Source organism: Alosa alosa, chromosome 7 (assembly GCF_017589495.1).
Source record: "Alosa alosa isolate M-15738 ecotype Scorff River chromosome 7, AALO_Geno_1.1, whole genome shotgun sequence".
Taxonomy (NCBI): domain Eukaryota; kingdom Metazoa; phylum Chordata; class Actinopteri; order Clupeiformes; family Clupeidae; genus Alosa; species Alosa alosa.
In genome coordinates this window covers 8,348,280-8,409,227 of record NC_063195.1, presented here as the reverse complement: position 1 = coordinate 8,409,227, position 60,948 = coordinate 8,348,280, and the positions used below count along the sequence as shown (strand labels likewise).

Sequence of the window (60,948 nt, the reverse complement as noted above, 5' to 3'; positions counted from 1 at the left end):
AATGGTCATGCTTAGTCAAAAGAACACTATTCAGCTAAGATTTTACGTGGATGAATTTGAGGTTGCAAATCCGCTTGGTTCTAAGAAAGGAAAGCACAAATTGACAGCAGTGTATTACAGACTTGGAAACCTGGATTGTAGATTTTTATCAGAACTTCAAAATACATCCAATCTGGTTTTACAGACTACGAGGAGATATTTAAACCTTTGCTAAATGATATTGGGATTCTGGAAACACGGGGAGTTTTTTTGCGTTGTGGTAGGGAGGAGAGGGTCTTTCGGGGAACCATAGCTACCTTCTCAGCTGACAACCTGTCAGCTCATGCACTAGCTGGACTGACAAGAAGTTTTAGCTCAGGGAGAATCTGCAGGTTCTGTAATGCCACAAACCAAGACATTAAAAGGAAATTCACTGAGGATGACTTCAATATGCGAAACCCAACAAATTATCACTACCAGTTACAAGCAGTGAAAGCAAATCCAAAACATACTGGAATTTATGGCATCAGGAATCCATGCTGTCTCAAGATTAAAATTTGTGCCTACTCCTATAGTTTACTTGTTCCCGCCAGATATAATGCATGATTTTATGGAGGGCATTATCCCAGCCATTCTACGTTTAGTGTTAGGAAAGCTTGTGAGCGAGAAGCAAATCAAATTAGCCCAGCTAAACTATGAGATACAACATTTCCCTTATGGAGTGCATGATAGAACATCAAAACCCCCTCCCATATCTGACCAAGCATTAAAACCCGGTGGCCATTTTCCAGGTACTGCCATGGAAAAGTGGACACTCTTTAGGTTGCTATCACAAATGATAGGGAACGAGATCAAAGAATGTCCTGCATGGGATATCTATGTATGCCTGAGGGAGATTGGTGACATTATTAAGAAAAGCTGGCTTCCATACCTAGAGGATAGGATTACAGTTTTCCTTGCCCTTATTGACAAAGAATTTCCTGGAACACATACTCCAAAAATGCACTTTTTGATCCATTATCCCAGACTTACGATGGCCTTTGGGCCATTAATCCATGTCTCATGTTTACGTTTTGAAGCAAAGCATCAATATTTCAAAACAATTGCTCGCACAAGCTGTAACTTTAAAAACATTGCTAAAACACTTGCAAAACGACACCAGATGCAGCAGTGCTGGGAACAAAGTAATACCAAGTACTTGGGGAAAAAAATAATGACAGCTGACACCAGAGATGTACCCCTGCATGCCCTGCCAAATCCATTCACTGGAGCTTTGCTGTTGAAATGTGGGAGAAATGTCACACCTGACTGTGCAATTAAAACTAGGTCCATTACAGTGTATAATGTTTCATACAACATTTCAACAACAGGAAGCTGTGTTGTTATTGGAACTGTACATGCTGAGGACATCCCAGTGTTTTTAAAGATCTACCACATTTTTGGAATCCTGGGCAACTGGTTTCTGTGCGGCAAAATTTTAAGGCCTACAGGTTTTAACAGTCACCTCCATTTGTATAAGTATATAAGTATAAGTATATATACTCTTTTGATCCCTGCATTTATCCCAATCCGTGAATTAGTGAAACACACACAGTGAACACACAGTGAGGTGAAGCACACTAATCCCGGCGCAGTGAGCTGCCTGCATCAACAGCGGCGCTCGGGGAGCAGTGAGGGGTTAGGTGCCTTGCTCAAGGGCACTTCAGCCGTGCCTACTGGTCGGGGTTCCAACCGGCAACCTTCCGGTTACAAGTCTGAAGCACTAACCAGCAGGCCACGGCTGCCCCAAAATGCGTGGAGCGGACGGAGCAAGCCCCTCTTCCGTCTCCTTGTTCCAAAAATCAGATTAATATATAGTCCTCGGGTAGAGGACGTATCAGATATTAAACTGATAAGAACAGATACTACACTTGATCTTAGCCAAAAGGCCGAGAAGCGATACACTGTGATACATTGTACACTGTGCATGAAGAGCCTCAATGGAAAGTGCTGTCACCCGGTGAAGAGATAGCTTTTCATGGCTTGGATAGCTACATCAATTCAGATGGAATTCATACAGTGTCTTTGCGACATTGGATATAAAGGTTATTCTTAATGAAAATGGAAAAGAAAATTGATAATAATGAATTGATGACAGAATGGTATAACACTCTAGCTTTTTGTCATTTGCAGAGCACCTCATCGATGGTGAGACCCTCCTGTCCTTGACAGAGAGAATGATAGATCAATTTTCCCCCATAATTAAAACCCAAATCAAATTCAGTAAATTACTGGCAAAATTAAAAGAAGACATCCCAACATGCACCATGAGGTATTGTGTTTAGTTAGAATCATAACACATTTTACCTATCAATAAACCTTATGAAGATTTAACAGACAAAACTAATCACGCACGTTTCAGTTCTTTCAGTTTGCAGGCAATTAACGCCCCAACATGGCTCCATTCCATCAACCTCCCGGAAATTTCCACCATTATTGCGTGTAGCAAACTGTCAGAGGAAAGTCCTGATTTCCACACACCTGCATACAGATCAAAGTGGAGGTCCCAAATAATCCAAGTGCTTTTTGATAGTATGTGTGTGCACACCTGGTAAGTACTGTAAAGTATTGTTTTTCTAATGACACTCTCTGTGATGGTCTTTTATATACATAACACAATCCCTTTTCAGCGGTTAATATGTACAGCTTGTATCTTCCAGTTATTAAAATAATTTTCCCTGCTTAATTTCAAAGGTACCCAACCAGTAGACAGTATCATCACATTTGTAATGCACTCGTGTCCAAACATCCTTTTCTACGAGACCGCACTGGACAAGGATATGTAAGTAGATCATGAAACAATACATGTAAAAACAATTTAAATACAAGACAGAGCTAGTTCATGGAGGAAGCCACATATAGCCACACACACACACCATTTGCTGATAATTAGTTGCATAATGTCTGTGTACTATCTTTCTAGGACAGTTGGTTGGAAATGCTCAAAAACAAATTCAAGAAAGAACAAATTCCACTTAGCACGCCTGAAACTGAGTTTTATAGATCAAGGTATGGGAAAACAGGACTTGTCCCATCACAGGTAAATCTGAAAATCTTTTTCAAGGAGGTTTTATTGTCACATACATTAATACTGAATGTTAAGACACTTTTGGTGGGTGTGTGTGCGTGCATGGGGGATGGGGGGGTAGGTATGTGTGGGAGACAGATGGTTTCTGATTTTCTTTTATTGTCCTATGTAACAGTCTGCTTCCAAGGATGCAACTCAAGGCCCATCAACTGTAGCCACAGCTCTGCAAAGTGTCAGCTCCATAACCTGTCAACCTATCGACAACCTGTCAAGTGTACTTTTGCACTCACTGTTCCTACATAGACCACATCTTGCCTCATGGCATTTAAATTCATTAATTAACCCGCAGTGTTTAAAGCGTGTGAAAAAAGTAGCGTTTTATAATAAAGAAATTACGGTAAATTCTATTCCTATTAAATATTGACAAATTACTAAATGTTGAGGATGACAAAAGATCATGTTTACAGGAAAATGAAGATCACTATAGTAATGAAGGAGGAGTGCAGGAAAACCAGGCCCAATATTGGTAACCTCAGCGATAGAATGAAGAGAACTGTCTCCGAAAGAGTGCATTTCATTCAAAGCCATTCCACCCAGGAGATTCTGACGGAATTCCCAGCTTTACATCATATTGAAATTGTGAGTTCAGTTATACTTGGGCTTAATTATTAATTATTTAATTGAGTTTGTCATCTGTTTAAATACTGTACTTTTATTTGATTTTGTGTGTGTGTGTTTAGATTTTCTCTGAAATTGAGCATGCTTACAATGTTGACATGGACCAGATGTTGCTGCAGGGTTTTGGGAGGGCATCAGATAAAATCCTTGCACAGGCCAAAAAAAGGAAGTTAGGGAGTGAGTTAATATCCCAGTATGAGATGGCACTGAGTGAGACAAGTGAGGAGGCACACAAAGGTAATTGAAGCTTTATTTTACATTCATATTTATTTTGCCTTTCTTATGCAAAGCTTATCCAGGATATTAACTATTTTAGGACTCAGAGTTTATGCTGCTGCCCTCCTGCTTCCCCTGCTGTTTGACAAGAACCCAGACAAAGTCTACGTCATTGACAAGGTGAGAGTACCACTAGTTATTCATAGTGTTTACATAGCACAATCATAGCAGATTTCATAAATTCTTCACAATGCATTAATGACTGTTTTATAATATATTCATACCCAACCATACATACATTTTCAATGTGGACTGTGATAACTTATCAACATACTGTACAAGTCCCAATGTCTGTGATGACTTCACAAGTTCATGAGTTGTATAGTAAAGTGACATTTGAAATAAACTTCAGAAGATATTCATGAATTAACAAAGGTTGGATTATTTAAACTATGAGAATTACCTGTAAAAGCCTCAGGACATTTGTTACATATCATTTACAGTGAGGGAAATATGTATTTGTACCCATACTAATGTTGACTAAAGACACAACAACCTTTAAGGACACCAATCTTTGTGGTGAAAGAATGATGTATTGTAAATAAACAAATGTTCTTCCTTAAAATATAGGGTCAATAAGTATTTAAAGGAACCATATGTAAGATTGTGGCCAAAACTGGTACTGCAATCACTTTCAAAATACTGAAGAGCGGTGTATCCCCTCCCCCTCCCCCCTGACTCGAGGTTGCCAACCCTGATGGCGAAACACTACTGACTTCGTGATTAGTAGATAGGTGGAGGGTGGCGCATCAGGCCAAAACACAACATGACATGACAAAACACAACATCAACATCAGTTAAGGGGTTCCAACTTCACTTTTTAAATGACAATATCCTGGCCGGACTACTGTTGTCAGTGATATAAGTATTTGAAATGAACATGATTTCTTAATGTCTAGTGACATATCAGGGCCATTTTATGATTAATTGAAATATTTTTCTTACATACGGTTCCTTTAAACTCCCATAGAGGCAGGCAGATGTTTATTTTTAAAGTGCAGCTCTTTCATGGATCCAGGATACTATGCATCCTGATTGAGTTCCCTTGGCCTTTGGAATTAAAATAGCCCCACGTTTTCACATACCCTTCACCATATCATGGGATGGGATAATAATAAGATCATCCAATAAAATCATCCCTGAATGCAAATCAAACCACTTTTTATGACCCTAACACACACATTATGTTGGCTGATGTGCGTGGTTGGTGCAGCTAATACGTTGATTACACCATGCCAATCTTCTAGGTATGGTAATAATAATAATAATAATAATAATAATAATAATAATAATAATAATAATAAGCTTTATTTGTATAGCACCTTTCATACACAGAATACAGCTCAAAGTGCTTTACATTTGAAGCATGTAACACAATAATAGTCAGTCAGTCATTATCAATCACTTTTCTTCATTGCTGGGGCCGTTTATGATCCACTCAGCAACATATCAAAAATATAGAAAATGACGCCATAAGACTGGCAGCCTTAACCCTCTTACCCCCACAAGCAGCCATATGGCAACTGTGGCAAGGAAAAACTCCCATATTCCAGGAAGAAACCTTGAGCAGAACCTGACTTAATAGGGGGAGCCCATCTGCTTCTGGCTGGCTGCGCCCTCCAATAGCAGCAGATGTAGAATAATCTGAAAAAGTAGTCTACAGGATAAGATGAGTTAACTAAAAGCTTTCCTGTATGTTTTCAGATCTTTTTTAAAAATATTTACTGAACTCGCCTGCTTGATGTACAGAGGCAGGGTGTTCCATAGTTTGGGGGCATAATGGATAAACGCAGCTTCTCCACTTTGTTTGTGGAGCACTTTGGGTACGATTAAAAGATTAGAATTGGATGATCTAAGTTTCCTTTGTGGTTGATAAGATATTAAAAGCTCAGAGATATATGAAGGTGCTATGCCATTCAGAGCTTTGTAAGTAATTAGCATAACCTTAAAATCAATTCTATAGGAAATAGGGAGCCAGTGCAGTTCAGCCAACACAGGGGTGATGTGTTCTCTCTTCTTAGTCTTAGTTAAAAGTCTAGCCGCAGAGTTCTGTATGAGTGCCAATTTCTTTAGATGTTTTTTGTGAAGACCATGAAAAGTGCATTGCAGTAGTCTAACCTGCTAGTGATAAAGGCGTGAATTCGTTTTTCTGCATCTTGTTGAGGTAAAAAGGGCCGCACTTTGCGGCCGGCAATGTTTCTCAAGTGGAAATAGGCTGTCTGAGTAACTTTACTGATATGGGGCTTAAAACTTAACTCTGCATCTAAGATGACACTGAGGCTTGTTACTTTTGGTTTGACCTGGTGCGCCAAGTTCCCCAGATTACTAAGAATAATATCTCGCTTTAGTTTTGGTCCAACCAAAAGTACCTCTGTTTTGTCATCATTTAGTTTCCAAAAATTGTTGCTCATCCTGATTAATGGAGGTTAGGCATGCAGTGAGGGAGCAAAGGCTATCTGGGTTAGTTGGCTCCACAGAAATATACAATTGGGTATCATCTGCGTAGCTGTGGAAGTTTACATTATGCTGATTTATGACGTTTCCCAATGGAAGCATATATAGAGAAAATAGCAGGGGACCAAGGCAGCTCCCCTGGGCCACACCAAAAGGCAAGTCATGTTTTTCAGATACATGATCTCCTAGACTGATATAAAAATCTCTGCCAGTAATGTAGGTTTGAAACCAGTTTAGAGCATTATCAGAGAGACCCACCCACTCAAGTGAAGGCGGTGAATTAGGATGCTATGATCAATGGTGTCAAATGCCAGACTCAAATCCAGAAGAATAAGGATTGAGACTTTGTTTGAGTCAGTAGCCAGTCTGAGATCATTGACTATTTTTACTAGAGCCGTTTCTGTGCTGTGATTTGATCTAAAACCTGATTGGAATTTTTCAAGGATACTGTTTTCGTTGAGGAAGGTATTTAACTGATTACAAACAACTTTTTCAAGTACTTTGCTCAAGAACGGTAGATTTGATATAGGCCTGTAGTTGCTCATTGGTATGGTCAAGATTTGACTTTTTAACTAAAGGTTTCACAACAGCGGTTTTAAAAGCAGTTGGAAATATACCTGTTTCTAATGAGGTATTTATTACCTTGAGAATAAAGGAGCTAAGCTATCATATACTTTTTGAGGAATCTAGTAGGATTGGATCTAAAACACATGTTGAGGAGCCGGTTTGAGTTATAATTTTTCCAAGCTCAGATTGAGTAATAGTGCTAAAGGACCCTAATTTTGGGGGGCTGTTTTTGGGTGTACTATCAACAATATTACTTGTTACCAATAGCCTCCCTTATAGAAATGACTTTGTTTTTGAAGAAGTCTGCAAATTCTTCGCATCTTAGAGAGGATGCCTGACTGAGTGTATCAAAAGGTGTTTGATGCAATAGCCTATCAATGGTAGAGAACAACACCCTAGAGTTTCCACTGTTTTCAGCAATTACCTTAGAGAAGTGGTTCCTCCTCTCATTCGAATAGCTCTATTATAATTTGCTATTTTTTCTTTTTAGAATGGCACGGTGAACCTGTAACTTAGTTTTTCTCCATGTTCTCTCAGCTTTTCTACATGATCTTTTTAGATCATGGATATTTTCGTTCATCCAAGGTGTCAGTTTGCTACAGGGCCTTTTTTAAGTCTTTAAGGGTGCCACTCTGTCAAGCAGAGCGCCTAATTCACGATTGAGAGCCTCTACCATTTGATCAATGGGATGATGTAAAATATCTAAATTTATGGAGTCTATAAGAGCTATGAACTGCTGTTCTGCTCTAATGTCCAAGAGTCGCGATTTGATTGCAATTTCGGGATGAATTTTTGGAGTATGTAGTATTAAAAGATACACAATGATGATCAGACATATTTATATCATTTACTGATAAGTCTGTGACTTCTATCCCTCTAGAAATGACTAGATCGAGGGTGTTGCCACGGTTGTGGGTGGGTCCTGTAACATGGTGCTTTAGCTCTAAACTGTCCAACACATTAAGGAACTTACTGGCTTTAGCATCAGTTGTCTTATTGACATGAATATTAAAGACGCCATTTACAATTATCCGATCATAGCTAGTGATGATGAGCGACATAAGTTCAGAGAACTGGTCGAGAAAGCCAGTCCATAGTTTAGGAGGGCGGTATAAGGTTAATAGAAGTACAGCTGGGTCAGCCTTCAGAGTGAGGGCAATATACTCAAAGGAAGCGGAATTCGCCCAAAGTTGACTCTAGTGCAACTATATTTGTTTGAGAGAATGGAGGCAATTCCACCACCTCGTTTGCCTTGTCTAATTGAGTGGAAGAAATTATAATTTGGGGGACAAGTTTCAACAAGAACAGCTTCGCTGTCTGAAGTCAGCCAGGTTTCAACAAGAAACAAAAAATCCATTTTTTTTTTCACTAATAAAATCATTGATTGCAAAGGTTTTGGTAGTAAGTGCACCTATATTTAGTAAACCCATGTTAGCTGAAAATGCCTCTGGCTTTTGAGGAATATGCTGAGGTATGGAAAGAATATTTGTTAGGTTTCTAGTTTTAAATTTGTCTTTTCTTTTTACTATACGTTGGGTAGAAATCAACGTTGGAATAGAACTAAGCATAAGTCATGCTATTGCATGAAGCAGCTTGATCTATGGTAGTAGTATTGTATGTTACCCTGCAGAAAACATTCTCAGACCCATCCACATGTATAATGCCATTCGAATCAATACCTGGGGGGCGTGAATCTGTAATATTTTCTACAGAATGTCAATGCCTCAGTGTGGATATGTTGTCAGAGAGTAGCCTGGCTCCATATTGGTGAAGGCTATGTGTTGAAGTGGGGCTACTTTAATTCCAAAGGCCAAGAGAACTTTATCAGGATGCATAGTATCCGGGTTCCATGAAATAGCTGGACTTTAAAAATAAACATCTACCAAAAATCTGCCTGCCTCTATGGAAGTTTAACCAGAGACTTTCTAATGTGGAGACACAGCACTCAAAAAATACTCCATATAAATGCATGGGGCTAGTTTGTCACGCCAATATGGCCGTTGTCTACACATATCCCACCCCTTCCACGGCAAAACGTCGACATGTAAATACATTGAGCCAATCATGTGGTGTGATGTGAAGACATCGTGCCAATCATGTGTTGTGATCTCGCCGCTGGAGCAAGATTGGTGTCGTGAAGCCTTGCGATGCACAGTTCGGCCCAAAGACTGTGCCCGATGAGTGCCCATAAAACGTTGGTATATGGCCGCCGAGTGGAGGGACTTGCCTAAAAGGACTTTGGTTTAACACAGGGGCTCAAATACTTATTGACCCTATAATTTAAGGAAGAACATTTAGGTATTTACAATACATCATTCTTTCATGACAAACATTGGTGCCCTCAAAGGTTGTTCATGCCCTCAACGTTGGTATATGGCCGCCGAGTGGAGGGACTTGCCTAAAAGGACTTTGCTTATACTCACCCATCAAAGTGTTACTGCCAGTTTCAAGTTCAAGTTGCGTTGCAAACTATGTGTAATGTAGCCCTACTGAACGAAAGGCAAAACTATCATGCACAAATTGAGTCTGCTGTCGACACTTTGTTACATTTATCTCATTTTGTGACCGTTGTTACATGAATGAATAGTGTATACTGTACATTTATGCATTTAGCAGACACTTGTCCAAAGCGACTTACAAAAAGATGACTAACATTTAAGCTACAACACAATTTTAAAAACAAGAGTGTGTTTTGCTACTGTAGTATTGATGCTATTGCCTTTGTGTTTTTCAGGTTTCCAGGACTGCTACCCCACTGCTGTTTATACATGGAAATCCATTTGGGGAGTGTGAGGTTGCAATAAAAATGGATGGTGTAAATATTTCACAGCCAGACGACATTAGCCTAGGGGCCCTGTTGGGGGTTTATTTTTTATTTAATGTGAAATATGCAGACGGTGCAAAAAAGACACTGTCATTTCTGCAGTGCATGGCAGGGATCAAAGCAAATCAAAAGCTTTCATCAGCTGTAATTAGAATGTCCAACATTCTCCTGTAAAATATGTAATGTAAACATGTGTAAATATTGATCATTGTCATTTATTATTAATGTATCTATGTATGAATGTATCTATCTAATGTAAGTATATATTTTTTCTATTTGTTTCTTTACTTTTTTGTGTTGTTGTATTTTCTGACTTGCTGTATAATAAATTCTTGAAACAATGTCATTATGGCCTATTTATGATATTACAAGTTAGCAAGTAAGTAAATAACCTAAGTAAATAAATAAATAATAAAGGTGTAAGTAAATAAATAAATAACCTAAGTAAATAAATAAATCCATAAAGGTTCTCCAGAACCTCAAAAGGTTCCTCAAGTCAGTGTTTATACCGGATCTGTGTTTGCATATTTAATACGTTTCATACACGTGTTTCAACACTGCATTTCGGTCGTTGCGTTTATCTTACCATTACCTTACGCATGCCAGTTATGTATCAGCTGCCTGCCTGCAGTCTACTTCCAAAACTCCAAAGCTGCTTGCTGTCAGATTTGGTTCAGAGGGCACAAGTTCAGTGTATCAACAACACTCAATAACAGTTTATGTGATGTGTTAATCAAGTAAATTCCCAACAATTTCACAACAGCTAGTTATGGAGTAGGCCTTTCAACTAGCCCACTTGCTTACGACGAGACTCAGGCTGCGCAGTCGGCACCCGCTTCCTAATTTGGGTTTTGGGTTGCCAGGTTTTAGCCTATGACAAAACGGTTGAAATTGAAACTAAGTAATATGTGTAGGGTGTATTTCATACACAACCTGGCAACCTGAATAGATCAATGATTTTAAAATGAAGTTTGATGGCCATGCAAATTACGGGAGTTTTCCGTGAGAAATAACAAAACGGGAGGGTGCTGCAGATGAGCTTGAAATACGGGAGAAACCCGGGAAAACGGGAGTGTTGACAGGTATGTATTAGACGTTCTCTGCGGTAAACTACAGTCCTTGAAGGAAGCGTCCATTGTTTTTCCAACCCACTTTTAACTTCCAACAAAATTACGTCTCACTGCAACGATGCGCCCCCGGGGACGAAAAACTTTTTCGTAAAAGTCTAGTATACATACCCATCAAATTTCATGTGCACCGGTGTTTCGGTGTCCCGGGTATCGTTGACCAAACATTCAGGAAGTAGATGACGGAGGGAAGAAAAAAAAGAAGAAAAAAACTTTGACAATCATTATATGACCGCTTCGCTAGCGGCGGTCATAATAATACAATTTATTTACACCATGCCTTTCTCAAACTCAAGCTCGCTTTACAAAGTCAGATCAAGATACCACAAGCCAATAAAAACAATTAAAAAAAAATGCAACGGTAGCAGATGATTAGCTTCGGGATCACTTGTGTACTATTAAGTGTGTGGTCAAAGATCCTTGATTACTAGCAAGATAGAGCAACGTAATTCGTTACTATGGGAGCAAAATGGGACAGTTCAGGTCTGCATAAGTGGGAGTGTCACCTTACGTCACTAAATAAACTTTCTCTCTTAATAAGCAATAAGAACAGATAAACATAATTGTGTTCACAATATCATTGTCTATAATCATGTATGATACCAATGAATCATTCTTTAGGACATTATATAAATAATTTAATTAGTCATGTGTACCGAGCTAGCTAGCTAGCTAACGCTAGCTTAAAACGCCATACAAGTGGATGGGAGTAGCTATGGCAATACAGATATGCGCTAACAAGTGACTAGTAGTTGAAGGACTTCGCTTAAACTTAATATACTGTTCCAAATTCGCTTGAGTATAAACTATCCACTTTAACTAATGTCAGTAATGTTATTCAGCTAGTTGTCATTTCAAAGAAATTACACTTCTCCGTTTAAAATGTTACCTTAGCTAAGAGGCTAGCTAGCATGCTAACAACTGGACAGTAACATCATCAGCAGCATGGTCTGATATTAAGTTATTTTATTACAAATCCGAACACTAAAAAATTACACTTTTAGGCTTGACATGATCCCAAACACTTACAGATTATGACAAAATGTTCCAAAAAACCCTCAACAAATCCAGAAAGATATGACCAATTTATTGGTAAAATTCCACAAGTCTCCATTGACATTAGTGCAGCGAGGGTTTACTCTGGTCTGCATAAAGGGGGATTTCCCCCCCTCCCCCTTGCAATAATCGAACGCGGAAATTGTCGAACGTTTGCGCCTCTCGCTCCGCTTTAACACTCTCTGGTGTGGTGGCGAATTTGACCATTTGCCTTCAGCCAGTGGCTGGTAGATTAGACGTAATGTAGGCCTATAAATGGCAGAGCCCACATCCTTTGCGTTCATAGCTAATACGACGAAAAGTACTCACCACAGTCTATGCAGGCAACATAGACATTTTAGCATGTTCACGCAATTAGCAACTCATTGTTGCTCCAGTTAGCTTAGCATGTTTCGCCGCAACGAACAAGGAGCAAAGACTGACAGACCTAATAAGAATTTAAATATGAATATAATCATGGCGATGCTCTTAATGTATTGTGGGTGGCTCTTAAAAGAGCCGTTGGGTTATGTTCACAAGTAAAAATTACTTGGAACTGGTATACTTAGTAACGGCCTTGGTTCCCTCCGACACGGCATGCTTGGCCAGCTCACCGGGCAGAAGCAGACGCACTGCGGTCTGGATCTCCCTGGAGGTGATGGTAGACCTCTTGTTGTAGTGAGCCAAGCGGGAAGCCTCTCCTCCGATGCGTTCGAAGATGTCGTTCACGAACGAGTTCATGATGCCCATCGCCTTAGAGGAGATACCGGTGTCGGGGTGGACCTGCTTCAGGACCTTGTACACGTAGATGGCATAGCTCTCCTTCCTGGTCTTTCTGCGCTTCTTTCCTCCTTTTCCTGCTGTTTTGGTAACAGCTTTCTTGGATCCTTTCTTGGGCGCGGTTTTCGCTGGCTCTGGCATTGTAAATACTGTAGTCTGTGTGTCGCAGCTAACAGAATTACTCACAGTTATCAGCAGTCCCTTTATATATACAAACCAGTATGCAAATAGGCAACGATTCTGCAGTTTTTACTGTTGGTCCAATCAGCGTGCGACATTTTAACAAGCAAACCAGGATTGGCCACTTTGTCGACCAGAAGATCCCGCCTCTTTGTCGTTTGTCCCCTGTTCCCTTTGTTTCTTTCTCGCACTTTTTGGTGTTGAATAATCTATCATAAGTTTATCATCTCAATTACAGTTTTTTTCTCTCAGTCATCTGCATCTCTGCATAGTCTGTCTGCCTCTTCACCCCCTCCATGTTTGGTACTGTCTGTCCACTAGCCACTTGTACCACTGTCTTTATGCATCACTGTTTGCGTGCTATATTAGCACATTAGCACATATGCATAACCCCCCCCCTCCATGCCACAGCCGAACTGTGGCCACACTTATACATTTTCTTAAATAGTTAAATATATAGATATATAGACTTTACTTTACTTTATTTCTGCATTGTTGCACTGTTGACTTACTCATTTGCACTATCACCATTGCACTACCACCATGACACTCATTCACACAGAGCACCTTACCATACCTTACTATGTACAGAGAATCACAGGCTCAGTCCCTGCCTCAGTCATTGCAAGCGCCTCTGATTAATTAATCACCACTATGTGGATACTGTTTTTAGAATTGATTTAGATTAAGTGTTAGTATAATTTGTATTTTTGTAATTTGTATTTTAGTATATTTTTATATATTGTATTAAGTGTTAGTATAATTTGTATTTTAGTATATTTAGCATATTCTTTATCTTCTACTGTCCTTACTGCTTAGTTGTGTTTTTATATTATATACTTTAATTACTCTTTCTGCTGTTAAAGAATGTGTTTGTGTTGTATGTATGCTGCTTCTGAGACCTTGAATTTCCCCTAGGGATCAATAAAGTATCTATCTATCTAGCTAGCTAGCTAGCTAGCTATCTATCTATCTATCTATCTATCTATTTGGTGCATTTCTCGAATCATCTTTAACATTTGCACACCAGTTAGTCCATTAGTCCACACCAGTTAGTTGGGAGTGACTTATTATCAAAAACTGAGCTGTGATTGGCTCTCAATATTGTTCTTTCAACGAGTCACAACGTTCGCCAATGTTCTATAAAGTGTCTAAGCCATGGACGATCATTATGCCTTTGAGTAGTTTCTCACCTTTATCGCAAACGATTAAAATATGAGTGGACGAGGAAAGACCGGTGGCAAGGCCAGAGCTAAGGCAAAGACTCGTTCTTCCAGGGCTGGACTCCAGTTCCCCGTTGGCCGTGTCCACAGGCTGCTGCGTAAAGGCAACTATGCTCAGCGTGTCGGCGCTGGTGCACCGGTCTACTTGGCCGCTGTGCTCGAGTATCTGACTGCTGAGATCCTTGAGTTGGCCGGCAACGCTGCCCGTGATAACAAGAAGACCCGTATCATTCCCCGCCATTTGCAGTTGGCTGTCCGCAACGACGAGGAGTTGAACAAGCTGCTCGGTGGAGTGACCATCGCTCAGGGTGGTGTGTTGCCTAATATCCAGGCTGTGCTGCTGCCCAAGAAGACAGAAAAGTCAAAGTAAACCACACACCTGACTGATCAAAACAACGGTTCTTTTAAGAGCCACCCACATGTCTTAAGAAAGCATTGTAGTCCTGTTTTATTACTGCGTTGTTTACATTAGCTGGATATAAATACTTTATTGATCTCAAAGAGGAACTTCAAGTGTTCAATTGTATGTGTTGTATTCAATTAGTTTTAATTCTATTCTACTAGAATATCTACATTTATACATTAGGCTTCGGATCAGCCACACATACTATTATAGAGAACGGACTATTATAGATTGCAGATTATGAATGTGTCTCGAAGTGATCTGATATCTGACGAATCACAGAGATAAGAGTCCACCGTACGCCTACATTCGTTTAAGGTAGTATGAAAATGTTTACCTTGAAACAGCCATATGGCACTGGTTCAAGGTAAACATTTTCATCAGTGTTCCAACATCCAACCTTAGACACTGTCCAAAGTAATGTTAACGTTCATGTCTCTAAGCTGAACACTTAATGTTGAACAGGAAATTAGTAGCTTTTCGCCCCTTGTCATTTAACGGTTTAGGATCAGACATGGAATAAATACACAATGGCACAATGGGTTTATATGATAATAGTAATTAATGTGTGTCGTTAAAATGAACAATGAGCTTCCCGCTCTAACGGAAGGGGGCTGGCTTATAGCGTTCGAATTCCAGGCGTCATAAGGACATAGAGTGGGTTGGCCAATAGCATTTGTGCGTGCTCGTGACCATCATCCAATCACTGTTCTTATGTGGCTCTGACTGGGTGGAGACTAAGGTCTAGAATATATAAGAAGCCATGTCTCTGCAACAACAAACATATTCTAAAGAAACAGCAGAGAGAACTCAGAGAGGATGGCAAGAACTAAGCAGACAGCCCGCAAATCCACCGGTGGCAAAGCCCCAAGGAAGCAGCTCGCCACCAAGGCTGCCCGCAAGAGTGCCCCGGCTACCGGTGGCGTGAAGAAGCCTCACCGTTACAGGCCTGGTACTGTGGCTCTGAGAGAGATCCGTCGTTACCAGAAGTCCACCGAGCTGCTGATTCGCAAGCTGCCCTTCCAGCGTCTGGTCAGAGAAATCGCTCAGGACTTCAAGACCGACCTGCGCTTCCAGAGCTCTGCTGTCATGGCTCTTCAGGAAGCCAGCGAGGCTTACCTGGTTGGTCTGTTCGAGGACACTAACCTGTGCGCCATCCACGCCAAGAGGGTCACCATCATGCCCAAGGACATCCAGCTGGCTCGTCGTATCCGTGGGGAGCGTGCTTAAATTTAGTCTGACGGCTACACCAAAGGCTCTTTTAAGAGCCACCTAATTCGCATTTGAAAGCATTTTTCAATCTACCAAAGCGGCAGTAAAACTCACGATAAACAATTATGAGATTTTTAGAGTGTCCAGGTGGGTGGTTGATAGCATGCTTGCTACATCACCAATTTAGATGAAACTCAGCCAGAAGGGTCCACCTTAAAAAAGTAAATGATATATTGCGCCCAGGACGTTAAATCTAGCTTGGATTTGTTCAGGAGACATGATTGATGATACATCTCCATTTGTCTACCATAAATGACCTAAACATTATTTTTCAACCAATCGTAGAAATCACTGGCTGGATCACACTATTTAGGCGGTTACAGCGACAGAAATATTAAAAGGCCTAGCATTTTTCTTTTGATATACAAGTCCACAGATGGCCCTTTCATGTGCAGAAATATTTTTTTCGGAGATATTCACCTCTAAATATTGCTATTTTTGGGGTATTCGCTAAAGGGCATGTGACAAGTCGACACGTGCAGTCCTGGACTGACACCTTACGCCTTGTAACTCCAGTTTTAAACTAACCTTGGATACACCATTGATAAGCGTGGATTGTTACTTTGCTGTGTATAAATCCGACAGCAGGAGGGATGTCAACATTTGATGCAATCGTGGGCCTTTGAGTTTTCTTCGCCAGAAACGATTGTTTAAAATGTTGACTTATTTTGGCTTGAGTTTTAGGACCCTTCAAACTGGCCAACTTTAATCAAAATCGGTTGGCATTTCACATTATAGTTTCACACGGACTCCACAAATAGCGCTCTGATGAAACATGTCTTTCCCATAAACAGAACCGATATTAAACCAGTGTAAAATAGTTGAGTGAGACTTGCTATAAATCACTCACTACTGATATTAGATCATTCCTATGAATAATTCATTTGTAGTGCATTTCTATAAACTCACCAGCATATTTCTTTGGCTGGCAGTCTTTACATTCTAGACTTTTGCTTTTTACGGAAAAAATGGGTGGCCCTTAAAAGAGCCTTTGGGTCATAATATCAAGTTCTTTACTTAGAGCTGGTGTACTTGGTGACGGCCTTGGTTCCCTCCGACACGGCATGCTTGGCCAACTCACCGGGCAGAAGCAGACGCACTGCGGTCTGGATCTCCCTGGAGGTGATGGTGGACCTCTTGTTGTAGTGAGCCAAGCGGGAAGCCTCTCCTCCGATGCGCTCGAAGATGTCGTTCACGAACGAGTTCATGATACCCATCGCCTTGGAGGAGATACCGGTGTCGGGGTGGACCTGCTTCAGGACCTTGTACACGTAGATGGCATAACTCTCCCTCCTGGTCTTTCTGCGCTTTTTTCCTCCTTTTCCTGCCGTCTTTGTTACGGCTTTCTTTGATCCCTTCTTGGGTGCGGACTTCGCTGGTTCAGGCATGACTGTCTACAGATATCTCTTGAAAAAAATACTTCCCTGGATCTATATATAGTACTCTATGCAAATACCAAACAGTATTTCACCCATCGAATGAAACAGTGTTGAGTGGAATTCTTGACTGTGATTGGCTATCATTCCCGAAAGGGGTGGACCGCAATGTCAACCCACCACCGGATACAAACACATACCCAACCCCCACTCCCCTTTTTCTTTGTTTTGTGTTTTTCATCGTCAATTGTTGATATTTAACAATATGCGAAAAGCGTGCAGTTTTTTATGGATGAGGACAGCTGCTTCACTAACACCTTAACGTGCTCCACCATTTATAAATGATAAATGTTTTGCATCTCAAAACGCCATACACTAAACTAACTGTATTATATTTACGTTATGTGTTCTAACACTATATAAGCTATAGCTTTTAACGTCAATGAACGAAAATAAACAACGAAATGTAGTTTGCATCTAACAAGAAGTGCAAAATATTTTCTAAGGATTTAGACCCATGGCTGCCACTTCAAACTTGCTTCCGGTCATGACTGCATGTTATTATGTTAACTATGGACTTATTGCAACAATTAGTCAATTTTATAATCATTAATTTAACTTTAAAACGTCGTATCAATCCATGTATGAAGGTGTTGGCCCCTGCAGACTTCCCGCCAGAAATACCAGGCAACTACCTCTGAGAGGACTGCATTATGATCGGAATCTAGCCATGCTTCGGCTTTCGTGAGATATTTACACTAAAAATGTCGCGACCCCACAATGAGCAAGATACATCATATTTTAATTTATTTATTTACGGTACGATGACTTTGCTTGAAATTACATCTTATATTCAGTTGTGGCTATGTGCATTCACTAACATTTTCTCTAAAGCATGGCTTCCCAAACTCCATCAATGTGGGCCTCCCCTCCGAAAACAGTGACACCTCCGCGCTACTGGTATCTTGCAGCTAGCTCGGCTGGTGCCACTGTTGCTAAATTACGTTATGAAGTTTGGCACAATACATTCTCACTCAGGATAGGGATCAATAATACTTTCCACTATCCCAAAGATTTAGTATACATCTCTTCTATGATTTATTTCGATTTTATAATGTTGACAATTACATAATTATTGAAAAAAAAAACATAGATAGTTCTAACATGAAATAAACGCTTTTCTTTATTTTTTGAATCAACCTTCCACGTCTCCCCTCAAATTATTTGGCGCCCCCCAGGGGAGGCGCGCCTCACAATTTGGGAACCTTTGCTCTAAAGGAACAAGTGGGCCAGGCTTACATTTACTGGTGTGTCCTGATTGGCTCTTTGCTATCAAGTTTCAGCGAATGAGAATCTGTTTGTGTGACTATATATATTCTGCATGTCCTTGACGCCGCATCATTCTCTGATTATCGAGTAATAAACCTGTTACAACAATGAGCGGACGTGGAAAGACCGGAGGCAAGGCTAGGGCGAAGGCAAAGACTCGTTCATCGAGGGCTGGACTTCAGTTCCCCGTTGGCCGTGTCCATAGGCTGTTGCGTAAAGGCAACTATGCTCAGCGTGTCGGCGCTGGTGCACCGGTCTACTTGGCCGCTGTGCTCGAGTATCTGACGGCTGAGATTCTGGAGTTGGCCGGCAACGCTGCCCGTGACAACAAGAAGACCCGGATCATTCCCCGCCATTTGCAGTTGGCTGTCCGCAACGACGAGGAGTTGAACAAGCTGCTCGGTGGCGTGACCATTGCTCAGGGTGGTGTGTTGCCTAACATCCAGGCTGTGCTGCTGCCTAAGAAGACCGAGAAGTCCAAGTAAACCAGCATCGGCATCAACAAAACGGCTCTTTTAAGAGCCACCCATGTAATCTTTTAAAAGCGTTTCCAAAATGTGTCCAAACCTCTAGATATTATAAAATGGTTGTTAAAATATGATATTGTGATATTGAATCGTTTTAGCTTCAATTATTTCCACCCCGTCCACACAGTCAAAGATCCTTGATTACTAGCTCTAATCCTCTCTGAAACTTGTGTTAGAGGCCATCATTTGAGACAACATATCCGAGTGATCGAGTAGGGTCCGTCTGCGGCATAGGCGTGTCCGTCATTAAACAAGAACGCCCATTGGACGTTTCTGGTACTGCAGCATCGACCAATCACGAAGAGCTTCAAGTGACGCTGGGTATGATGTCATGTCTTCTTCCTTTTCCTCAATTTCATCCCGTGTGTGCACCACTGTCTATGGTATGCACAGAGAAGGTTTCTCGGTATTTTCCATTAATAAGATAATTTCCCCGGTTGCGGTCATTCAATGAGAGATGTCAGTAAGTTGACTATTGTTTGTTTTGACAACATTGGGGAAGTATTTCCAGTATTTTACCCTACATCACTAAGCTGTTGTTTCGTCGTATCAGAGTCTGATAGTAAAAGCAACAAGTGTGGTTCGGTAATCTCATGCTATCTTGTTCATATTTAGCAGCTAGCCAGAAGAGAGCAACGTATAACTTAAAACTGTTTGTAGTTAGATTTTGCTGCGAAGACTTTGCCAAGTATTTTCCTGTGTAGCTGAAATCATAGATAATACTTATATGGACTGAAATGACCAGAGTACATTGTTAATTTGGATGTTCGTGTTCGTTAGCATCGTTGGTAAGAGTTCGTTGGTAAGAGTTAACGTGCTAGCTAGCATGGCAATGGCACACTATTACATTGGTCGATGTGAAGCTACGTTTTGGTGGCAGGTATAATTGTGGGTAAGTAGTGTTTGTTATTCATCTTTCTGTAATCTCTCTAGCCCTGTAGGACAAGCTGGCGGACCCCTCCCACCCTCTCAAGCAAGCAGTGAAAGGTATCACTTACTATATTAAGTCATTTGCCATTTAGTTTTATTTGTTGCTCATGAAGATGGTTAAAAAAAACTCTCTCTTTCTCTCTAGCCCTGCAGGACAAGCTGGCGTACCCCTCCCATCGTCTCCATCGGCCCAGTTCAGCACCACCTTCCAGACAGCAAGCAGTGAAAGGTATTACATACTGTCTCTGTACTTTGCCATTTTCTAACATGGCTACAAATTAAACAAAAACAAACTTTTGCCATTTATTTGTATTTGGTGCTAATGAATATGATATCTAATCTCCCTCCCCTTCTCTTCTCTTCTTTCTCTCTCTCTCTCTCTAGTCTTACAGGACAAGCTGTCGGACCATTCTCACACTCTCCATCAAGCACATCAAGTGACAGGCCAATCTTCCCCCCAGAAGTGTTACAACAAATTATTGGAGAAACACTGTGTCTTGATATGTCTATGCTAGGTGTTTTTAACAGAGTATCAAAATCTTGCTGTACTGTCTGTCCACTAGCCACTTTTTACCACTGTCTTACTGCTTCACTGTTTGCATGCTATATTAGCACATATGCATAACCCCTCCCTCCATCCCACAGCCGGATTGTGGCCACACTTACCTATACCTATACTTAATGCTTTATAATCAATACTCGTATAAAGGCTGTAACCCTATTACGTCAACCCATTCTTGCACTGATATAGTTTTTCTATAGTCTTTTTTATATTACCTTGTCTACTCTCTTATATGTCCATATTTATTTTATGCTGGTCTCTAGACTTTATTCTTGCACTGTTGGACTTACTAATTTGCACCATCACCATGACACTCACTCTCACAGAGCACCTTACCTTACTATGCACAGAGAATCACAGGCTCAGTTCCTGCCTCAGTCATTGCAAGCGCCTCATGCTTAATCACCCCTAAGCACACTATGGATACTGTTTTAGACTTGTTTTAGATTTAGTGTTATTCAGTATAATTTGTATTTTAGTATACCCTTTATCTTCTACTGTCCTTATTGCTTAGTTGTGTTTTTTATATTAGGCCTATATACTTTTATTACTTTTTTTGTTGTTAGTGCATGTTGTGTGTGATGTCTGTATGCTACTGAGACCTTGAATCAATAAAGTATCTATCTATCTATTTATCCATCTATCTAAATCTTTCAAAACACTTGCAAAGCCCTTCCACCCCTCCATTTACATTAATGATGCTTTGGCAGAACAGGTTTTTGGGGTTTCACAGCCTATTTGGCAAATCAGTTATATGCCTATGGGGCTTGTTAGCCTACAGGTGAATAAGCTCCTAGTGTAAGAGTGTTTTTATTATTATTATTATTATTTAATTATGTTTTTATTTTTGAATCTTTGCAAGTAACTGTGAATTTGTGAATTGGGCACAATGCACTGAAATACATTCATTCAATATGCTTTACTGACCCCTGATGCTATCGGCCAGCTCTCTGGCTCAAAGCATTAAGTGAACTGCTGTTTCTGAATAAATAGCCTGAGTTTTTTCAATACTGTTCTTGCCTGTTCAAAAGTACAAAAACAACACTACTGTTCTTACCATGTACAACTGTAACCTGGCAGTAGCCAGATGAATTTCGCTCCGCCTAGCTCCACTCATCCATCTGGAACCGATCCATTGAAGTGTTGCTTCAGAAGGCTGGGCCTAATCAAAAAATGCTTGCATATGATTGAATAAGCCACTTGTCCGTCATCTATTGACGTGCTACTTCAACCACTCACATCGAAGCCAACCATTGACGCTTAATAACAGACTCACAGTCGCTTAACGCTATGTCACATCTATGAAACTCCCGCCCCAAGGCCCTGATTGGCTAAACCATAAAGTTGGTTGGAGAAATCACTCTCAATGGAAGAGGTCCCAGATGGATGTGAGTGAAGCTAGGCGGAGCTAAGCGGAACGACATTCATCTGGCTAGGGTCAGGTTAGTACAACTGACCATACTGTGAATATATTAAAAGTAAATAGTTTGAGAACAATTATTTTTATTTGTATCTTTATTGAAAAGTACTGTAATCTGTAATCAGGAAATCTACTGTAATCAGGAAATTACACCTAAACAAGCATCTCTATGCTAGCTGACGTCTGCTTGTGCTCAGATCCTACACGTAGATCAAATGTAAACTTGTACTGTAGGCTAATAGGACTAACGTTCTGTATTGTCGCTAACGCTAGTTCTACGCTACCTGTCCTAGTTCTACTACTCTTTGTGTTCTAAGGGTTATTCTAAAACAACTTCTTTAGAAAGGTTAACTATCTAGCGAATGCTATAACCCAGATGTCGACCGTCGCATTCAGGAGGCGAAGAAGTAGGCAAAGGGAGCCGGATGTTGTTGATAGTGACGAAGAAGGGGGCGTTTTGATCACCAGCACGGGAACGCCTATTTGTGTCCGCAGCCGGATGATATTGACCTTTTTGGGCACTCATCGGGCATCCTATTCGGTAGAGATGCGCATGCGCAAGGCTTCACGACACCAAGGGGTGGGATATGTGTAGCCAAAGTCACTTTCTAATGAGGAGACAGCACTCAAAAAATCCTCCATAGAAATGCTTGGGGCTAGTTTGTAACGCTTTGGCAAAGTCCTTTTAGGCAAGTCCCTCCACTCGGCGGCCATATGGCAACGTATTTTGGGCATCCTATTCGGCAGAAATGCGTGTGCGCAAGGCTTCACGACACCATCTTGCTCCAGTGGCGAGTTCACAACACATGATTGGCACGATGTCTTCACAACACACCATATGATTGGCTCAATGTATTCACATCACACCACATGATTGGCTCAATGTATTCACATGTCGACGTTTTGCCGAGGAAGGGGTGGGATATGTGTAGACAACGGCCATATAGGGAAGGAAAGTAATCTCATCGCCATCTAGTGGTTGCGTTCCTAGAGTTTAGCGGAGTGGATGGGATTTTTTTTTTTGAGTTTTTTTTTTTGAGTTTTTGTCGTAACACGGTGATAAGAAACTACAGCTGCATGTGACGTCACATGTTTGGGCGCTTAATCTCTAACTGATCGCAACACCTTCATACATGGATTGATACGACGTTTTAAAGTTAAATTAATGAATATAAAATTGACCAATTGTTGCAATAAGTCCATAGTTAACATAATAACAATGCAGTCATGACCGGAAGCACGTTTCAAGTGGCAGCCATGGGTCTAAATGCTTAGAAAATATTTTGCACTTCTGGTTAGATGCAAACTGCATTTCGTTGTTTATTTTCGTTCATTAACGTTAGAACATATAACGTAAATATAATACAGTTAGTTTAGTGTATGGGGTTTTGAGATGCAAAACATTTATCATTTATAAATGGTGGAGCACGTGAAGGTGTTAGTGAAGCAGCTGTCCTCATCCATAAAAAAACTGCACGCTTTTCGCATATTGTTAAATATCAACAATTGACGATGAAAAACACAAAACAAAGAAAAAGGGGAGTGGGGGGTTGGGTATGTGTTTGTATCCGGTGGTGGGTTGACATTGCGGCCCACCCCTTTCGGGAATGATGTTGTACAATGCCTGCATACCACAAATAGTGCAATCATACAATCAATGACAGCATGTGGTTATAAATTCTTTGATGCAAGTTGCTTTTTTTTTTGGAGTGACATTTGGGTAATTTTCTGCGGCACACCTGATGATCTCTCACGGCACACTAGTGTGCCCCGGCACAGTGGTTGAAAAACACTGGTCTAAACCATAGATATAACAGAGCCCGTCTACGGAGAGCCTGGCCATTCCGTAAAAGTCCCATTGTACCGAATTTTGGTTGCAGTTCCACCAAAGTTCCACTGGGGGCGATCGCCATGAGTGCAGAATGAATGGGAGTCAATGGAGCTAGACTGCTAAATTTGTCTCTTTCACCTGATTGTCGTTGACAAATCTCAGATTTGATTGTAGTTTGTGTAACTTCAACATGGGTTATAGGTCAAAAGTTGAAAGAACGAACGTCGAAAGAGCTTATGTCCTTTTGATTTCTTACAGGTTGGGTCATTGTTGCCCATAACACGCTAGCATTGTGCTAATGAAAGATTGGCAGGGAGTCCCAAACATATTTTAATTCAAAATGTGTGAACTCTGAACTCTTGTGTCTTTGCATACACAGCTCAAGTTGTGAACAAGCAATATCCTACAAATAATGTAAAGTTCTCAAACTATGAGAGTTTTATGAAGTGCTGGCAAAAACATCTGAACTTTGTGAACTCTATGAACATTGAACGAGTGAATAAAAATAGAAATAATTATCCCAGAAAGTCCCAGAAATATGACTTGAATAGAAGTTAGTTATTAACAATTAATTGATAAAATACTTTGAGCACTGATGCAGTCAGTATAGGCCTCTTACATTGTTTGCAGATAGGCCTACATTTCATTCCGTTTTCGATGGCAAACAGTGCCAAAATAACCACCAGTGGACAAAAAGAGTATTACATGTGTACTGTTAAGACTCGCCATAGAGAATGAATGGGGGAAATTACGGAGGTCATAGTTTGGCGATGTCGTACTCCCACACGGGCCAGATGCTATATACCACGGACATGTTTTAGGGGGCCACCCAAAATGAGGTGGCGGGCCGTAGTTTGGGGACCACTGGTCTAAACCACTGGCGGGCCAGATTGTAGTCAAACGAGTTGATGACGTAGCCTACTGCTGTGTCTTTAAATTGATAGCCTATAGATCTACCAGACAGACAAAGACAGGATAGGATTGGATAAAAAGTTTAATCCAATGAAAGAATAGCTTGGATATAAGCATATTAGAACTGACTGAATATAGTAACAGTCTTTGACATAGGCCCCCCGTCTCTGATCCGTCTAACAGTGAGCGGATCTCAATTCCTGCCAACTGGTGTTGGTGGCTGAAGGAGTAGAAGACGAAGCTGGCACGCTGCGGCCATCAGGACATGGACTGCTAGCGACAGTGGCTGGAGGGCTGGAGGAGGCAGCATTGACGTCGGCGCACTAGAGTAGCAGAAAGAAGTGTTGTCAAAGGGCTGTCAAAATAACACGTTCATTTTGAATTACAGAAAGAATAACACGTTTAAAAACAAATAATGCTGATTAATCGCATTTCGTAGTGACTTTTGACCCTGTGCAGTCTAGCTACATGAAGGACTGAAGGAGGCAAAATGAGAAAGTACTGCTTGGTCTTGTGAATGAAACATTTAGCCTAAACATTTTTAAAAATGTATAAATGGTCACTTTAAGAGCAATTCACATTTAGTTCTCAATGATCTTTTGCCAGCTCCACTCAGATTCTAAAAATAATTCTGTGGAAATGCATTGATTCCAGTTGCATCCAGTAGCAGCAACTGGAATCCATGCATTTCCACAGAATTATTTTTGGAATCTGATCCCTTATCATACCTTTTCATTCGTACTCATCGCTCGACTTATCGTGACTAAATTCAAGATGGCAGCGAACGGTAAACCTCCTGAAGGTAGGCCTACTGTCTGTATAAATCATCTTGTAAATAAACTACTAGTGCTTTCAAAGTTCTCAATGTCTCGTTTTAAATGGGCCCTCGGAAGTCTACCAATGAAGTGTGGAGCTACTTTGAGCGTCTTAAATGGTGCAAAACAGTGATTTATTTGCATGGCTAGACCGATGCCCAAGGCACCCCCTTTGAAAATCTGTTGGTAGCATTGGCTAACTAGCGCCAGATTTTGGAATCCAGGGGATAAGCCAAGATGAGCTATGAGACATATGTTAACACTCGGTATCATGTTTCACTTTAGGTCAATATCACACTGGAATTCTGTTCTGTTCTGTTGATGTATCTATACCCAATATGGGATTGAATCTATACCCAATATTAGAAATTAGAAAATGCATAATTTTGTCATTTTCGACCCCCTCTCTATTCAAATTGCTATATCTCCAAATGGAATTCTCATTTCGTTGTGGCACACCTCATTTGGTCGTGACATATGTCATGCACAAACTAGCGCACAACCTCAACGTCGTCATTCTCAGCCACTCCCTATGTTCGCTAATTGGACAGGTAAAACTTGGCCTGAGAAAACCTGTGAATATACCGAAAACCCAGACGACGTACTGAAGGAAAATTAATATTGTGCGGAAGCACGTAGGAGGATGGAGCCAGGCTAACATTGACTAGCTGCAAGAGGCAAATGTCCTACTGTTCACTGTGGATCAGCAGCGGAACAGTTTAAATGTCGGCGTTATGCTCGTGTTGAACTTGAGAATGAGGTAGAACTTAAGCGTATACCTTAACTAACATTGTCGACCGCGACTGCTACCGCTTTATCATTTCCAATGTGATTCCCTCCTAAGAGACGTCTTGACGATAGACTCACCTTCGTCTCTACACGCTGTAGCACCTGTTTCAGCTTGTCCACAGTGACTTGTTCGATCTCCTCCACCTGGCCAAGAGGAACAGGGCAAAAGGGTCAAAGGACAAGGGTGAGAGGTTGGGGTTTAGGGACGAGAGGCCTGAGGTGAGACGACAGTGAGCCCCAAGACCCTCTCCAAAATGCCCTGATCTGGCTTGAGTATGGCCCAGCAGTCACATCCCATAGGAAAGCAACATTTGAAATGAGATCTCACCTTGGTGAGACCAGAATAGATTGATCGCATTAGTATGGCCTAGCAGTCACATCCCATAGGAAAGCAACATTTGAAATAATGACCCTCTCCAAAATGCCCTGATCTGGCTTGAGTATGGCCCAGCAGTCACATCCCATAGGAAAGCAACATTTGAAATGAGATCTCACCTTGGTGAGACCAGAATAGATTGATCGCATAAGTATGGCCTAGCAGTCACATCCCATAGGAAAGCAACATTTGAAATAAGATCTCACATGTTTCTCCTAATGTTGCTACACTGCAATGGAAATCAGGCGATTTCGGAAGGTATGTATCTTTAACTTTTTTTATCCAGACGGCAATTTCGTTCAGCCTTAAGCAGGTGTCATTCATGCTAACTAACGTTAGCTAACATTAACTCACAGCTAATGTTAATGTTAAATATACACAAAGACAGACTCATAAACACATAGTTCTTTGTTCACTGGGTATGAACTGCTGACAGAAACAAAACAAACTTTTACAACGAACTAAAATGAGCATACCAACAGCTGGTAGGTTAACGTTAGCAGACCGTATAGCTATGCTAATTAAATATGCTTTGTGGTATTTGTACAGCCTATGGTTGCAGCTAACGTTTGTCAGCTAATATTAGCTAACACAGTTGAGGTAATGTTAGTCTCTTCACAAGCCACACGTACGGTAATAATCATGGCAAACAACATCTTATTAATTCATTCAGGGTAGCTTTATATTATTAACCTGACTCTCGACTCTTCCACTTAGCTACGCCTAGCTCCACACATCCATCTGGGATCGCTTCCGTTGAGAGTGATTTCGGCACTAGATTTTATGGTAGAGCCAATCAGGACGCAGGGCTTGAGTTTCATAGATGTGACGTAGCGTAGAAGCGGCTGTGAGACTGTTCTCAGCGTCACGGGTTGGCTTCGATGTGAGTTGTTGAAGTAGCATTAAAAATGACAAAGAAGTCCGCACACTAGAGCTCCATTATTTTTTTTTCCTTTTTATTCACCACATGTGACGTTTCGGGACACACTGCCCTTCCTCAGACATGTTAGCTTTGTCCTGATCGGTTCCTTCTTTGATGTTGTTCATGCTGTATATATCGCACATATCGATGTGGCTGCCTGTAACATTTATGTAATTTTTGTATTATTCACTACTCCTCATTGTGATCTAGTGGTACTATCTGGTATATGAGTGCATTGAAATACTGTTGTGCTTTGTGTTATTTATTGCACGTTGGCACTTTATTTTATTGTATTGTACTTATTGCATTTTTGCACACTGCATTTTGCACACTAGCACTTGAAGCACTTTGCACTCGGCACTTTAATCACTTGCATCATGTGATATCAGGTGTTCAATTAGTATAAGTATGGGCTGCTAGGTACCTGTCTTATGTCTGAGGAAGGGCAGTGTGTCCCGAAACGTCACATGTGGTGAATAAAAAGGAAAAACAATAATGGAGCTCTAGTGTGCGGACTTTGTAATTTTTATTGTCACTTTTTGAGTCCAGCACCTACTTTTTTAACATTTAGATGTGCGCACCTTTTTCTACATTATTGGTTGAAGTAGCATGTCAATAGATGACGGACAAGTGGCTTATCCAATCATATGCAAGGATTTTTGATAAGGCCCAGCCTTCTGAAACACCACTCCAATGGATCGATCTCAGATAGATGAGTGGAGCTAGGCGGAACGAAATTCATCTGGCGAGAGTCAGGTTATGAAATTATAGCCATTAACGTTACTAGGTGTTTTTGGTTGTAGCATTATCAGACAGTCATTTAGCTAACCCGGTAGCATCTACAAGTTATTATGTTAAAACATTTCCATAGGTGGTCATGGTTTTCGAATGTGTTGCTCTAATATTGTTAATGTTTGTCAACATCATTCACTGATAATGGTTCATAAAAGTCTTGATATGAAGTTCTGTAAATATCAGTGATTAATGCACTCTTTTTTGTTTGATTCACAGGGGTGACACCTAAAACGGACGGTGGAATCTGCCTGCCTTCATGGAAGTATCACATGATTTGCAAACATTTTAGTTATTATCAATTAATAGTGATTGGATTAAGGAGGAAAATAAGATACCTTAGAATAACCCATAAATTAGGTGAAACCCAGAAATGACTTGACATGTCTTGTTTAATCTCATCATGATATTTGTTTTCTTTATGTTTGGCCCTAATACTCTGTTTCTTTATGTTTGGCCCTAATACTCTGTTTTCACTGGAAAAAAATGTTTTTCATGGGCATGAATGCACCATAGGTGTGTCCTATATGTCTAGTATGCTCATTGCTGTGTGCATGTTGTGTGTGATTGTTGTTTTAATGAATATTATGCTTCAAGATGTTGTTTTTTTAAAACTACATTTAACTCATTGAATGCCAAGCTGTTTTCGGGAGCTTTGTCCTAGAGTGCCAGCAATCTAGACCATTGTTGATTATTTTTGTACAGCCACAGCATATTCTGTGTTATAGCTATGAACACATACAATAGCTCGATTAAAAGGTGAGACTTTAAGCTTTCGGTGGGTGCAAACCGTGTATTTCTACACGCCTCTGTTCCTGAGAAATCCCAAGCTAAACAGTGGCTAGTTTTCATCAAAATCGCTGTTTTTTTCTAGAAATGGAGATACGTCTTTCATGAAATATGAAGTGTTGCCTGTTACTTACTTGTGTAAACTTTCCGGGAAGTGATCAGCGAGACCTTGCGAGACTGCCACCTAGTGATAGACCCACGAAAATGGCCTGGTTTTGACCTGACGTGCATGCGTCACTGATTCGACCCAAAGCGGCAACCGAGTTATGATAAAATGTCCAGATTGTGCGTTTTCATGAGTTTCACGATCGTCATATATTTCATTTCCATTCATCACAGAGTTCCCAAAATCACATATAAGGTGTGTTAGAGTGTCTAGTTTCGCAATTAAAAAAAAAAAATGCTAAAAACGTAATATTACGTTGTTGGCACTCAATGAGTTAAGTTCCCTGTTACTTGCAAATTTTAAAAAATGTCTAGTTTATTCACATGAATTCCTGTTTATTTCCGTATATTCCCATTAAGTTCCATCCAAGATTCTAACTTTGAACATTCCTGGAATTTTGAAAATCTAACCCCAATCCAAGACTCGTATTAAGTAGTTGGTTTCTGTCTTTGTTCATGCAAAAAAACAAGAGAGTGTGTATTGTGTGTGTGTGTGTGTGTGTGTGTGTGTGTGTGTGTGTGTGTATTGTGTGTGTGTGTGTGTGTGTGTGTGCATTTGCAGGGCCTCTTACCTCTCTCTGTGGTACATAACGGGTAAGACGGTTTCCTTGAGCTTTCGAGGGATACTAAGGAAAGAGAGGCGTCAACACTGACATTCATCATCATACACTCTCAAAAATGATGTGTTAAATAATTACACATTTTTTGTGTCATCACAATTTTAACACAATTTGTGTTGTTACTGTGTTATATTACTGGAATATACTGCCCAACACAAAATGTGTTGAATTATTGGCCAATCCCTGGTGTCCTGGATGAGCCGTTACCCTGAGAGGAGAGGTTCTTTTCTCAGCACTTAATTTTATCTTGGCGCACTGGAAGAAGGTGCAAGTGAGTGGATGTAAATGTCTGAATAAAAGGTAGACCCATGTCTTCAGACGTATTTGTTATGTTTATTTTAAAGACTGTTGCAACTTGCAATATTGTAAAGGTTAAATGATAATAAAGTCCAGCATCGATTGTTAGCCAAGTAGCTTCTAGCTCTAGCAGCTAGGTTATTGATTAGCAATCGTTATGCTAGTCCATGTTAAGTCAATCCTGACCTTACATTAACACACTCTGAAAAACACTGGCATACATGTAGAAACTAAAATATTCTAACGTTACGTCATCTCATATTACTATGTGGGTAAATCCGCATTTTGGGTAAAGTTTTAGCTATGGACAGCTAACGTTAGCAAGGTTTGTGGGAACTGGTATGACCTTGTAGTGCTAACAAGGTACGAAATGCTAACGTTAGGACAAAACTACAAACTACTATCTACGTTACACATTATGATAAGTTACAACACTATCTAACTTACTATAACTACTATAAATCATGATAACCACCGTTATGGATTTAATTCACTTTTACTTGCATAGATAACGGTGACCATTTTATTCTGAACAATCGGTGGTTAACGTTAACTTTACAAGCCATAATAGACATAAGGTCAGGTAACGTGAGTGTAGTCGTTTTTGGCCTATGAAGTTATATCTCTTCTGCTCCACGACATAACATTAGAACATGTTCACGATTAGTCTAGCAAGTTAACGATGATGAATGAACTTAATGCATTTAGAAGCTACCACAAGGGAAAACACATTTCCATTCCGAAAGCGACACTAACGTTAGTGAACACGGTTTGATAAAACGATATTGCATGCAGTTAGACCCAGTGTTGAACTAGCTTCTACATCTATGCACAACGTTATGATTATCTTTTATATTTTATGGAGTGTGTAGTTTGCTTTTTTGGGGTGCAGGTTAAGCAATAATGTGACGCATTAATGAAACGGTAATCAATGCTGGCATTTTGATAATAACCTAAAGTAACATTTCGTTTCTGACCAGTTTGCTAATGTTAGTCACCCAGATTGTGTGTTCTTATTTTGGAAATGCTGAATGATTTAAAAATTAAACAGTATGGAAGTTGAAATAAGTTATGTGTTCACAATATGGTGTGAAATCAAATTTATAATAATCTATTTTGTTGCAGCTACAAGGTTGTGGATTGCTGCTAAACATCCAACGTTGGAGGTTTTTGCAGTTTCCACGCTTTGTGGACATGCCATATATGGTGAGTGCATATTGTTTTGGGACAATGAAAATAATAAAAGTTGGATGAATTGTCTTTAATCCCTCTGATATCATTCTAATTATTCAAATGACTGTATTTTGTCCATTTATGTACTTTGACACAGAATTTGGAAAAATGTTTCCTGGAAAAGCTGTTGTTCATCCGAAAATGGGAGGGAATGTCCACAAGTGAACCTGCAGCTGCCTTGCCACCAGTTCCTGAGGATGATGGTAGGAGGAATTATCTCTATTAAGCTTTTGTGCCACAGTGAATGAATGCAATTGATTTTAACAAGAAAGTAAGAGTTTACTAAATTTGTTTGTTTTTATAGTTTCATGTTACAGAGCTCTTCATAAGCTTGTCCATCTGCTGCCCCCCACTGCATCAGGCAGGGGCAAATGGGAACACCAAATGCAGTGTGAAGTCAGCTTTGGGCTACCTTTTGGATATAAAACCGGTAGGCCCCTCCTATAGTAAATGTTTCTTTTGTGTGCTTACAGTACGGAACGCCTATACTGTATGTTTTATGGTGCAATGTTATATCTGGTATAATGTAAAATGAGTATTGTCAATTTGTAAATTGCTTGAAACCCTTCATATGTCTAATGACTTGTTTATGTTCTTGTTTTTTCTTTAAAATAACAGACTGGAACCAGCATTTCCAGTGTGCTGAACAATCCTCCTGATAGATCAGTAGAACATCGCCAGCCCCACTTGGTGTGCATTGGAGATCCCTCCGCCTCCGCCCAATTCATCATTGTTGCAGAAAACGACTTGCCATTCCTCTTAAGGAAAACGGTTTGAGAAGTTATGCAGATTTTACCAGAAAGTGAAAATCAAAATGTTTTTCTTAAGGATACTTGTTACAAAGTTTTTCCATAACCATTTCCATGCAATTGCTGTCCAGAGAAAAGAGGACTTTAAACTAATTAGTATAAGAGATTTAATTGATTTTAGACCAATACATTTGATTTTTTAACAATAATGTTTTTGTAAACCCTCGCTATGAACTTGTGTAATGTTTATGTGTACAATATTTGTAATAAATAATACATAATTTCACATTAGGCTGTCAGGAATTCATCTTTATTGCACACACTATTTGGTTTAAATAATTTCATAATTGCCTTATCTGCTAAGATCCATAAATATGCTAAAAATATAAATAAAACGACAACATGCACTTCATTATGCTGTGATTGAATTGACATTGTTATTTATTATTGCTATTATCCTTCTAATAGTCTGACCAACATCTTAATTTGCTCCCTGTTAAATTTAAGTATTATATTGTCTTCTATTTGTATGTGGCTTTGGACAAAAGCATAACCATAACCAAATGAAAGTAACAATAACCAAATTGACACAAATTGTGTCAACTATAACACACAGGTGTGTTAAAATATCAACACAGTAACTGTGTTACATGGGTTTAACACAAAAAATAACACAAAATGTGTTGTCCTTACCTAAACACATTGATGTGTTAAAAATGTGTTGTTTCCAACACATCCTTTTTGAGAGTGTATGTTTTACCTAAAGCAGGACAGGGGTTACCAGGAGATAAATCAAACTAGAACCAGTAGAATGGTCATAAGTCACAGACCTCCCTACTTTAGTGACATGCTGGAATAAAGGAAAGATCCAGAGTTATGGCTGTGGGATTTGGCAGACGCCTTTGTCGGATTCCAACCTGGGTCCCCGTGGCACTTGGACCCGTATATGGTATGAGCGCTGTAGCCTGTTGTGCCACAGCGCCCCGCACACAATATAATTAAAATGTAACAGGGAACAGATTAGAATGTTGGTCAAACTATAAAATGGAGAATAGCAATAATAAACGTCAATTCAATCAATAACCTAATAAAATAAGCAATGAAAATTAGTTTAGTCTTTATGTCTTTAGTCTTAAACGACCCAAAACTATGAATGAGTTCTATGATAACTAGTTCAAAACTTTCATAAAATAAACTTAGAAGTGTTAAGATAATGTATCTTGTTTTAAGAGTGAATTTCTTTTTAAAGCGATGGTTCGGAGTAATTTCACCCTAGGGTCCTTTGCACCATGACCCCGAGCCAAACACCCTCCCAGAACCTGTTTTCCCTTGGTTGAACCCTGGTCGAGTAGCGCTGTCAGAAATTAACGAGTTTCTGCAGTCGTAATGGTACCAACTTTTATCTCATAAATTACCCGACTAATAATGCCCTGAATGGTACGAAACTTCTACAGTATGTTCTTAACTCATAAAACGAGGCATTGAAAAGTTTGTAAATACACCAGGAGTTTATTTAAATAACACTTGCCTGATGGATGCTACTATCTGCTAATATACCGCTGCGTCAGCGTTACTTCCGTGATTTGGGAAAAGCCCGTAAAAGTCCTGGCAGGAAGCATGCATAAGGATATAGATCCAGGAATGCACTAATATTTTGTTCGTAGTACCAGTTTGCAACAATTATTAGTTAACACTGTTGTAAAGTTCACAAGTTGTAAACACTTCGGAAAAAAATATTAAAAACTGGATATACCAAAAAACGTTGATATAATCGAATTCATTAAGATAACATTATGGAATGTTAAAACGAAAGCCTTGTGGGAACAACTATGATGCTGATAATGGAACTCTCTTGAAACGGTCAATATTTGAGGGGGTACAAAAAGGAGCAGTATGAGCAGTTTGGTGAATTGTACTTTTTTGCGATGATCTGGAGGTGAGAATGGATACTTACGAACATGGTGAATAGCTCCTCATCCATATATTCCACTGCAGAGTTCTACTGGATTGAAGGACAACTCCAGTTGTCTACATGAAGGCACACACACACACACAGACAACTTAAAAGTCAGTGCCAACAGAAATGCTTTCATTAAAACATGTAATCCCCGATTTTGAGATAAGATTTTTAGATAATTTGTAGACCTTTTATATGCCAATCTCTAGGTATGGTGAAGGGTATGTGATGTTGTGGGGCTATTTTAATTTCCAAAGGCCCAGGGAACTTTATCAGGATGCATAGTACCTGGATCCATTAAATAACTGGCCTTTAAAAATAAAAATCTGCCTGCCTTTATGGGAATTTGACATAGGGATGCCAATACTTATGACCCCTGTATTTTAAGGAAGAACATTTATTTATTTATGATACATTATTCATTCACAAAGAAAACTGGTGTCCTTAAAGGTTGGATATGTCCTCATTTTGTTACTTAAGGCATTATGATCAATTTCCAGAAGATGATTTTATATTCCTTTTTTTAGTCAACTTTAGCATGGGTGCCAATAATTCTGGAGGGTACTGTGTGTAGTGGCTACGCTGTGTAATTCTGGAGAGTACTGTGTGTAGTGGCTACGCTGTGTAATTCTGGAGGGTACTGTGTGTTGTGCAGTAGGCTGCGCTGTGTAATTCTGGAGGGTACTGTGTGTAGTGGCTACGCTGTGTAATTCTGGAGGGTACTGTGTGTAGTGCAGTAGGCTGCGCTGTGTAATTCTGGAGGGTACTGTGTGTAGTGGCTATGTGTAATTCTGCAGGTGTGTAATTCTGGAGGGTACTGTGTGCAGTGGCTACGCTGTGTAATTCTGGAGGGTACTGTGTGTAGCTACACTGTGTAATTCTGGAGGATACTGTGTGTAGTGGCTACGCTGTGTAATTCTGGAGGGTACTGTGTGTAGTGCAGTAGGCTACGCTGTGTAATTCTGGAGGGTACTGTGTGTAGTGGCTACACTGTAATTCTGGAGGGTACTGTGTGCAGTGGCTATGTGTAATTCTGGAGGGTACTGTGTGCAGTGGCTATGTGTAATTCTGGAGGGTACTGTGTGTAGTGGCTATGCTGTGTTTGGAAGAGGCTCCCACTAACTTATCCAAAGGCCAAGGGAACTGTGTTAGTGGAAGACAAGCCTGCACAGCCTGCATCAAGCACTAATTCCTGGAATTCAAGTTGGACTAACCACAAGGTGAGGCTTTTTGTGGACTCTTGTCTGATCACTGGGCCATTAAATGTGAACATAGAAGCTAAAGTATAAAGCAAGAAGCGTCTGTGTGTGTGTCTGTGGCACGCATATCTCGCTGACCGTTTGTCAGACTGACCTAAGATTCCGTATGTGGCTCGCGCGTGACACAAAGGTGTGGACTCTCGATTTTTGAATGCATATTTCAAAATATGCTTATTTACGTAGGACGTTTATACTGCACTGTTTCCAAGGGGACCAGTTTCAGAGGAGCTCCACCCCATGGATCGTGTACTGACAATAGCTAGGTCCAACGGGCACTGCTAGGTCTCACTTTGATGATAGTCAGTCGCAATTTAAACGGATTTCTCGGGAACCGCTTGTGGGTTAAGATGCAAGATGATTATCATGTCTGACCTCAACAATAAAGACTCCCTGTATGCAGTTTGCTTGCATACAATGATTACTTGCAACAACACGCCAACAAACACGGGTATGTAGTGACCACTCGAATAGCCCAGGCTACTTTGGACTTTCAAGAGACTTTGACTAAAACGACAATTCCGACTGCAAGGTCCCAAATTGAAACGAGCGATAGGCTAATGCCACATAGCTAACGTTAGACAAGTTGCAGACTGAGCAACACTTATCACGCCATCAAACACGGGTATGTAGTGACCACTCAAAATAAAAGTATGTGCAAGCTTCGAAAAGCATTAGGAAATTATTCAGTAAGCTATACACATTTAGCCTTAACTCAAAACAGTTGTCATTATGTCATTCTGATCTTTAGAAATGTCACATGCAGCCATGCCTAAATTTATTAGAGGCCACATTAATTATTGGCTAATATATTATAACATTCAGTATTCATTATTGAATGCTTAGCTGGAATGATGTTTCCCCATCATCCTATTTTTAAAGCAGGCATAGGCTACCTGTGGGCATGGAGCTATGGGTTTTCTTCAGGAATGGCATGTTTGAACGGGCACTGCACTAGTTCTAAAGTAAATCTGAACTGAATGTTGTGCTTTAGCAAACTTAGGCTATCTTATCATTTAGCTTGTGGGAGGTAGCTTGCTTGTTAGCTCTTATATTAACATTTTACATATTGTCAATTTTATACAGTGTAACATTAGGTATGATATTTGCATACTTCTAAAATATGTAATTGCATTGGGTAGGGGCGTGACTTTCGAAACCGACGTCTCGAGTGTCGAGGCTTCGAAGCACAAGAGTTAACAGAGACTTTCTAATGAGGAGACACAGCACTTCCTCCATAGAAATGCATGGGGTTAGTTTGTAACGTTGTCTACACATATCCCACCCCTTCCTCGGCAAAACGTCGACATGTGAATACATTGAGCCAATCATGTGGTGTGAAGTGAATACATTGAGCCAATCATATGTGGTGTTGTGAAGACATCTTCCCAATTATGTGTTGTGAACTCGCCGCAGGAGCAAGATTGGTGTCGTGAAGCCTTGCGCACGCGCATTTCTGCTGAATAGGGTGCCCGATGAGTAGGCGTGTAACGGTACACAGAAGTCACGGTTCGGTTCATACCTCGGTTCGGACATCACGGTTCGGTACGAGTTTGGTACAATGGAGGGAAAAGCAAAACAAAAATGCAGAAAGCATTTTTTTTTGTACATGTCTCAGGCTGTACCACCTAGTGTCATACAGTCTCTACCCTGAGCTATCTGCAACAGCCTGAAGTGTGTAAGATGTAGGCTAAACAGTACAATAAGTACCCTCCATCTGTAACTTGTAAACAAAATAAGACAATCAGCTATAAAACTGAAAATAGGCCTACAGCATCTCTTATTTCTGAAAGTGCAAATTACATAGAAAAATTATTTTTTTAAATAATCCACTTAAGCAAGACCTTCAACATCTGTGTTTAGTTGTATATGGAAGGGTCTACAATTTGCCTCAATATTTTTTTTATTGTAAATAAAGTAAGTAATAATCTAGCCTACTAACTGAAAATATCACACTATTTTGCCTTTTTTTTAAAAACGAAATTGTTCCTTTCATTTCATAAACAGACTACATTGACATTCTGTAGAAAATATTACAGATTCACGCCCCCCAGGTATTGATTCGAATGGCATTATACATGTGGATGAGTCTGAGAATGTTTTCTGCAGGGTAACATACAATACTACTACCATAGATCAAGCTGTGTCATGCAATAGCATGACTTATGCTTATAGTTCTATTCCAACGTTGATTTCTACCCAACGTATAGTAAAAAGAAAAGACAAATTTAAAACTAGAAACCTAACAAATATTCTTTCCATACCTCAGCATATTCCTCAAAAGCCAGAGGCATTTTCAGCTAACATGGGTTTACTAAATATAGGTGCACTTACTACCAAAACCTTTGCAATCAATGATTTTATTAGTGAAAAAAAATTGGATTTTCTGTTTCTTGTTGAAACCTGGCTGACTTCAGACACGAAGCTGTTCTTGTTGAGACTTGTCCCCAAATTATAATTTCTTCCACTCAATTAGACAAGGCAAACGAGGTGGTGGAATTGCCTCCATTCTCTCAAACAAATATAGTTGCACACGAGTCAACTTTGGCGAATTCGCTTCCTTTGAGTATATTGCCCTCACTCTGAAGGCTGACCCAGCTGTACTTCTATTAACCTTATACGCCCTCTAAACTATGGACTGGCTTTTCGACCAGTTTTCTGAACTTATGTCGCTCATCATCACTAGCTATGATCGGATAATTGTAAATTGCGACTTCAATATTCATGTCAATAAGACAACTGATGCTAAAGCCAGTAAGTTCCTTAATGTGTTGGACAGTTTAGAGCTAAAGCAGCATGTTACAGGACCCACCCACAACCTTGGCAACACCCTCGATCTAGTCATTTCCAGAGGGATAGAAGTCACAGACTTATCAGTAAATGATATAAATATGTCTGATCATCATTGTGTATCTTTTAATATTGTACTACATACTCCAAAAATTCATCGAAATTGCAATCAAATCGCGACTCTTGGACATTAGAGCAGAGCGGCAGTTCATAGCTCTTATAGACTCCATAAATTTAGATATTTTACATCATCCCATTGATCAAATGGTAGAGGCTCTCAATCGTGAATTAGGCTCTGCTTGACAGAGTGGCACCCTTAAAGACTAAAAAAGGCCCTGTAGCAAACTGACACCTTGGATGAACAAAAATATCCATGATCTAAAAAGATCATGTAGGAAAGCTGAGAGAACATGGAGAAAAACTAAGTTACAGGTTCACCGTGCCATTCTAAAAGAAAAATTGCAAATTATAATAGAGCTATTCGAATGAGAGGAGGAACCACTTCTCTAAGGTAATTGCTGAAAACAGTGGAAACTCTAGGGTGTTGTTCTCTACCATTGATAGGCTATTGCATCAAACACCTTTTGATACACTCAGTCAGGCATCCTCTCTAAGATGCGAAGAATTTGCAGACTTCTTCAAAAACAAAGTCATTTAAGGCTATTGGTAACACAAGTAATATGTTTGATAGTACACCCAAAAACAGCCCCCCAAAATTAAGGTCCTTTAGCACTATTACTCAATCTGAGCTTGGTAAAATTATAACTCAAACCGGCTCCTCAACATGTGTTTTAGATCCAATCCCTACTACATTCCTCAAAAAAGTATATGATGGCTTAGCTCCCTTTTTTTTCTCAAGGTAATAAATACCTCATTAGAAACAGGTATATTTCCAACTGCTTTTAAAACCGCTGTTGTGAAACCTTTACTTAAAAAGTCAAATCTTGACCATACCAATCTGAGCAACTACAGGCCTATATCAAATCTATCGTTTTTGAGCAAAGTACTTGAAAAAGTTGTTTGCAATCAGTTAAATACCTTCCTCAACGAAAACAGTATCCTTGAAAATTCCAATCAGGTTTTAGATCAAATCACAGCACAGAAAGCGGCTCTAGTAAAGATAGTCAATGATCTCAGACTAGCTACCGACTCAAACAAAGTCTCAATCCTTATTCTTCTGGATTTGAGTCGGCATTTGACACCATTGATCATAGCATCCTAATTCACGCCTTGAAGTGGGTGGGTCTCTCTGATAATGCTCTAAACTGGTTTCAAACCTACATTACTGGCAGATATTTTTATATCAGTCTAGGAGATCATGTATCTGAAAAACATGACTTGCCTTTTGGTGTGGCCCAGGGGAGCTGCCTTGGTCCCCTGCTATTTTCTCTATATATGCTTCCATTGGGAAGCGTCATAAGTCAGCATAATGTAAACTTCCACAGCTCGCAGATGATACCCAATTGTATCTTTCTGTGGAGCCAACTAACCCAGATGGCCTTTGCTCCCTCACTGCATGCCTAACCTCCATTAATCAGTGGATGAGCAAAAACTTTTTGAAACGAAATGATGGCAAAACAGAGGTACTTCTGGTTGGACCAAAACTAAAAGTGAGATATTATTCTTAGTAATCTGGGGAACTTGGCACACCAGGTCAAACCAAAAGTAACAAGCCTCGGTGTCATCTTAGATGCAGAGTTAAGTTTTAAGCCCCATATCAGTAAAGTTACTCAGACAGCCTATTTCCACTTGAGAAACATTGCCAAAGTGCGGCCCTTTTAACTCAACAAGATGCAGAAAAACTAATTCGCCTTTATCACTAGCAGGTTAGACTACTGCAATGCACTTTTCACTGGTCTTCCCAAAAACATCTAAAGAAATTGGCACTCATACAGAACTCTGCGGCTAGACTTTTAACTAAGACTAAGAAGAGAGAACACATCACCCCTGTGTTGGCTGAACTGCACTGGCTCCCTATTTCCTATAGAATTGATTTTAAGGTTATGTTAATTACTTACAAAGCTCTGAATGGCATAGCACCTTCATATATCTCTGAGCTTTTAATATCTTATCAACCACAAAGGAAACTTAGAACATCCTATTCTAATCTTTTAATCATTACCCAAAGTGCTCCACAAACAAAGTGGAGAAGCTGCGTTTATCTATTATGCCCCAAACTATGGAACACCCTGCCTCTGTACATCAAGCAGGCGAGTTCAGTAAATATTTTTAAAAAAGATCTGAAAACATACCTGTACAGGAAAGCTTTTAGTTAACTCATCTTATCCTGTAGACTACATTTTCAGATTATTCTACATCTGCTACTATTGGCTTGCAGCCAGCCAGAAGCAGATGGGCCCCTATTAAGTCAGGTTCTGCTCAAGGTTTCTTCCTGGAATATGGGAGTTTTTCCTTGCCACAGTTGCCATATGGCGTGCTTGTGGGGGGTAAGAGGGTTAAGGCTGCCAGTCTTATGACGTCATTTTCTATATTTTTGATATGTTGCTGAGTATAACATAAACAGCAAAGAAAAGTGATTGATAATGACTATTATTGTGTTACATGCTTCAAATGTAAAGCACTTTGAGCTGCATTCTGTGTATGAAAGGTGCTATACAAATAAAGCTTTATTATTATTATTATTATTACAACTAGAAGTCACGTGACTTTGCCCTTTGACGTTAACTCACCGTAGCATGGTTTGTTTATTAGCCTGGTTAGCGTTGTCACTTTATTTTACTGTCTATGCACTTAACACTACCAGCTCCTCATGTGAGAAGTTACAAGTTACCCCAACATAAAGGTAATTACCACGCGATTTACATAGCTTTCTGTCATTACGAAATCATTGAATTTAAGCCATAGGTTTCGGCCCTATTTGTATGTGTATCCAAAGGCTGCTGAAGCGCCGGGGAAGGTTTTTTCCCCTCGTTTCAGTGATTGGTAGCCTACATCATCTGGGTGATGGCTTCGAATATGTGTAGCATTTTTTCCAGTCACATACCCAACAACTGCTAAACAACGCCGACACACAGTTTCATCTTATCCACCACTCTTTCTTTGACGTGGTGTTTGAAAAGTAGTGAATTTTTAGTTGACCGCGCGACGACATTTGAACTGTCCGGCGGGAGATCATTTTGAGCAACGGTTCAGTCAGACCAACCGTGTTCAGCTCTCTGTCAAGTTCGCCGCTCCACCTTAATGGTAAGCAAGCATTTATTTATCTAACGATAATGTTTCAATGTGAAATTGTACTACATTAAATTCGGGCATGTTTACAGTCTATGTACATCGTAGCCTACTGTCTAACTTACAAACTCATTCATGCTTGAGTCAACTTAGGCTAGCTACGTTATCGTTGCTGGTGAAATTAATGTTTTACGTTAACGTTAGCAGTTCATCATAATGTTATGTTAACGTTAACGCTTTCGGCAGTCTGATTTATAATTAGGCCTTCCTTAACGTTAGTTGTCAGTAAGTTAGAGTTTATTATATTCATATGATTTACATAAAATGTTTGTTGAGTTTAAACGTTTACTGTCAAAATGATAGGCTGAAGATGATGTGTTGCTGGCTAACGTGAACCATTACTTACCAGCTAGCTAGCCTAAGTTGACTCAAGCACAGGCTCGGACTGGTAATCTGTTTAATTCCATATGTGGGCCGGTGACCTCCGGGATTTTTTTTTAAAGTTATTTAGCCTATTTGCGGCCCGTCATGTAGACCTAGGCTTAGCCTATAAATGCAGTTGCATCCATTTGGATTGGGGGTGACAGGTCAATCATTTTGGCCTCTTCATGACCGGTTCAGTGTGTGTTACGATCGCGCGCCCCCTGCCCCACCCCTCAAGTGGATTTGTCCAAGCAGCAGCTTGGTTTGTGAAATATAGCCTACGAGTCCATGCATGGTAGCCTAGGCTATATAAGTGCCCTCCGCTGGCTGGTGTTCACATCATCGCAGTTTAACCGTAAACAGCAATCAGAGGTGTCTAATTTTATTCCATAAATATATTGTTTTCATAGGCGTAAGTTGCACGCCTTCACGAAGAGCTTCCATTTACTGCACCATGTAGGCTACTGTAGTGCGGTTTGTCTGTCAACATAAAAATCTCCGGGTACCTACAAATTTCGCACAACTTGGTGGAAAAGTGTAGCTGGGTTAAAGAAAACCTATTCATGTTTGGACTCAAAAGGAACTTCAAAGTATTTCCCATATAGTAGCCTTTTAGCTCACAACGACAATGAAAGTGGAACTTGGAAAGTGGAAGTCTCTCCACCGAGTGTTACATTCGATGCACAATCAATCTCGATGCACGTAAAAAGTATCAACTGGTAGGTTAGTAACGAAGGTAGCCTAATTTTGCAAAATGTGATGACGGCACACAAACTTGGGCAAAAACGTTTAGTATACACTTGTGGTGATAGCCTACAGTTAATGTGAATCACTGACTATAACCAATGTAGAAGATTTGCACCAAATAGGCCTAAAGGCTGTGGTTGTGTTTCTACAACATGTTGGCACAAATCGTAATTTCTGTCAACTATGACGATCTCCATGCATGTTCAGTAGCCTATATTTTTCATTTAGTCAAACAGTGACATGTGGTTTAATCAGTGTTGGGCAAGTTACTTCAAAATCGTAATATATTTTGTATTACTTATTACTGTCATTTCAAAGTAATTCATTACATTATAATATTACCGTCTCTGAATTGTACACTATTGTATTACTTTTAAGTTACTTTTACCAAAATATCTAGAAATATGGATTTGGAATTCTAAATGCAGTTTATTATGCTCAATGTAGCTCATTGCACTTCTAATGGAGGGTGATGTGGTACAACATAATGACTGAGCTAGGCTTAAGGCTACAGTAGAATGCAATAGGAGCAGTGATGGCTCATGATGCAATACAAGGAACAATCATAGCCAGAATTTTGTTTAAAGAAGACAAAAGGTCAAAGTCTGGTCAATTGTGATAGAAATGCTGTAACTTTAGGCTTAGGCCTACTCATTAAAATCAACAGAGAGCCCACTACCTGTATATTGTAACCCAAAACTTAAAGACATGTCAAGATAGGATAAGATAATCTTGTCATTTTAAAAATACTGCAAAATACTATATGTGAAAAACACAAAAAAAGTAGATACTACAGACAGGTGTAATGAATAATTGGTAATTAGGCAACAATGGTTTATGTTTATCGCAATAAGCTAATGTGAGAACAGCTGTGTAATACAATAGTAGTGTAATGCCTTACAATTCAGAGACAGTAATATTATAATGTAATGAATTACTTTGAATAAGTAATACATAATATATTACGATTTTGAAGTAACTTGCCCAACACTGATTAAACCACATGTCACTGCTTGACTAAATGAAAAATATAGGCTACTGAACATGCAAGGAGATCGTCATAGTTGACAGAAATTACGATACTGATTATATAATAATATAGGTCCAAATCTAAATGTTTGGGTTCAGTTTATGAAGTGTTGCTACAGCATGATACTGTGTGTGTTATTTATGGGGGGGGATTTTGGTATCGGTGGGCTTGTGTGTGTGTGTGTCGTCGGTCCAGGAGAAAATTGCCAGGGCCGAATTTTGTTCCCAGTCCGACCCTGCTCAAGCATGAATGAGTTTGTAAGTTAGGCTACAATGTACATAGACGGAATATGATTATTCTAAAGTTTCACTTGTAAGTAGCCTTCAGTTTAACATATTTATCTAACACTGTATATCTTTCTTCTATTTCTGTTAGGTGCCGCTTCACTCAACTGGATGGTCAGGCTGACTGCAACCGTAGGCCTACTGAATAGATGGCAGGGAAGCACAGCACACGGGAATTTATAAATGAAGAAGAGTGAATAAATGCACTTGCTTTTCAAACTGATAACAAGTTGTCAATGGTTATTTATGCAAGCTTGTGTAGCCTAAACCAGACATACCTAGGCCTAGCCAAATGTATCCTGGCTGTAGATAAAGCAGGGTATGAATTTCCCAATATTTTGCCAGATTTATAGTGGTTTACTGCGGTTTAATATGAATTGAAATACCATTGAAATCGCATTGATCTTTAGTTTGGTTGTAATTTCAACATTGTTTCAATATTTATTTTAATTGAAATACAATTGAAATTCCGCTGGTCTATAGTTAATAAATCAACATTGTTTCAATATTAACTGAGGGTGCAAACTGATGTTAAATCAACATCGAAATCCGACATTGATTCAATGATTTATGGTTGACAATGTAATGTTGATTCTACATAGTTTCAATGCCCGTCTGCTATCTGGGAAGGTATTGTTTCAAACACAGTTTCAACTAAACTTTCAGAATGGTCAAAAATCGAGAGTTTTTATAAGAAGAAAGTGATTTAGAGAACACTAGCGGCAACAATAAGAATATCTTTATTGTCACTTCATGTGGTCTCCCATCCAGTAATTGACCAAGGGCATGACTGCTTAGCTTTTGACAAAGACTGAACACAGGTAACACAGCGAGCCACAAACTTTAAAGACTACATCTCCAATATGAAGCATTTGACAGATTTGTTTCACCCTAAACAGCTCTGAGGTGTCGGAATTGTTTCGAAGCATCGGAACAATATGGCACAATTGCTTCGAACGTTTCAGTGTTTCATAAAGCATTGCTTTGCCCATCCCTAGCATTGGGTCATTTCAATCTGTGGTAACAGTTGATAAAGTTGCTCCTTTGAGAAGTTAGCTAGCGATAGCCTGGTGTAATGGTAGCTGTAGGGAACTGGACCGAGGCGCAGGACAAGTTGAGGCAAGGCATGATCGAGGCAAACAGGAATCTTTAATATAACACGAGGGAACAGCAAACCACGAAACAACATCCATGACCGACAGGGGACTGAGGGGAGACAGAGGGTTCACACAGGGGTTAGCAGGGCACAGGTGAACAAGGAACAAGACACAGGTGGAAACCATAATTAAACTAACAAGGATCAGGTGAGGGGCGGAGACACAGGCACATGGAACAGAGACACATGGCACAAGACACAGGAAGTAAACAAAGCAAACAGGAAGACTTGACTCCGGGGTATACGTTAAGTGATACTACGATAGCAGTTATGTGATATATTTGTCAAACTAGGCTTTCAGCTCAGATCTGTGCGCGTTCTCGGTGTTGGGATGACGTTGGCCAATTGTGAAACTTGCAGACGCACAAGACCGCCTCTATTTAAAAACAATTACCTCCGCATTCATGAGCGATAGCTTAATTTACACTGCGGTCATTTTTTGTGTCTAACCTTTTACATCACATAAATCAATTGTCATCAGTTGTTGTATGGTATGCGTGTCCATAGTGGGATATTTGCACGCACAGCACTATTAAAGCGCATTCGAGATCCAAAATATTAGTAGAGGCGGAGCTCCACCTGTAAGATATATGACAGTCCCACACGTGAGAACTTCGTTTTTAAGACAATTGATTGGTCAGTGTGCGGTAGATTACACGATTTGCGCTATAACTTAGCACATAACCTCCTCCCGACCAGGTTTGGGTGACAGCATAAGATACCATGGTGATATAGCAACACTAAAACAGATCTACTTTCGTGTCACAGCATACCCTGGCTTTGAGCGCAACATACCTTGCTAACCCACTAATCGAGATTCGTAGTATACCCCACAGACGTGATGGGAAAAACACTAGAAAACAAGACAAGACAGGATCCTTACACTTGGTAAAGTGCACAGTCGAAGGGGTTACACATATATAACTACCGTTATTCAACTATACCAGTTTACACAAGTAAACTCAGTTTTAAATTATATGAACTCTTTAACACTTGCCACCAGACCCAAAAGACCAGCACAACAGCCCCCCTCAGTACTTCAACTGACTCAGATCTGGATTGGTCTATTTATGTATAACGCACACGTTCCTGGTTATCATCGTCAGACTCAGATCTGGATTGGTCTATTTATGTATAACGCACACGTTCCTGGTTATCATCGTCAGACTCGGATCTGGATTGGTCCGTTTCTGTATAACGCACACATTCCTGGTTATCATCGTCAGACTCCGATCTGGATTGGTCCGTTTCTGTATAACGCACACATTCCTGGTTATTATTGTCAGACTCAGATCTGGATTGGTCCGTTTCTGTATAACGCACACAATCCTGGGCCCAGTTTCCCGATAACGATGGAGACACGCTCTTAAGAGGGTTTTTTACGATTCATCTTACAATCGTTTGTTTGTTTTTTCCGGCTGTTTCACGAACATGCTCTTAGCGTGAACTGCTCCTAAGATGCTCTTAAGGGGAGCTGTCCACGTTAATAGTTCTGAAATATCCTCTAATTTGACGGTGATGTCAGGTGACTGCACGTCACAGCTATAGGCCTACCATTTAAACGAAAATAGAAACACTTTGACATCTGCATGTAAGCATCCCAAGTAGGTTATATACCACACACATACATAAATAATTGTAATTATTTTAAGATTAGATTGTTGCACCATGCAATAATTTTTCGCGGTGTCACTAAGAACACGTTTGAAGATAAGAAAGAAGTCGAGTAGGCCTAAGAAAGAGATTGTGGAAATGTGTATGCCTAGGCTTAGATTTTGATGCACAGACTAAACCACATGTTGCTTTCTCTGCTTGTTACCTCATAGGCCTAATAAAATATAGCCTTCACTTAGCAAAGATAATGTCAAACTATTCTGGCAACGTCTCATTTGATTGCATTTTTGTCCGCTTGTCATCACATTATTATGACCATTAAATGTAGGCTATGCTATTTTGCACGCTAAAATCTGATTAATCACAGGTAAACACAATAAAGAATGGGAACATAAGTTGGATTATGTATTCTAAGTTGTAATTCCTCTGTATGTCCTGTTGGTGACCTCAGTGAGAAGTACTGTTAAGACGCTCTTAGCCGGTAACGAGTACTCTGGAGCACTCGTAGATCTACGAGTGTTTTCATGACGCTCTTAAGCTACGATGGTTTCAGGAAACAGTCGGCAAATCTTAAGACGTTTGTAAGAGGGTCTTTACGACGCTCTTAGGCTTAAGATGCTTTCGGGGAACTGGGCCCTGGTTATTATTGTCAGGCTCTTACCGGGTTCACATCCACATACATATAGTTGTGCAGCTCCTTCTGGGGCAGCAACCCATCAACGGCTTCTGAGTATTCCTCTGCGGCCAGGTAGAAATGGGGTAAAGACACCACATATACAGAACCTGAGAGAGAGAGAGAGCTCTGCATGTCAGATATAGATTTGGATAGATAGATAGATAGAAAGATAAGCCCCATTTAGAATATGACTGACAACCCATTTGAATGTCACTCAGCAACCGTAGGATGACATCAGAAAATGTGCAGTGGTCTCTTCATTTGTTTCACAGCTGTAGAGATAAGCCCCTTTAAGTGTTTTTATTGAGGAATAATTGCTCCTTTATTGCAACATGCCTGTCAATCGATCAATCAGTCTTTATTTGTATAGCGCCTTTCGTGCAAAGTAACAATGTGAGGGGCTTTAACATTTGACATAACACCTGCAGGGTCTCTATAAAAAAGGCCTATAGGTAGGTAAGAGATAGACAGACGAACAGACAGATAGATAGATAGATATATAGATAGATATACATACAGGCCCCAATGCAACTGATGCAGCACATACCGTCATGATATGTTGCCAGATTGAGTACATACCGTCCTGATACATTACCAGATTGAGTACATATCCTGACAGGTTACCAGATTGAGTACATATCCTGACAGGTTGCTAGATTGAGTACATATCCTGACAGGTTGTTAGATTGAGTACATATCCTGACAGGTTGCTAGATTGAGTACATATCCTGTAAGGTTGCTAGATTTGAGTACACACCTTCCAGTACGATTATATGGGTGCGCAGACACCGGCCGAGGGAGTAGCAGAAGTCTCTGAGTTTCTCATAGTCGGAAGTGTCGAAGCAGCCTGAGTGAGGCAGTGTAAACCTGTAGGGGGCGATCCCCTTCACCTCCACGTCTCTCTCGTACTCCAAGTATATGGACCTTCAGGTCAGCAACACCAGGGACTCAGTGGAAACGCCCATTTGCAAGGAGCAAGACAATCATGACAATAGACCTCTGAAGTTCGCCTACAAAAAAGAACCAAAACGGCCATCTTTGCCCATATAAGGAGATCCGGTTGTTAATTGAAGCTAACTACCTATGGCAAGTTGCATTGCAAGTTAGCTCTGGGGTAGCAAAAATCTAAGTGTGCCGCCTTCACGTACCGGAGATCACAGTATCCACTCGAAGGCAGAGGACAAAAGTGTGTTCAGGAAACGTCTGCATTTCAGACTTTTTCATCCCCGCGAGAGTTTAACAGGTGCGATAATTCAAAATCCCCATGTTATTTTCCCATAGGAAAAATCACCAGATACCGGATGTCAAAGATGGCTGCTTTTTTGTAGGCGGACTTCAGAGGTATATGGACCACATTGACCACATGACAAACTATCATGATACTGGTTTGATGTGACAAAACGGTAAACGTAAAACAGTCACTTAGGTAACAGTCCACTGGGATATTGTGATATGAAAATAAAACACCATGATATCAGTCTACCATGACATTACATTAAGACATGTGATGCCAAGCTGACATAGCCTGATGTTGTCAGATTCTAGAATATGAGTCTGATATTGCTCCATTGGGACGTAATTATGTATAGTATAAGTATATATACTCTTTTGATCCCGTGATGGAAATTTGGTCTCTGCATTTATCCCAATCTGTGAATTAGTGAAACACACTCAGCACACAGTGAACACACAGTGAGGTGAAGCACACACTAATCCCGGCACAGTGAGCTGCCTGCAACAACAGCGGCGCTCGGGGAGCAGTGTGCCTTGCTTAAGGGCACTTCAGCTGTGCCTACTGGTCGGGATTCGAACCGGCAACCATCCGGTTACAAGTCCGAGGCGCTAACCAGTAGGCCACAGCTGCCCTTATGGGACGTGTTTCAACCGATACGGGGGAATGCATCTGTACTCAATTGTGTAGACCTAACCAATCAGAGCAACGAAATAGCTTACCATGAGCTGTAGGAAAAACACATAAACCATCCTTCTTCTCCACAAATGGCTTAATATTGTTTTCTTGTCTTTATTAAAACTTATTTTGCTGTCAATATCTTGTACAACACCTGATGGCGAAATCTAAAACAACGAAACATGTAGCAGGGTAGGCTATTCAGAAAAACGGACATCTCCCCTCCGTTTTTAAAAATAATTCTGTTTGCTACAAACATGTTATTCATGGGTTTCATCAGGTCCCTTTCCACAAACAATCATGCACCTTGATTATGAATGCAGACTGCATGGTGCTTGATTAATACACCTGTGTAAAGGGACCTGATGAAACCCATGAATAGCCTAAACAGCTGGGTAAGGGTTCCATGGGAAACAATGGCGGCGCTTTTTCCAGGCTACTTCGGCGTTATGCAGAGCTCAAAAGTTACTAACTTTGACATTCACGGCTTTAGCCCCATTCACCTCCATTGCTTTCTGCCTGATATTGTCAGTGGTAAATAGACGAAAGTACGACGTTTTTTTCAATTGTCATATGCATTTCCTATACCAACTGCACTAGTAGATACTGGTATTGTTCTTTGAGGATTTTGTGCTGCTTGTTTAACTGATATTTATTGCTTAAATGTTGACCGAAATTTTAAAGCCAAAAGTTAGCCTGCAAACCTTGATGTGGAGAGAGGCTAGCTTAAAGATAATGTTCCTACGTCAATAATGAATTTCAGACAAAACACATTTGGTTAGCCTATTGTAGTAGGGCAACTTTAGATGATAGGTTGGTTGTCAACAGGTTTTTATTATGTTTATAATGCTATATTTTTCAAACCTGATTGCGTTACAATAACAATAACAACATGAGGAGTAAGCAGTTTGCTGACTGCTTACTCCTCATGTTGTTATTGTTATAGTTTTTGTGTGGACTTGTGGCACCCCCAACCAGCCTTGCAAATGGTTGGCTGTGTATGGGTATGTAAAACTCTTGCTGGCCTCTTGCTGGAGATGGCCTCTTGCTTAGATTTCTGCTACTTACTTAATGTGTTGTCCCAAGTATACACTGAGTGTTACCTGCTTTGTTCTCTCCCTCCATTCTCCACTGTGCCTGTTCTGCTTATCCAGGACCAAGGATGCAGAGGACAAGAAGGGTGTGCGATATATGACTGGAATGGACAGATAAGATCATTTTTTATGTTTGAGGTCCACGCGATGGGGCCCTTACACAAAGGGAGGTGTGTTGATCCAGCATCTTCCACACCTCCCATAACACTTCCGACTCCAGCCAAATGTGTTGCATCCTCCTTACCATGTCCCTCTTATAGGTGTACACAGTACAGGGCTACCCATCCCTTCCACATTGTGTCTTTTGTGTAGTTCACACACAATTGTTGTTCAAACTTTGGAAACTAAAATCTTTTTATTTTTTGGAAACCTAAATGAGTGTCAGACCTTCTTTTTATGTTGCTGTGTCACCATACCTTCCTCCCAATCTTTTTTGCATTTGTGTTTTTGACATGTTTATGGCTTACTCTTAAAATGTTACCAAGGCTGTGTGGTGGCCACCTTTATGCTATTTCTCTAAAAGAACTGAACAGATTTAATGCATTGATCAAACTTTTCAAATTTAAGCTGTTAGGCTACTGAATGCCATTCATATATTTATATATTTGATAGACGTTTATTGCTAGTCTTACAATCAAAGTTGTGCAGTTTTGGGGGATTGATAAATACAATTAAGGCCATGTAACAAATTTTATTGCCTGTCGTACAGTATATGAATTTTCATGGTAAAGTAAAATAAGTCATTGGGATTTAGCAGGTGTAAGTAAATAATGTAATTAAGTGTATGTAAAATTAATGTGAAATATTATTTAAGTTAAAGATGCACAATAAGCTCAGTGATGGTTATGTACTATCTCACATTTAAAACCATTACATAAATCACCATATATATAAATCACATGATTAATTTTAAAATAAAGGCATAAAGCCTATCGAAAAGCAAATAAAGGCATACACATAAATGCCTGCAAAATTAGCTGTGTCTGGCAGTATATGGGCTGTATATGCGTAGTCCCATGTTTGACATATCAGGGGGTATATGGGAACAAGAACAAGAGGTGTCCGGGGTCATATAAGTAGCTAATACTTGAAACATGGATCATATCAGGTGAGAATATGAAGTCTGGATATCTTGCATGTCGTCGCAGTCCCATTCAGGACTTTTGATATGCTCCTGATATGGCAATTGGCACTAAAATATCAGGAGCATATCAACCAATATATTTCCTGATATTACACATATCAGGAAATATATCACTATGAATATTCCCTGATTCAGAGCCTTTTCACCCAGTGAGTCCCTGTCCAAAACTCCAGAGATTCCAGACCCCAGTGAGTGGGGTTGGGAATGGAATGACATAACCAAAGTCTGGGTGCCATATTGGACAGATCTGGAAGATGCCATCAAGGGATGCTCACTCCTCCTCAACTGTGGCTGTGTGGTTGCCTGTTGCCTGTACCACATTGTGCAAGTGTGAGGGAGGCTGTACTAATAATGATTAAGAGTGAAACCAAAAATCTTTGAATAAATACATGATGTTTAAGCAAATTCCTTTTAGGCAAGTCCCCACTTGGCGGCCATATTGCAACGCTTTTTGGGCACACTGTGTTTATTTAAGGCCTCAACAATGGTCCTTTTGGTCACAATATGTGATTTTTGACACTATAGTGATAGTGACCTGTCCAATCAACAAAGAAAAGCATACCTTAGAGGTAAAATATGGGTCTAGGGACCTGATATTTCAATGAATTTTTCAGAGATATTGACAGTTGATGAGCTAAATATGACGATGATACTAGATTTAACATGGAAATGGCCACCCCAACTTGTATCCATGGATTTTTGAAAACCTTAGGCCTATACCTAACACCCTGCCAGATATCAAAAACTTATCCAGAAGTGCCCAATCTTCATGATTTTTCACATATTCCTTCCCAGCTATCTGGGCTATTGGAAAAAAGAGGAAAAAAGGCACGTTTAGATGATGCCCCCAGACCTAGCATTGTAGCGCACTGGGAGCACTGGCATATGTAGATCATGCCCCCAGACCTAGCATTGTAGCGCACTGGGAGCACCAGTTAGCATATGTAGATCATGCCCCCAGACCTAGCATTGTAGCGCACTGGGAGCACTGGCATATGTAGATCATGCCCCCAGACCTAGCATTGTAGCTCACTGGGAGCACTGGCATATGTAGATCATGCCCCCAGACCTAGCATTGTAGCGCACTGGGAGCACTGGCATATGTAGATCATGCCCCCAGACCTAGCATTGTAGCTCACTGGGAGCACTGGCATATGTAGATCATGCCCCCAGACCTAGCATTGTAGCGCACTGGGAGCACTGGCATATGTAGATCATGCCCCCAGACCTAGCATTGTAGCGCACTGGGAGCACTGGCATATGTAGATGATGCCCCCAGACCTAGCATTGTAGCGCACTGGGAGCACTGGCATATGTAGATGATGCCCCCAGACCTAGCATTGTAGCGCACTGGGAGCACTGGCACGTTTAGATGATGCCCCCAGACCTAGCATTGTAGCGCACTGGGAGCACTGGCACGTTTAGATGATGCCCCCAGACCTAGCATTGTAGCGCACTGGTAGCACCAGTTGGCATATGTAGATCATGCCCCCAGACCTAGCATTGTAGCTCACTGGGAGCACTGGCATACGTAGATCATGCCCCCAGACCTAGCATTGTAGCTCACTGGGAGCACTGGCATACGTAGATCATGCCCCCAGACCTAGCATTGTAGCTCACTGGGAGCACTGGCATACGTAGATCATGCCCCCAGACCTAGCATTGTAGCTCACTGGGAGCACTGGCATCGTAGATCATGCCCCCAGACCTAGCATTTGGCGCACTGGGAGCACTGGCATCACGAGATCATGCCCCCAGACCTAGCATTGTAGCTCACTGGGAGCACTGTACGTGAGATCATGCCCCAGACCTAGCATTGTAGCTCACTGGGAGCACTGGCATATGTAGATGATGCCCCAGACCTAGCATTGTAGCGCACTGGGAGCACCAGTTGGCATATGTAGATCATGCCCCCAGACCTAGCATTGTAGCTCACTGGGAGCACTGGCATATGTAGATCATGCCCCCAGACCTAGCATTGTAGCTCACTGGGAGCACTGGCATATGTAGATCATGCCCCCAGACCTAGCATTGTAGCTCACTGGGAGCACCAGTTGGCATATGTAGATGATGCCCCCAGACCTAGCATTGTAGCTCACTGGGAGCACTGGCATACGTAGATGATGCCCCCCAGACCTAGCATTGTAGCTCACTGGGACCACTGGCATATGAAAAATATATTATATTGTTATTATAAGTAATCACAACAAATAATAAATTGGACTCTCTTGTTCCCAGGGGATAATTGTTTTAGATTTAAACATTGTCTGTTATTTTATATAAGTAGCAAAGATCATAGTCTGATTTTTTTCTTTTCTTCTGTCATAGTTTAATTAGTTAGTTTAATTAATTTCCCTCTTTCACAGTGTGTGACACAGTGCACTGGCATTCTGATACCATTGAAATCCATTCCACGGCTTACAGTTTACAGGATTCCCCGCCCATTGAGTGACGTGGCGAGCACCAATCACCAGCGCCAACGACACAGCCGGGGGCAGAGGCAGTTCAGGAAGTGTCCAAGATCTTATGGCCGAAGTTTACAGTGAAATTAAGTTCCGTCGCCGTATGGTATCTTCTACAGATTCACGAGTCTTGTCGATTAAAAAGTTGTCGTTATTGTTTCCGCTTTTGCCACAGTCATTTGCTTTATGCATTCGCGTTTTCCTTTTGTCCTAGATGTCCATTGCCATGTTGTCATTGCCTTAGTGTTTGACTTGTGTTTTTTTTGTGCCTCGTATAGGGTCGCTCCTTCGACCCTGCTCTCTTGATTTATTGTTGTTAACGTTGCCATTTAACCGCTTTGTGAATCCAAATGGAGCGTTGGATAATTTAGTTTCCGCCTGGCGATTCAGCAACGTTAGGCGTAAGGTTAGGCTACGTCTAGTAGTTATCATTAAAATCACTCCCAACCTTTGTTTCATTCGGGCACTACGCTCACCCGCATCGTGGGTGTGGATTGTTTGCCTCTCCTTCTCTCGATTTGTCTCTTTCTCGTTCTTTGTTTAGGCCTGCGTAGCCTACAACACTTTCAGACCCAGAACACAGAGACAAACAGACTTACGGAAGTAAACACGCTCAAGGGCAGGGAGGAGTGATGTCAGACCGTTTTCATGGAAAACGAGAATGAGTGTGGAAGCGAAACGGATACTGACGAGAATATCCAGATGTTTGGATGACACAGATATGACCTGTCAACTGGACAGGTAGGCTACAAGACACCAAGAACTGGCTGCAACATATGCTAGCCTGTCAACACGGTAAATTTGCTGTTTTTTGCACATAGCACACTTTCCGGTCTGAGGCAAAGTAAAAAAATACCCAAAATATCCTAAAATCTGCTGAGAGTTGTTGTTACTACCATTGTTGCATACTATATTCTGTGTTGTGTTGCCTTGGTCACAACGTGTCTGTGTTGTGATGGAACATAGAATGTAAACGATGTTCTATCTATTCGACACATTGTATGAAAGCGTAGCAGCGCCGTAGCCTAATCGACATCTGCTACAAACATTTTTTTTTTCGCTTTAACTTTAAATTAGTCTGATGGAAGCCTATATATTTGTATCTTTATTAAGTTGCAAGTGACCCGCCATCTAGCAGTCTCATCTTGAAGACAAGTCAAGCCTACTGTCAGACTTGTAACCTATCCTATGTTATTGATTGCTTGATTAATTGATTGCTTCAAATTGTCATTGTGGTATGTAAACTTAAAATACATAATACAGTACATAGTAAAGTTTAAGATGCATTGTTGTTCATACAGCAAATCTTTAGAAATAGTTTAGATCTTTAGAATAGCCAAGATTATGAAGGGCATGTGATTACTGATAGGTCGCTCATGGGTCGTTGAAGTCACTAAGATCACTATTCTGTGTGGATTACTCTGTCTCATCACACACCCTGGTGACCCTAAAACACACACACACTCTCACTCTCTCTGGTGCCGCGTCATCTCTCTGAGTGTGTATGTGTGTGTCTCTCTGGCCTTTGGTCTCTCTCAGGTGATTGGGGGGCAGCATGTTGGCGTCTCCCGGGAGTGTCGCGGCGGTTGCTGAGGCGATAGCGGTGGCGGAGGAGGTGGCTGGGGGCGGAGATGGCGTGGAGGAGATGGACACCTCGGAGCCCAACTGGGCCTGGTTCTACCTGGCAGAGTGTGGCCACTGGCACATGTTTGGCGTGAGTGGAGGTTTTTGTTTGTTTGTGTGTTTGTTTGGTTGGTTTTGATGAATTTACCAGGAAGAATAAAGTATCTATTTATCTACTGTATCTATCTGTATCTATCTGTCTGTGTCCAGTTACATGTCTGCTGTTGACACAGTTTTTGCAGTGTATTACTGCCTCATTTTCTGTGCCAATCGGACCTGTTGGTGTGTCTGCCTTTGAAGACCATATGACTCTGATCACGTGTGTTGTCACCTGTAGACTGATCCGTTTGCGGCGGCGTCTGTGAACAGCTACGTGATCGAACAGAGTTACAACCGGAATCGCCATGGCTGTGTGGAGTTCCACACTCACAAATACGCCTACAGAATAGATTTTAAAGGTTTGGATCTGTGGTCTAAAATTTCTTACTTACAGAATATATTTCACAGGTTTGGAGATACCATAAGACTACTATAGGGCGAGGACATCAGCCAGCGGCAGCGGAAAATGTAACGCAACGCTCTCAGACCATAATAAGTTTTATCTCTTTCCTAAGCAACACAAACGGTTTGTGAATTGAATACGGTCGCGTTGCGCTTTGAAAGTTGAACCAAGTTCAACGCTCAGCTTGCTCAACGCTAGCGTTACGCCAGCATTGCCACCGTTCCACTGCTGAACCATAGAGAACAATAGGAAACCTGCCGCTTGCCGCTGGCTAATGTGAACCCCGCCTAAGACTGTACTATAAGGGGTAAGGATATTACAGAGGTATTACAGAGGTATTACTGAACATCATAGACTTGAACTACTATAGAAATGTTGTAGTATTGCTATAGTTTTTTTGCACTAGGGGGCAGTGTCTCTAGTGATGGGCAAATGAAGCTTTGGTGAACCACTGAAAGACGATGTGAAGCTAGCGACACTAATGAAAAAAAAATCCAATATGGTCACCACATTTAGATTTTTCAACATAAAGTCCTTTCCCAAATCAGTATATGCAACCAAAAATACTGGTTTACTTAAGGACTTTTATGTTGAAAAATGTATGTGTGGCGGCCATCTTTTTTTTTCAGCTAGTGTCACTAGCTTCACACTGCAGTGGTTCAGTGGTTCACAAAAGCTTCATTTGCCCATCACTAGTGTCACAAGGTCGGTTGATTCGCCGCTCATGGGCCTTGAACCGCCACCTTGACACACACACACACACACAGGCATGGAAGACGAACGCTCTAACCACTGAGCTAAAAGCCCAGGCTTCCAACTCAGCGGTTAGAAGCGTTCTTAAGGTTAGCACGCTAGCTCCGTTACACTAGCTGTCTCCTTTGTTTCCTCTGATGCACAGACATGAAGCAGACCAACCTGTCCACGGGGAAGCAGCGCGCTGTCAAGAGGGCCCTGCAGTCTGTGACGAGCTTCAGGTGACGACGACCGCTGCCACTACTACTGCTAATGCCAGCACCACTGCCACAGATAGCAATGCCAGAGCCCGTCTACGGACAGCCTGTTCACTTCCTATTACAGTCTTTCTCTGTTGCTACACTAAAACACTAAACACTAAAACCCATTGGCTGAAGAAAGTTCTCAGTTGCTAAAACACTAAAATCCATTGGCTGAGTTGCTAAAACACTAAAACCCATTGGCTGAAGAATGGTACATGGTAAAACACAATTTGCAGAACTCACTTTTTTAGCAAAACTTTGAACGCATTCTCATTTCCAAAACACATTCTGCACTCTAATGCACATCCATACTGGTACACGCAAGTGGCAAAAATGAAATAGAAATAGACATACACATGTCATTGATTAAACACAACCACTCACAATTGATTACACTTGTTTCAAATGATGTGACAAAACCAATATAAGCCAGTTCAGAGAGCAAGTATAAGTATATATACTCTTTTGATCCCGTGAGGGAAATTTGGTCTCTGCATTTATCCCAATCCGTGAATTAGTGAAACACACACACAGTGAGGTGAAGCACACACTAACATGTGTAAACATTTTGTAAATAGTGCTTGAAGCTAAGGTTTTGTGTTTAATGCTTTAAGAAAACGGAGCAGAAGTTTCAGAAATTGTGTTTTAGCAATCGAGAAACTGTAAGCCCCTAGTACCGAATTTGGTTGCAGTTTCACCAGAGTTCCACTGGGGGTGATCGTGGGCGAGTGCAAAATGAATGGGGGTCTATGGAGCTAGACGGCTAAATTTAAAGTTTATCTCTTTCACCTGATTGTCGTTGAAAAATCACAGATTTTATTGTAGTTCCTGCAATTTCAATATCCCCCTTTCGAATGCAACATACAAATAGACAAAAATACTTAACATAAAATGATATCCTGAGAAAAAGTGTATTTTGAGGGGTGCAGCTCCATAGACCTCCATTCATTCTGCACTCGCCTGTGAGCGCCCTCACGAGGAACTGCAACTAGTTCAGAAACCTTCAGAAGTTTTCAGAGAGTGAAAGTTCTCCCCTTATTAGACATTCTTTGGAATTACTGTTGCTACAACTGCTAGTGTTAGTACCACTGCTTCAGATAATATTACTGTTACTACACCTGCTAATGTTAGAACCACTGCTTCAGATAATATTACTGTTACTACACCTGCTAATGTTAGTACCACTGCTTCAGATAATATTACTGTTGCTACAACTGCTGTTTTTTCTTTGGGCTTCATTCAGGTCCATCTGTGATGCCCCTGCAGTACCTGTACCCAGCCACTGGGAGGCAGTAAACTCAACTGAGCCGTACCAGGTACATTTAACTGTAATTCATTGATTGATTTTGCAATCACCTCCCATTACACATGTGCATTGCCATAACATTTAGATTTAACTGAAGCTTTTAGCCAAAAGGACTGACATAAAGCTTTTTTTTTAACAGTATTGTACTAACATAGGGAATGTTTTGAATGCAGCCTTTTGAGAACAGAGCTACATGTTCACATATGTCACACACCATTAAAAAAACTTTTTTTAAACCATCACATACTGACCCAGATGTGACCGTTGGTGTTGATCTCCGCGTCATCACCACCAGACATGCACCTTTATATTGTCTGACTCGTCTCGTCTTGACTCACTGTCTGTTTGGGACTTGGTTTAGGCTTTGGAAAAGGTGGCATGGAACTGGGACCAGTAGAAGATCAATTCTTAACACTTAAAAACACTTAAACCCAATTCTAATCCTAAATCGAACAATATTGTTATGTTCTCTGTATGTATACAGTATATATTGAACGATAAAAAAAACGTCGCCACTGACAGGTTGTTGTAGGAGTCAACTGTTGACCCAGGCCGGGTACCAGACGTGAAAAGTCTTGAAAGTCTTCCGTCCTCCTGTTTCCCTTCATGGTCTAATCACTTCACGGCTCTGCGCATTATGGGTGTGAGTCTGAGGGGTATTTTGCCGCCAGTGCATACGCACACTGTGGCCAGAGCGAAGTCAGACGCACACAGTGGGCAGAGTTAATTAATAAAGGATAGATAGATAGATACAATAGATAGATAGATACGATAGACAGACAGATAGATAGATAGATAGATAGATAGATCAGAATTTAACACTGGTTGCATGTGATTGGTTTATTCAACTTCACTTCACCGGAGAGGTATCGTCCATTTCAGAGTCCCCACCTTGACGTAGCTTCCCACTACCTATATTGCTACCAAACTAGGGCCCAGCGTATTTAATGGAGAACTAGGGGCCCAGTGTATTTAATGGTGCGCTAGGGGCCCAGCGTATTTAATGGTGAACTAGGGCCCAGCGTATTTAATGGTGAACTAGGGGTCCGAACTTGGGCCCAGCGTATTTAATGGTGAACTACGGTGACCTAGGGGCCCAGCTTATTTAACTAGGGACCAGCGTATTTAATGGTGAACTAGGGCCCAGCGTATTTAACTAGGGGCCCAGCGTATTTAATGGTGAACTTGGGCCCAGCGTATTTAACGGTGAACTAGGGGCCCAGCGTATTTAATGGTGAACTAGGGTGACCTAGGGGCCCAGCGTATTTAACTAGGGCCCAGCATATTTAATGGTGAACTAGGGCCCAGCGTATTTAATTGTGAACTAGGGGCCCAGCGTATTTAATGGTGAACTAGGCCCCAGCGTATTTAATGGTGAACTTGGGCCCAGCATATTTAACTAGGGGCCAGCGTATTTAATGGTGAACTAGGGGCCAGCGTATTTAATGGTGAACTAGGGGCCCAGCGTATTTAACTAGGGCCCAGCGTATTTAATGGTGAACTAGGGCCCAGCGTATTTAATGGTGAACTAGGGGCCCAGCGTATTTAATGGTGAACTAGGGCCCAGCGTATTTAATGGTGAACTAGGGGCCCAGCGTATTTAACTAGGTCCCAGCGTATATAATGGTGAACTAGGGCCCAGCGTATTTAACTAGGGCCCAGCGTATTTAATGGTGAACTAGGGCCCAGTGTATTTAATGGTGAACTAGGGGCCCAGCGTATTTAATGGTGAACTAAGGCCCAGCGTATTTAATGGTGAACTAGGGGCCCAGCGTATTTAATGGTGAACTAGGGCCCAGCGTATTTAATGGTGAACTAGGGGCCCAGTGTATTTAATGGTGAACTAGGCCCCAGCGTATTTAATGGTGAATTTGGGCACAGCGTATTTAACTAGGGGCCCAGCGTATTTAATGGTGAACTAGGGCCCAGCGTATTTAATGGTGAACTAGGGGCCCAGCGTATGTAATGCTGAACTTGGGCCCAGCGTATTTAACTAGGGGCCAGCGTATTTAATGGTGAACTAGGGGCCCAGCGTATTTAATGGTGAATTAGGGGCCAGCGTATTTAATGGTGAATCGTAAACCAGGAACATGTCGTCATTGGCAGATTCACTCCATCACAGCAGCTACCGTTGATCGTTTCTTTGTTTGTGAAAATCCTTCTTCTTGGTGATGGTTTTTTTGTTTTTGTTTGTTTTTCCAGCTCATCCCTCTCAGCCAGGACAGCCACGAGTTTAAGGAGGTTAAAGAGCTTTATGAGAGAACGATGAGCAACACCATCCGCTCCATCCACCGCATACAGAACAGCGACCTGTGGGAGTTCTTTTGCAGGTTGGACATAGACTCTTACCACCTTAGTAAAACACAGTATCAGATTGATGCTTTTTCTGCTGGTTGGACAGACTCTTAACCAGTGGTGTAGTCTATGTGATACGCAGGACTACGCAGTATGCCCACTTCAAAAGCATCACCATCGCAATATACCCACTTAAA

The 60,948-nt window shown here is 40.8% G+C and overlaps 6 protein-coding genes and 1 non-coding gene across 12 annotated transcripts in view; 4 read left to right on the top strand and 3 right to left on the bottom strand.

Annotated features, from left to right (window-relative positions):
- Positions 1–1,731: 1,731 nt before the first annotated feature.
- On the bottom strand, positions 1,732–1,919 carry LOC125298671. Its single transcript, XR_007194248.1, has one exon. It is a non-coding gene; the product is annotated as a U2 spliceosomal RNA (small nuclear RNA).
- Positions 1,920–10,992: 9,073 nt separating this feature from the next.
- Positions 10,993–13,207, bottom strand: LOC125297603 (histone H2B 1/2-like). 2 transcript variants are annotated; one of them, XM_048248057.1, is made up of 2 exons: positions 12,622–13,207; positions 10,993–11,070 (listed from the first exon to the last, which is right to left on the bottom strand). In XM_048248057.1, the coding sequence occupies exons 1-2, from the start codon at positions 12,926–12,928 to the stop codon at positions 11,000–11,002; spliced, it is 378 nt and encodes a 125-aa protein (XP_048104014.1). In that variant the 5' UTR covers positions 12,929–13,207; the 3' UTR covers positions 10,993–10,999. The 2 variants fall into 2 exon arrangements, with proteins under 2 accessions (XP_048104014.1, XP_048104015.1); XM_048248058.1 differs by lacking the exon at positions 10,993–11,070 and having other exon boundaries at positions 12,137–13,207.
- A 947-nt stretch (positions 13,208–14,154) lies between these two features.
- On the top strand, positions 14,155–14,581 carry LOC125297610 (histone H2A-like). Its single transcript, XM_048248065.1, has one exon. It carries the CDS (start codon positions 14,183–14,185, stop codon positions 14,558–14,560), a length of 378 nt encoding a protein of 125 aa, XP_048104022.1. The 5' UTR covers positions 14,155–14,182; the 3' UTR covers positions 14,561–14,581.
- An 827-nt stretch (positions 14,582–15,408) lies between these two features.
- LOC125297601 (histone H3) lies at positions 15,409–15,917 on the top strand. The gene has a single exon (XM_048248054.1). It carries the CDS (start codon positions 15,413–15,415, stop codon positions 15,821–15,823), a length of 411 nt encoding a protein of 136 aa, XP_048104011.1. The 5' UTR covers positions 15,409–15,412; the 3' UTR covers positions 15,824–15,917.
- A 939-nt stretch (positions 15,918–16,856) lies between these two features.
- On the bottom strand, positions 16,857–17,253 carry LOC125297988 (histone H2B 1/2-like). The gene has a single exon (XM_048248599.1). The coding sequence runs from the start codon at positions 17,251–17,253 to the stop codon at positions 16,879–16,881; it is 375 nt and encodes a 124-aa protein (XP_048104556.1). The 3' UTR covers positions 16,857–16,878.
- A 1,316-nt stretch (positions 17,254–18,569) lies between these two features.
- Positions 18,570–20,812, top strand: LOC125298082 (histone H2A type 2-B-like). Its single transcript, XM_048248743.1, has 4 exons — positions 18,570–19,051; positions 20,031–20,084; positions 20,173–20,256; positions 20,412–20,812. The coding sequence occupies exons 1-4, from the start codon at positions 18,678–18,680 to the stop codon at positions 20,650–20,652; spliced, it is 753 nt and encodes a 250-aa protein (XP_048104700.1). The 5' UTR covers positions 18,570–18,677; the 3' UTR covers positions 20,653–20,812.
- A 29,677-nt stretch (positions 20,813–50,489) lies between these two features.
- The window catches only part of LOC125297997 (protein mono-ADP-ribosyltransferase PARP11-like), a 13,657-nt gene continuing 3,198 nt past the window's right edge, over positions 50,490–60,948 (top strand). Inside the window, exons 1-7 of one of the 5 annotated variants that reach the window (XM_048248609.1) lie at positions 50,490–50,594; positions 54,575–54,771; positions 55,570–55,744; positions 55,991–56,111; positions 57,054–57,129; positions 58,394–58,466; positions 60,659–60,786. In XM_048248609.1, the coding sequence (XP_048104566.1) occupies positions 55,586–55,744; positions 55,991–56,111; positions 57,054–57,129; positions 58,394–58,466; positions 60,659–60,786 (557 nt within the window). In that variant the 5' untranslated portion in view covers positions 50,490–50,594; positions 54,575–54,771; positions 55,570–55,585. Of the gene's footprint in view, positions 50,595–54,049; positions 54,826–54,915; positions 55,266–55,569; positions 55,745–55,990; positions 56,112–57,053; positions 57,130–58,393; positions 58,467–60,658; positions 60,787–60,948 lie in introns of those variants that run through there. The other 4 variants (XM_048248610.1, XM_048248606.1, XM_048248607.1 and 1 more) reach the window with 4 other exon arrangements.

Bases quoted from the DNA above. Each gene is read 5' to 3' on its own strand.
- LOC125297603 (XM_048248057.1), bottom strand. From the start codon at position 12,928: ATGCCAGAGCCAGCGAAAACCGCGCCCAAGAAAGGATCCAAGAAAGCT. The intron at 11,071-12,621 runs GTGAGCTGGCCA...TATGTATACTAG, and splicing joins AGTGCGTCTGCTTCTGCCCG to ACTTTTACGAAAAAGTTTTT.
- LOC125297610 (XM_048248065.1), top strand. From the start codon at position 14,183: ATGAGTGGACGAGGAAAGACCGGTGGCAAGGCCAGAGCTAAGGCAAAG.
- LOC125297601 (XM_048248054.1), top strand. From the start codon at position 15,413: ATGGCAAGAACTAAGCAGACAGCCCGCAAATCCACCGGTGGCAAAGCC.
- LOC125297988 (XM_048248599.1), bottom strand. From the start codon at position 17,253: ATGCCTGAACCAGCGAAGTCCGCACCCAAGAAGGGATCAAAGAAAGCC.
- LOC125298082 (XM_048248743.1), top strand. From the start codon at position 18,678: ATGAGCGGACGTGGAAAGACCGGAGGCAAGGCTAGGGCGAAGGCAAAG. The intron at 20,085-20,172 runs GTATCACTTACT...CTTTCTCTCTAG, and splicing joins TCTCAAGCAAGCAGTGAAAG to CCCTGCAGGACAAGCTGGCG. The intron at 20,257-20,411 runs GTATTACATACT...CTCTCTCTCTAG, and splicing joins CAGACAGCAAGCAGTGAAAG to TCTTACAGGACAAGCTGTCG.